General features: G+C 38.8%; 1 protein-coding gene and 2 long non-coding RNA genes across 4 annotated transcripts; 2 read left to right on the top strand and 1 right to left on the bottom strand.

The window, feature by feature from the left end:
* Window positions 1-16,531: 16,531 nt before the first annotated feature.
* LOC311085306 lies at window positions 16,532-21,458 on the bottom strand. Of its 2 annotated transcripts, none has more exons than XR_014606783.1 (4): window positions 21,359-21,458; window positions 21,092-21,201; window positions 20,653-20,742; window positions 16,532-17,443 (listed from the first exon to the last, which is right to left on the bottom strand). It is a non-coding gene; the product is annotated as an uncharacterized lncRNA (long non-coding RNA). The 2 variants fall into 2 exon arrangements; XR_014606784.1 differs by having other exon boundaries at window positions 16,533-17,443; window positions 21,352-21,441.
* Window positions 21,459-29,461: 8,003 nt separating this feature from the next.
* Window positions 29,462-36,873, top strand: LOC311085308. Its single transcript, XR_014606786.1, has 4 exons — window positions 29,462-30,198; window positions 30,905-31,118; window positions 31,439-31,486; window positions 35,790-36,873. It is a non-coding gene; the product is annotated as an uncharacterized lncRNA (long non-coding RNA).
* Window positions 36,874-50,415: 13,542 nt separating this feature from the next.
* On the top strand, window positions 50,416-69,483 carry LOC311085956 (zinc finger BED domain-containing protein 4-like; the record flags this gene model as incomplete). The annotated part of the gene is made up of 3 exons (XM_084118576.1): window positions 50,416-50,548; window positions 50,654-52,237; window positions 69,338-69,483. The coding sequence occupies 3 exons, from the start codon at window positions 50,416-50,418 to the stop codon at window positions 69,481-69,483; spliced, it is 1,863 nt and encodes a 620-aa protein (XP_083974702.1).
* Between the last annotated feature and the right edge of the window lie 2,606 nt (window positions 69,484-72,089).

Here is a 72,089-nt window from a genome sequence, read left to right as displayed (position 1 = left end):
AAGTATTATCTGAGTATTTTTTTCTGTTTATTTTACATCTGGTTCACAATTACTGCAACCAAATTATGGATATGTCTTAATACAGTTTTTGCGCATTCCAAAATATTGTTATTATCTTGCTAAAACACCAACATTTAAAAACAATGATCAAATAAATAGACTTTGCCACACGTGGTGTAGTTTGTGTAAAAACAAGGAGTGTTAAAATTATAGCATTATTGCGTATTTTAAAATGTTAGTATTTTAGGTAGTTAAGTAGTTTATCAAATATTTAATAGTTCTCACTTCAAAAATGTGATTTACTCAGAGTCCCTAAAGGGATATGGTGATGGAAAAACTATATTTCATTGTTTTTGCGTTCTTTAGGGTTGCAAATGAACAAAGACGTTTGCTTTCCTGCTCCAACCCCCTCTTTCTTACCACAAGGGCCATTAGTGATCCGTAAAGAAGTGCTGATAGTGATAAAGGTCTGTCGGCCAAGATGTGTGTGTACATCTGAGGTTTGCTAAATGTCACACCTTCAGTACGATGTGGGAAAGCTGTAATCTGCTGATTGGTCAGTTTAATTGTCTCACATTTGGTTTCAATCACATGTTCAAAAGGATTAAAGAAGATTGTGAGGCTTTGTCTACAGCTGGTGTTAAGATGCGTTTTGGTCAGTTGGATCACAAGTATACAAGGGCCCAATCCCGTTTACACCTGGTGTTTCAAATCCATCTCTTTTATCCACTTTTGTTCTGTTTCTTTGAGGGGACGGTCTATGGGCTGGTAAATGTACGGGCTTTCAATATAATGGATGAAGTAAGCTCATGCAATTTGCATGTGAGCATGACCAGAGACAGACAGAAAAATAGACGAAGAGTTTTGTTTCTGCTCTTAAAGCTGCAAGTCCACGTCAAACACAGAGTTTTCCTTCTTCAAACCAAACTTGGGTCTTCAGCCAACAAAGTTTAAAATGCCGTCTGGCTACAGCGCTTCCCATAATGTTTACGCATTTGTGTCTGTTTGAACACACTCGACCACATGAGCGTCTACACTACCAAAGCAATCCGGTTGAATGTGTTTTCGACTACCTCTGGAAGTGGTCAAAAGTGGACAAGCTCAAACTGTTTTAGACCCTGTTTACACCAGTGTTTAGCACGTCCACTTGTGATCTAGTTTTTTTCACTACATAATTTTTCTTTTATTGATGTACTGAGCACTTTTTTAACTTTAATTTCAGGCCCGATGGATGAGAATGAAGAAGTGAATGAAGTGGAGACACATCAGAGAAGATCTCAGAAATCTTTCACTTGCACTCAGTGTGGAAAGAGTTTCACATACAAACAGAGTCTAAAGGTTCACATGATCATCCACACTGGAGAGAAACCGTTCACATGTGATCAGTGTGGGAAGAGTTTTACACAACAAGGAAACCTTCAGGAACACATGATCATCCACACTGGAGAGAAACTGCACGAATGTGATCAATGTGGCAAAACATTTTTGAGGGCTTCAGGCCTGAAGAGCCACATGAGAGTTCATTCACAGGAGAAACCACATTCATGTTCTTTGTGTGGAAAGAGTTTTTCACGTCTGCAGAATTTAAAAGAACATCAGAAAATACACACTGGTGTAAGAAATCATATGTGCTTTGAGTGTGAGAAGACTTTTATCACAGCTGAACATTTGAAACAGCACCAGAGGATCCACACTGGAGAGAAACCTTACAAGTGTTCACACTGCGACAAGAGATTCAGTGAGTCAGGATCCCTGAAAAAACACGAGAGGATCCACACTGGAGAGAAACCTTACAAGTGTTCACACTGTGACAAGAGATTCAATCGGTCAGGATCCCTGAAAAAACACGAGAGGATCCACACTGGAGAGAAACCGTATCACTGCACTGCATGTGGGAAGAGCTTTACTCAATCATCTTCTCTACACAGTGATACAAAAACTCACATTAAGTAGCTTATCTTCAGTTTCAGCACTTTCAAGTGCGATGCCATTTATAACCGTTGCGTACGCATAAAACAGGCCCTGAAAGAAGCGTACGCCACTCCCGACGCATAAGTTGTGATTTATAAAAACAAACTTGACGGGAAAATTTGCACACATGCACGCAAACTCTGACCCATGCGTACGAACGTTTTGGAGATGGAGCAGTTTGGTGACACCGATGGTGAGCTGGAGATTAGTGTCTTTTTGTCACTTTTAGACAGAAAATCTAAAGAAAATTAAACATATACAGAAAGATTGTACAAATACAATTTCAATCACCAAGCCTGTCACTTGAAGCAAATATCCATCCCTTCTGAAATGTCCGCGCCAGCGAGCGCGTTGGGCCGTTTAGTGAAACTGACGCAGCATTAAAATAATGATTTAAACTATGTTTTACTTCTGATATAAACATTTAGATTAAATATGCCATTCAAATTATGGAGTTAAACACGTAAACATGAAATCATTACTGAGAAGTTACAACATTTTTTATATTCAAATTCAATCAATAGAAATATTTGTTGTGGATGCGATGCGTTTGAACACTTGCGTTTCCTGTAGCGTGCTGTGTTTTAATGTTTTAACCACAGAGATAATTGCTTATCATGATAATACAAGATTGTCTGAGAAAATAGTTTTGTGCAAATAATGCACAAGGTCTATCCATTTTCATTAAAAATAGAAATCAATTAAAAATACTATTCGGCCAGTGGAAAAGATTGAGAAAAAATCTTTCTCTGAAATGTATTTTACACTATTTGATTTATGTATTCAAAAACAAGCTAAGGATAGACAACTATTTGATTTTTATTAATGTAATGTGTCTTGTACTGTTAAATCACGTGGATGAATAATCATATGCAAATGATATGCAGATAAGGATCTGCATAGTAAAACTAGGCGTTGTAAGCTCCATATATGGTTATTTCGGGGAGGAGACGCATGTGCGCACAATCCTCCGCTGACTGGGATTTATAAAGTGAATTCTGCGCAGGTTCTGGCGTACGAACGGTTTTATAAGTCTGAATATTTTTTTGCGTACGTCATTTTTGGCTTTCGGGCGCATGTACACTTTTAGTAAGGACTATACGCACAGTTTTATAAATTAGGCCCCAGGTGCGGCTCGAGCCACGCGGTAAACGCGTGAATGCTAGAAATAGAACATTCGAATATTCAACGTTCATTACTACCGAAGCTTCGAAGCCCAGAAAATGGTATTCAGACCAGCCCTATAGCAATATCACATATATAATTGATATAATCTATGTTTAAAAGTACAAGTTTTTTTTTTTTAAACATTTTTTACTAACTGTTCTTGCTCAGGAAGCTGAAGAAGAGGCTGATTGAGATGCTTTGTTATCTCGTTAGTCAATAAAGAGAGAGAACAGTCTTATTTGTTTCCAGTTTTACTTTCTTTTTGTATTTGCTGCACCAAATATTAAACTTTTATTGTCCATTTTTATTGTCTGCTCTTTCTTGCATCAAGAATAAATAATTTCTTAATTTTAATGATATCTAAAGCCTGGAACACACCAAGCCGACGGTCGGCCGTCGGGCAGTTTTTGTGCGTCGGCCGACTATGTTTCGTTCAGTGTGTTCTGCACCGTCGGCTGAAATTGGTCTTCGTCGGCTTTTTTCTGTTGTTACGTCATCTTACCTGAGTGTTCCTTGGCGAATATTTCAATATTAACACGAGAGGAGTGGAATAAAGAAAGTGTTTAGCAAGATTGATATTCAAAACGGTAAGCACGCACTGCTTTGTTTATGGTTTGTGTATCTGCAGCCGGCAATGTCAGTTTCCCTTTTTGAATGACGAAAATAGACGAATATAGTTGTCTAATTTACACGCAGGCGCAGAACACGCATTCTAGCTGACAGTCGGCTGTAGTTCGAGGCGACAACACAGTCGGCTTTCATCAGTGCTAGTTTGTCGGCATCGACTTGGTGTGTTCCAGGCTTAAGAGTCAAATCACTTGCCAGAAGGCTGTGTGGCCTGGGAAACTGGGAAAGGTCACAGCATTTTTATATTGTTGTACTATTGTTGGTTTAATACTCGATATTGGGACAGAAACTTTGAACTCTCTCTTTTCCAGCACTTTAGACACAGTTGTTCCGTTGCGCTTAAAGAAGATTCAAGAAAATAGTCTGACGCCGTGGTACAACGAGCACACTCGAGCCCTTAAGAGAACAGCCAGAAAAATGGAGCGTCAGGAAAAATTTCCAGTCAGGATTTAGACCGTACCATAGTACTGAGACAGCTCTCATTAGAGTCACAAATGATTTGCTCCTATCATCCGATCGTGGTTGTAACATTCTTTTAACCCTTAATCGCTGTTTGGGGTCATTATGACCCCACTGGACTTTTCTTTCATTTTTTAAAAATGTTACCTTCATATCAGAGGCATGAAACTCTGGGACTTTTCCTAAATAACCTATCTAAACATGCACAAAAAAACTGGGCTTGATTTGGTTGTTCTAAAGGTGTGTAAAAAAAAATTTACCGTTTAAGCTGTTTGGGGTCAAAATGACCCCACATTGAAAATGAATGGGAAAATGAAAAAAATTACTTTTTTTTATTTTGTTTGTCAAAAAAATAAAATTAAATCCATTATAAATCTGAAAATTTATACATATAAACCAAGGTCTGGTCCTAGAGCATAAATAAAAAGTAGAACGAACTTTCTTTCTCATACACACACACACACAGACACACACAAACACATAAACAAACACACAAATGTATGTGTTTGCAACAGAGAGCATTTTTACAGAAATTGGTAAATAAAATAAACAAAACTGGCATAAATCTAAAAAAATGTACATTTAAATCAAGGTCTGGTCCTAGAGCATAAACCCAAAGTGGAACAAACTTTCTATCTCATACACACACACACACAAACACACACAAACACACACATGTATGTCACTGCAACAGAGAGCATTTTTATAGAAATTGGCAAATAAAATAAATAAAACTGGCATAAATCTAAAAAAAAATTACATTTAAATCAAGGTCTGGTCCTAGAGCATAAACCCAAAGTGGAACAAACTTTCTATCTCATACACACACACACACAAACACACACAAACACACACAAACACACACGTGTATGTCCCTGCAACAGAGAGCATTTTTATAGAAATTGGCAAATAAAATAAACAAAACTGGCATAAATCTAAAAAAAAATTACATTTAAATCAAGGTCTGGTCCTAGAGCATAAACCCAAAGTGGAACGAACTTTCTATCTCATACACACACACACACACAAACACACACATCTATGTCACTGCAACAGAGAGCATTTTTATAGAAATTGGCAAATAAAATCAACTAAACTGGCATAAATCTGAAAAATGTCACATATGCAACATGGAACAAGCTTGTTAACACACACACACACACACACACACACACACACACACACACACACACACACACACACCACAGTCATGTCATAGTGGTGACTTGTAATGGTTCTGCAAATGTATGTATAATAATTTGCAAAAGCAGATAATTCAAAATATATCAGAAAACAACAACAAATTCTAACTCTGACAAAAATACAGATTTTTTATGTATTTCAAAATGTTTAAAGAAATATTCACAAAATATATATATCAAAGTTGTGAGGAGAAGTTGAAGCATCACAAACAATACAGTGAAAATGAATGAGTCTCTATGGCCCTCTATTGGATATATGTGGTCATTGCACTTTCTTTCTTTAATTATAATTTCTAAAGTTTTTCCACAAACCAGCAGATGTCAGTATTCTATCTCTAACACATAGAGCAATGACCAAAAACTATTTAGATTTAATTAAGATCATCATTTAAGTGATTTTTTCTTTAAAAAATCATTTTTCATGAGCCAATTTATGGCCTAGTTATGTAATTGTGCAGTAAATGGGTAAAAAACTTCAAAATTTCCACAAAAACACAGCATAAATGTATAGTTGAGAAGTAAATAAAAAAAATGATATATAGTTTTCCATATAAAAAATGTATATTTCCTTATGCAATTGCTCTTTAAAAGTTTGGGGTCAAAATGACCCCAAACAGCCTAAATGTTGTCCTTTTTTAACAGCGATTAAGGGTTAAATAGACTTGAAAATGATGTTGGCATTAGTGGAATTGCATTAGCATGGTTTAAATCATACTTATCTGACCGTTCTCAGTTTGTAGCAGTAAATTAAGAGATGTCTCATCGATCACAAGTTCAGTATGGCGTACGACAAGACTCAGTACTAGGACCGCTGCTATTCACTCTGTACATGCTACCCTTAGGAGATATCATTAGGAAGCATGGCATTAGTTTTCACTGTTATGCTGATGATACTCAGCTCTATATTTCTTCACGCCCAGAAGAAACTTACCAATTCACAAAATTAACGGAATGCATAGCTGATATAAAAAACTGGATGACTAGCAACTTCCTACTACTTGATTTTGAAAAAACAGAGATTGTCCTGTAGCTTAGTAATGTAAATAAATAAAAATGTACACTCACCTAAAGGATTATTAGGAACACCTGTTCAATTTCTCATTAATGCAATTATCTAATCAACCAATCACATGGCAGTTGCTTCAATGCATTTAGGGGTGTGGTCCTGGTCAAGACAATCTCCTGAACTCCAAACTGAATGTCAGAATGGGAAAGAAAGGTGATTTATGCAATTTTGAAGGTGGCATGGTTGTTGGTGCTAGACGGGCCGGTCTGAGTATTTCACAATCTGCTCAATTACTGGGATTTTCATGCACAACCATTTCTAGGGTTTACAAAGAGTGGTCTGAAAAGGGAAAACATCCAGTATGCAGCAGTCCTCTGGGCGAAAATGCCTTGTTGATGCTAGAGGTCAGAGGAGAATGGGCCGACTGATTCAAGCTGATAGAAGAGCAACTTTGACTGAAATAACCACTCGTTACAACCGAGGTATGCAGCAAAGCATTTGTGAACAATGGGGTTAGGGTTAGGGTTAGGGTTAGGGTACCACTCCCAACGGGGACCACTCATCTCCACTACAAATAGGAAAAAGAGGCTACAATTTGCACGAGCTCACCAAAATTGGACAGTTGAAGACTAGAAAAATGTTGCCTGGTCTGATGAGTCTCGATTTCTGTTGAGACATTCAGATGGTAGAGTCAGAATTTGGCGTAAACAGAATGAGAACATGGATCCATCATGCCTTGTTACCACTGTGCAGGCTGGTGGTGTTGGTGTAATGGTGTGGGGGATGTTTTCTTGGCACACTTTAGGCCCCTTAGTGCCAATAGGGCATTGTTTAAATGCCACGGCCTACCTGAGCATTGTTTCTGACCATGTCCATCCCTTTATGACCACCATGTACCCATCCTCTGATGGCTACTTCCAGCAGGATAATGCACCATGTCACAAAGCTCGAATCATTTCAAATTGGTTTCTTGAACATGACAATGAGTTCACTGTACTAAAATGGCCCCCACAGTCACCAGATCTCAACCCAATAGAGCATCTTTGGGATGTGGTGGAACGGGAGCTTCGTGCCCTGGATGTGCATCCCACAAATCTCCATCAACTGCAAGATGCTATCCTATCAATATGGGCCAACATTTCTAAAGAATGCTTTCAGCACCTTGTTGAATCAATGCCACGTAGAATTAAGGCAGTTCTGAAGGTGAAAGGGGGTCAAACACAGTATTAGTATGGTGTTCCTAATAATCCTTTAGGTGAGTGTATACATGTGATGTGATGATGTCCAACTGGTTTTATGAAGAAGAAAGTCTTAAGTTTTCAAAAAGCATTAGACATATGACCCACTATTCTGCTTCATAAGTACCATGTTAACAATGACATGACGTGGTTTAATGTACCTAAACAATGATTACCAAATTTCTCTCTCATGTTGCTCTTCATAACCACTGAAAACAGTCAAAAAATCAAACCAAAAGTCAAATTATTATGGACGCTATCTGACATTAAGCGTTTCTGCTTCACATTTTCAGCAGGACAGCGGAGCGGCTGTGGGTTGACTCCCCACGGTTCTCATGGGCTTTATATAAGTCCTTATCGTGAAAAAGCTTTACGTGGTTTAATGTATCTAAACAACGATCACCAAATTTTCTCTCATATTGCTCCTCATAACCACTAAAAACTGTCAAAAATCTAACACAAAGTCCAATTATTATGGACGCTATCTGACATTAAGCGTTTCTGCTTCATTGACGCTTGTAGGAAAAAGCTTAACGGTTTAATGTAGGCTACCTAAACAACGATCAGTGATCACCAAATTTCCAAAAAGAGTGAAGGTGAAGCTGGCTGCCCTTGTGAGGACGAACAGGATGTTCAGGGAGTGCAGTTTACTTTGCCTCTCTGAAACCTGGCTAACCCAGAACACCCCCGACACTAATGTGAATCTACCTGGATTTACTACAGTGAGAGCGGACCGGGACTGTGGACCAGTGATGCGCGGGTTGATCCAAAATGAGCGGTCACCCACGGTTACGAGTCATCCAAAAATATTTTTAATGATATCCGGGTTGCGGTCGGTCGGGTCGTTTGAAATAAAGATGCCAAATAAACCTTTGTAATTTATATAGTACTAGACACAATTTTCTATGAAATACATAGGCCTACACTTTATTGGCTGAATAACTGGCGCGAAGATGACGCACAAGCTCAGTCTGCGGGTAGTGATGGAGGCGGCAAGAAAAAAGGTGAAGACTGGGGAGTGGAAGCTCCGCATACACAAATAGAAAGAGCAAAGTGTGGGAGACATTTGCCGAAATAATGAAAGATGATGACCAAAGTGCTGGCTTTGTCATGTGTACTTCTTGCGATGCTATTTACACATTTGATAGCCACAAAACTGGCACGACCAACCAGCACGGTGCCAGGATTCCAGTTTTGGATGGGCCAGACCAATTGTGGGTGGGCCTTAAATTAAAAACGTAAAAAAAATTAAATAAATAATTTAAAAAAAATCCATTATCCAGTCACTGCTTAACCTAATAAAAAATTTTTTTAAAAATTGACTAATAGGCCTATAGCCTACTGTTATATTATCTGTGCGTAGCCTATACATAATATAGATTATAATAGCTTGATGCTCTTTAAATATTTTGTTGCATTGTGTAGCGACTGGGCTATTTGAATCATTCGTTCGTTTGATTCTGAATTAACAAATTCGGACTCTCTGTGTTTTCTAAGCACATTCCTTCCCAAAACGTTCTTTGCTAAGCTTACCAAAGCTTGTAACCTCCTGACTTCAAAATTACAAATCATACGCCAGCTCCAGAGAGACTGGAGCAAATGGACTTTTCTGACACTTATGGCATCTCAGAGATACTCCAGAAACCTGAAACCAACATTCTTCTTCCCTGTGGGGAGCTTCAAAAGGACCCACAGAGAGATAACGAAACTTTCTATGTAACATACACACACACACACACACACACACACACACACAAAACATCCTTTGGGTGCAACTTCATATAGAAATATGGCTCTTGAATGTATACCTTCCGATATGTATGTGTGATTAGTTTTGCTTTATAATAGAGGTGTGGTTTTGAAATGTATTCTTTAATCAATAGTGTTTTAGTTAGAGAATGTTCACCAACATTCTCTGGCAATTGCCTTCCCCCCCACACTTTGTTTTATTGCCTAATGGAATGTCAAGCAACGGAGATTTTAGGAGTGGAGCATAATTAAAGTGTTAATCTTTATTCCTACTTAAATCCTACATTTTCTATATGTATAACCACTAAAGAAATGTAAACATGGATGTAATTTCCCATCAGTTTGTGTATTCTGGTAAACTTTGGTAATAAGGTTAGACAAATCAGGTGTGTACTGTGTTTAGTTCCTTAAGCTTCATCTCCATTTGTAGCCTAGTGTACAACACATTTTGGGTAAACCTTATTTCTAGCCATGTAACGAACTTTAAAATGTTTGTAATTATGCATATCTTATGTAACTTGGTGTTCCTACAATCTTCCTATGACAAGTTTCATATCTCTGTAATCCTCGCAATCTAACAGAGTCGAATTTCGATAGCAAAATGCAGTAATGTACATTGTTTTACACTTTTCATATTTCTGGAGCCGAACGGCTTACTCTCATCTCCTCATGACTCATTCAAGTGGGCGTGTCTGACAAGACAAAGAAAAATCTTCCCGCCCGAAATGCTCTAAGATGATTGGTCGGCGTACGCACAGAGGCGTAAACCCATCTTTTTCCATAAAAGACTGACTCATGAAATCTTTAGAGAGCACTTTTTTCCGTGAGAGGTTTTCAAGATCCATCCATGGCTCCCTTTTAGGGAGCATTCTCCGTTTTCTCTTTTATTTTCTCTAAGTCTTTCCTTTATTTTCGTCTTCGGACTCTCCTGAACGTAGCCGGCAACGTCAGCTCAAAGAAAAAGACTCTTTTGAAATGACCGCGCTCCTCTTCCTGAGGGACACACGAGAGAGCACTTTTTCTGTGAGAGGTTTTCAAGACCCATGGCTCCCTTTTAGGGAGCATTCTCCGTTTCTCTTTTGTTTTCTTTAAGTCTTTTCTTTACTTTCGTCTTCGGACTCAGCGAAACAAACGTAGAAGCAACTTCAATTCAAAGAAAAGACTCTTTTGAAATCCCCGCTAAGAGACGAGAGCGCAAGCCCTGCTTTCTTAAGGAAACACACGCACGTGTAAGGACCTCAAATAATTATTTAATTTGTTTCATGTTTTTGTTTATTGTAGATATTTTGCACTAATATAATGTAGAGGATAAATATTGAAAGTCTCAGAAATTATGTATACTGTTGGGGGCGCTGTGAGAAGAAAAGAGTAGTGGGTAAAAAGGAAAAGAAGAAGCACAGTTAACACGTTTTTGTTCATGTTAAAACTTTCAGCCCCAGAATCTGTCACAGAAAACAAAAGAGAAAAACAACCGGGGCAAATAAATCTACAGAAAAGAAAAGCTGTCGTTGTTATTGTCCAAGGGGGCAACACACGCTGCTCTTAACAACGCACGCACGACTCTGCGTTCTTCAACAACAAAGAGAACCATTTTGCAAGATAAGTTTATTGAACTTTTAATGTGATTTGATTCCTTGTTGTCTCTCAAAAGGTTACTGTCTGTGATTTTGCCTAACTGTGATCTTTCTTTGATCGCACATGTTAGTTTCACTTTCTCTCATCTCTCTCATTGTCCGATCTCTCTCTCTCTCTCTCATCTGTTATCCGTTTGGTCTTGTAATGTTTTCGTCCGTATGTTTCTGTTGTAAATACAGTGAGGAAAATAAGTATTTGAACACCCTGCTATTTTGCAAGTTCTCCCACTTAGAAATCATGGAGGGGTCTGAAATTGTCATCGTAGGTGCATGTCCACTGTGAGAGACATAATCTAAAAAAAAAAATCCAGAAATCACAATGTATGATTTTTTAACTATTTATTTGTATGATACAGCTGCAAATAAGTATTTGAACACCTGAGAAAATCAATGTTAATATTTGGTACAGTAGCCTTTGTTTGCAATTACAGAGGTCAAACGTTTCCTGTAGTTTTTCACCAGGTTTGCACACACTGCAGGAGGGATTTTGGCCCACTCCTCCACACAGATCTTCTCTAGATCAGTCAGGTTTCTGGGCTGTCGCTGAGAAACACGGAGTTTGAGCTCCCTCCAAAGATTCTCTATTGGGTTTAGGTCTGGAGACTGGCTAGGCCACGCCAGAACCTTGATATGCTTCTTACAGAGCCACTCCTTGGTTATCCTGGCTGTGTGCTTCGGGTCATTGTCATGTTGGAAGACCCAGCCTCGACCCATCTTCAATGCTCTAACTGAGGGAAGGAGGTTGTTCCCCAAAATCTCGCAATACATGGCCCCGGTCATCCTCTCCTTAATACAGTGCAGTCGCCCTGTCCCATGTGCAGAAAAACACCCCCAAAGCATGATGCTACCACCCCCATGCTTCACAGTAGGGATGGTGTTCTTGGGATGGTACTCATCATTCTTCTTCCTCCAAACACGTTTAGTGGAATTATGACCAAAAAGTTATATTTTGGTCTCATCTGACCACATGACTTTCTCCCATGACTCCTCTGGATCATCCAAATGGTCATTGGCAAACTTAAGACGGGCCTTGACATGTGCTGGTTTAAGCAGGGGAACCTTCCGTGCCATGCATGATTTCAAACCATGACGTCTTAGTGTATTACCAACAGTAACCTTGGAAACGGTGGTCCCAGCTCTTTTCAGGTCATTGACCAGCTCCTCCCGTGCAGTTCTGGGCTGATTTCTCACCTTTCTTAGGATCATTGAGACCCCACGAGGTGAGATCTTGCATGGAGCCCCAGTCCGAGGGAGATTGACAGTCATGTTTAGCTTCTTCCATTTTCTAATGATTGCTCCAACAATGGACCTTTTTTCACCAAGCTGCTTGGCAATTTCCCCGTAGCCCTTTCCAGCCTTGTGGAGGTGTACAATTTTGTCTCTAGTGTATTTGGACAGCTCTTTGGTCTTGGCTATGTTAGTAGTTGGATTCTTACTGATTGTATGGGGTGGACAGGTGTCTTTATGCAGCTAACGACCTCAAACAGGTGCATCTAATTTAGGATAATAAATGGAGTGGAGGTGGACATTTTAAAGGCAGACTAACAGGTCTTTGAGGGTCAGAATTCTAGCTGATAGACAGGTGTTCAAATACTTATTTGCAGCTGTATCATACAAATAAATAGTTAAAAAATCATACATTGTGATTTCTGGATTTTTTTTTTTAGATTATGTCTCTCACAGTGGACATGCACCTACGATGACAATTTCAGACCCCTCCATGATTTCCAAGTGGGAGAACTTGCAAAATAGCAGGGTGTTCAAATACTTATTTTCCTCACTGTATATGTATTTACTCTGTGTATACTCGTAGTTCCGATGTAGTATTAGTCCAATTATTAAAATTCATTATATGCTTGACTGTCTCTGTCTAAGATGCTCATATAATCAAGTCAATGAGATGTTTAGATCTTAAGCTAGGCTACATGCTTTATCTGGTTACTATTTAAGTAACCTAATTGTACAAACACAGAGAGTTGTTCTTTTTCAAGGCCAGAAAAAAAAAACTCTTTCTTGCGTTTGTAAGAAGGATAATCTTCTTTGAGATTTGATGAGTTAATCTTACGTTAATGTTTGCCAGACAAACAGATTGTTTGATAGCTAAATTAATTCCATTGAAAGTTATGCAATAACTTCAATTTGAAATAAGATTATTGATATATGAATGAGGAATAATAATTCGTTGTGATTGGTTATTCATATATATATATCGATCTAGTTTCAGTTTCAATAAATTAATGTAACTGTAAATATTTAACATATTAATCATATTCATGATTAATTATTAAAATTCCCTATAGAACATTTAAACTATTTGTTAATGTACGTACCCAGTGCGGTTACAATTGTTAAAAGTTTCGGTGCATAGGACAGACCTATCCGCGATAGCTCTCCATGGTTCTGACCAAAGAAGAGCGCTCTCCATTACGTACGCATCATACCTGGGCTGAATTTTCCGATAACATTGTCTCTTAGCGCGCTACTAAAACTCTTCAGGTATAACTTAACTAAAGGTATACTACCACTAAAGGTATATATATCATTGCTAGGCGTCTTCAGGGCTATCATCCTTCCACGCACGAGGCAGAGGCGCTGAGAGGCAATGGCGCTGGCGCCCTCCAAGCAACGGCGCTGTTTTTGGTAAAATATGATTTTGACGACCTCATTATTTTGTTTTATAGAAAACTCTTTTTAAAAGATTTTCGTTTTGTATAAATTGTATCTTAATTTTGATAAATGTTTTATCAAACAATTGCCCGTATTTAATAAATAAGAAGCAAATAGGCTATATAGCAGACAATGTGCACGATCACTTGCATTGCATGTGAACTGGAGGGCGCCGAAACTCCGCTTGTTCCTCACAGATTTGAGAAATATAGGCTATATTACAGAAAGCTTGAAATGTCTACTTTTAAACGAAAATATTCAAACCAAAATAAATAGGCTACTCTCTGATTCAGAGACTCTGATTATGTAGGCTAATCCATATGCATTTCTCTCTGGCGCTCATGGCGAGTCCACATCGTCAACTTCATCTTTGCAGTGACACAGAAAACACCAGTTTATTACTAAACAATTAAATGTCTCCTTGTTAATTTAGACACATTCATAATCATTAGGCTTACTTTAACCGGTTATTTGTGGCAAGCTTTATGCGTGCGGTCATAACGCTTATTATCCTGTAGGATATAGCCTATTTAAGTAATTAAATTAATATAAAGGGGCGATTTGTCCACGAATGGCTTAAATGAACAACTAGGCCTACTAGTCGACTAGAAAAAAAAATAAAAAATTAGTCGGAGGCAGCCCTAATATTCAGAAATGCGCTCTCCGCTCACGAGCTCTGATCGGAACAAACCCGAACCTCATTGTCTGCTGAACTTGCGCAGAAACATCCAAATAGACATAGCCAGCTTTTTAAAATTGTTTTTAAAACTAAACATTTAGACTATTTTAGTACAAATTATAAGCTTATTGACGATTTTTTATAATTCTTGACAAAATTAGAATATATTAAGGTTTTTTTTTGTTTGTTTTTTGGGTGGGCCTGTTACTCCTCCGCACCCCTAGTTCCTACGTCTATGGACCAATGACGCTACAATGAGCATTTACTACTTTTAAAAAATGCGGGTCGGGTAGCCTACAATATTTTATTTTTCTGCGGTCCGAGTTGCGGGCGGGTTAGTTGAAAACGTCGGTCGGGTGCGGGTTGTTTATACATTGACCCGCGCATCACTGCTGTGGACGCAGCGGCAAAAGCAAAGGAGGAGCAACAACAGATGGTGCAACCAGGGGCATGTTACGGTGAAGGAGATCCTGTGCAACAGAGACATTGAGATGCTGGTGATAGGTCTTAGACCGTACTACATGCCTAGAGAGTTCTCCCACGCCATTGCTGTTGTTGTGTACGTCTCTCCGCGTGCGTACGCAGAAACTGCCTGTGATGTAATCCACTCCACCATTGCGAGACTGCAAACACCAACATCCTGACGCATTCATCGCCATCTCCAGGGATTTTAACCACGTGACACTGGATTCCATACTGTCAGACTTTCACCAGTTTGTAAGCTGCCCCACCAGGAAGAACAGGACATTAGATCTTCTGTATGCCAATGTGAGGGAAGCTTACATTGACACTCCTTTGCCCCCACTGGGAAAGTCTGATCATAACCTGGTCCTGCTCACGCCACAGTACAATCCACAGATCCAGAGACAGTCCACAACCAAACGCTCCTTCAGGAAATGGTCTCCTGAGGTAGCGGAGGCTCTGAGAGACTGTTTTGAATGTACTGACTGGAGCGTCCTGCAGGAAGCACATGGCGAGGACAGCGAGAGGGTCACTCACTGCACTGCTGACTACCTGAACTTCTGCATGGACGTGGTGGTCCCCACTAGAACTGTACGCTGCTTCCCCAACAACAAGCTGTGGATCACCAGAAATGTCAAGGACATCCTGAACAGGAAGAAGAGAGCATTCAAGGATGGTGACAGAGATCATCTGAAGTGCGTACAGGGGGAACTCAATGTTCACCTGATAGAGGTGAAGGAGGACTACAGAAGGAAGGTAGAACAGAAGCTGCAGCATAACAACATCCCAGCCAACATTTGTATGTGGGGCCCATATGGGTATGAAATGGGCTGAAAAATGGGCCCCATGTAGGATTGTCCGCGGGTTCCATAATGGCCCCATGTTAATTGCCCTGATGGATTTCATGTAGGATTGCACTTGGTACTAGGTGGGACCCAAGTGGGCAAAATGCACAAGACCCATCTCTGTCCCAGCTTTAACCCAGTAGACATTTGTATATGGGGCCCATGTGGGTTTGAAATGGGCGGAAAAATGGGCTCTGTATGGGATTGCCCGCGGGTTCCATAATGGCCCCATGTTAATTGCCCATATTGATTTCATGTAGGATTGCACTTGGTACTAGGTGGGGCCCAAGTGGGCAAAATGCACAAGACCCATCTCAGTCCCAGCTTAACCCCGCCAACATTTGTATATGGGGCCCATGTGGGTTTGAAATAGGCTGAAAAATGGGCTCTGTATGGGATTGTCCGCGGGTTCCATAATGGCCCCATACCAACTGCCCACATGGATTTCATATAGGATGGCACTTGGTACTAGGTGGGACCCAAGTGGGCAAAATGCACAAGACCCATCTCTGTCCCAGCTTTAACCCAGTAGACATTTGTATATGGGGCCCATGTGGGTTTGAAATAGGCTGAAAAATGGGCTCTGTATGGGATTGTCCGCGGGTTCCATAATGGCCCCATGTTAATTGCCCAGATAGATTTCATATAGGATGGCACTTGGTACTAGGTGGGACCCAAGTGGGCAAAATGCACAAGACCCATCTCTGTCCCAGCTTTAACCCAGTAGACATTTGTATATGGGGCCCATGTGGGTTTGAAATAGGCTGAAAAATGGGCTCTGTATGGGATTGTCCGCGGGTTCCATAATGGCCCCATGTTAATTGCCCAGATAGATTTCATGTAGGATTGCACTTGGTACTAGGTGGGGCCCAAGTGGGCAAAATGCACAAGACCCATCTCTGTCCCAGCTTAACCCCATCGACATTTGTATATGGGGCCCATGTGGGTTTCGAAATAGGCTGAAAAATGGGCTCTGTATGGGATTGTCCGCGGGTTCCATAATGGCCCCATACCAACTGCCCACATGGATTTCATATAGGATGGCACTTACAAAAAGGTGGGCCCCAACTGGGCTACATGCACAAGACCTTTCTTGGTCCCAGCTTTAGTTTTTTTGTAGGTACTACAACGTTACTACATGGGCCGAAATATGGGCTGTAAGTGGGTTTGTCCATGGGTTCCATGTTGGCCCCAGCAACTTACTCATTTAGGTTTTATGCAGGATTTCACAGGGCTTTAGGTGGGGCCCAACTAGGAATCATATGCATGTGGCCCAACTAGGGATCATCTGGGTTCCATCTAAATGAGTAGCAACACCACACAAACAAGTTTTAAAGCATTAGAGCACACAGTGAGATTGAAATCTTTTCAAATTAAAATTTTATTGAAATTACCCATCATATTATGCTATATTCTGAAATTCCAGAGACAATATTTAAAGAAGCAGATTTATGTCAGATTAAAGAGTATCTCTTTAAAGTTCTATACCTAATTGTTAAAATACATACTTTTAACCTGTATTTGACCCAGTCTTTACTGAAAGCTTTGAACATTTGAACAGGAAATAAATTGGGGACAGTTAGAAGAAGCAGCAACTACACATGTACCAGTACAGCTTACACTGCAGACAGTCATTTGTGCATTCTGGACACTGTCCTCCATCTCTTGTCCCAGACTATTTTGAGTGTTCCCTCTCAGTTTCTTGCCAGTTGATCTGAGCAGTCTTCTTAAGAGCCTCTGCAAAACAAATTTGTTTTTTTTAGAGATTAGGATTTTAGAGAAATCATGTTACTTACACGTCACAATACCTTATGAAAAAATAACTTTTACTCAAGATAAAAAACAAAAACAGCATTAAACTTCAATTGGAATGGTCATGGTATTGGAATGTCACTGGAAGGGCATTTGGGAAATCAACAGAGAATTACTGTTTATTTATTCAGACTATTCCGATTTAATTTTGTTTTAATAAAACCAGTTTATAAAGTATGAATATGCAATGTGTTTGAAAGCATCAATTCATTAATTGATACAAGTTAACCCTTAAAAAAAATTATAAACAAAAATAATAATAATAATAATAATAATACATTATTTGTCTCAAGTAATTTTAATATTAGGTAGTTTCTCACAATCAGATTCTCAGTCCATGATAGAATGGGCCGACAAAATGATGCATAATTAAAGTATTTTAATTATTTTTTTATTGCTAATGATTTATGATTGCTTTTAAAGTAAAAATATAAAAATATTATTCTTTGTGTCTTTGGAAAATAATTGAGGTGATCACAGGTGTGGATGATTCTTAAATTTCCAGGATGGCTCGACTTCAGAGTCACAGTTTTAATAACAAGTTAGAATTGTTAAAATGAGAATCTAAATTAACAACATAACATGTAATTTACTAGAGGTTCTGACAAATGTTAATTTCTGCAATCGATTTAAAATGAATATGAATCTGAATTAAAAAAAAAGTTTGAATGAATGATTTAATGACTAAAATACGCGTTTCATTACTGGATGAATCAGCGTTTTTGAACGAATCTCTAGAATGAATGATTAAAGTTTCAAGTGTCAAGATTCTTGCAAAAGTTGATTTACTCTATTTTGATTGCTACTGTAGACAGTGTTTATATCTGAACTATAAACTTTTATCTCAGTACTTCTGTGATCATTTGAATTAAGAGCTGATGTTGTTGTAATATTATTTAAGAATATAATAAATGACTGTTGTGTCAATCTAAAATGATCTTTCCACTCATCATTCTGTGAAGTGGTGCAGGACAATGTTGTCCAACAAGTGCTTGTTTCGGACTCTCATCTGCAGATGCCTTGTTTTGGGCATCTGGGCATTGTTTTGTTACTGCTTGATTAATATAAGCAGCACGGCAAAGCTTTGTGTACTCCTCGTCTCCTAATAAGGACCTGAAATATAGGTAAATATAAGTCTGCTTTTGAAAACAACGGAGGATGGTTAGTTTGTGACAACAGCAGGAAACTGCATATTACGTTCACATCAAAAAGATTAAATCAGATTTGAAGCTTGTGACTTATAAATGCCCATCAACCTGATGACTTAGCATTCATGTAAAAACTATGTTCAGATTCATCAATCAGAATGATTTCATTCCGATCGAAACAAAACATTTCCATGTAAATGTGGCTACTGACAGCGCCAACGCAGATATAAATGTTCACTGTGATCTTACTTGACAAAGGTTTAAGACAAATCGTTTGTCATTTAGGAAAATATTGCGTGGGTATTTGAATCGAGATCAAAATCTTTCAACAATTTCAGCTCTAATTTCTGATAATATAAGTGGTAGGGGTGGAACGGTACATGTATTCGTATTGAACCGAAACGGTACGGGCGTCACGGTTCGGCGCATAAATTTACACGGAGAATACACGGTATAAAAATAAATAAAACTTGTGTGCAAATTAATGAATGTAATGTGGAACTACTGTTAGATACGCGGGTTCTTTAGGGACACCTAATCTGCATTCCCGCCTTAGCTCTGAAGTTGGCTGCGATGTAAAGATTGCAATGCTGGAATATATTGTGTGTGTGTGAGAGAGAGAGAGGCGCGGTCGCGATCGAAAAGTCGCAAAGTGCTTACTGAAATTTGTGTGTGTGAGGTGTGATCGAACAGTGTAAACATAAAAACATACTCCGTCATTTTGTTTATACAGGACATCATTCAAACTGCAAAGTGTTTAAGTTTCTGTGAATTAAAATTTTAAGGAAAACAAATATATTAATCTGAAATGTAGCAAATTAATTCAATTAAATTCATTCAGGTACAATTACCAAACATATCTCAAGGTCTTTTTGTCTTTTTATTAATTTAATTAATAAACTAATTATATAAAACTATTGTCAGTGCACTACAAATAAACTGGTTCTATGCCTTACTTTATTAATAAAACTTATTTAAAAAATACAAGGCTTAAGTAATTTATTTTCCTTTGGTGGTACAGCCTGAGACATGCACAAGCCTTCTGCATTTTTGTTTTGCTTTGCTTTTTTCCTCCATTGTACCAAACTCGTACCGAACTGTGATGTCTGAACCGAGGCATGAACCGAACCGTGACTCCTGTGTACCGTTCCACCCCTAATAAGTGGCTCTGTATATTTCTGATATGTAGAGAAACATTACACTTAATTCAGAATCCTAACTACACATAGTATTAAAGTAGTTCACTTTAAAAATGAAAATTAGCCCATGATTTACTCATCCTAGGTATGTATGACTTTCTTGTTGCAGACGAATACAATCAGAGTTATATTAATAAACACATTGATGCTTCCAAGCTGCATAATGGCAGTGGATTGCAACCATTGCATCCATCAGATTGAAGCTCAAAAAAGTGCATCTATCCATTACATAAGAACTCTACGCGGTAAATAAAGGCCTTCTGAAGCGAAGCCATGAGTTTGTGTTAGAAAAATATTAATATTTAAAACAACTAGGTTCTGGGCAAACAAACATACGGATTCCACTTAAGGGTAAAGCGCAACTTATGCGAGTAATGCGACGTGCTGCTGATATTTACGCTACCCCATGATGCACTACGCTACTTCTGATGTCACAAGTTGCGTAAGTTGTGCTTTATACAAAAGTAGACTATGTATGGCCGGAAGCTAGTTATTTTACTTTCTAAAGTATTAAATATGGATACTTTTGGAAACTCATGGCCTTGCTCCAGAAGGGCTTTATTAACCCAACCCCATAGTTAATATAACTCCAATTGTATTTGTCTAAAAGAAGAAAGTTATATACACTAACAATGGCTTGAGGGTGAGTAAATCATGGGGTAATTTTCATTTTAGTGAAAATTACTACTACTCTAAGTCAATTATGTAAAATCTAATTTTGTAAATTTTATTAAATTAAGTAAAATCAAAACACCTCACACATAACAAAAGGTTAATAGATTCATACCAGAAGTGACAGTGCAATCCTTCACCAAATTGCCAGTACTCATCTGGATCCTTGGTCAATCTGAGGTGGGATGGAGGGGGCTGATAAGTCCTTAAAAAGAAAGATTTAATTTGTACCATTCCTTTAAACAATATTAAACAAAACGTATTTAAATTGTACCAACATTTGCCATTATTAAACATTCAGACAACATGAACAAATGGTCACCAATAGCTTCCTGGGTGCCGCAGCAAAAACGTCTGGCCACTGCTCCGGGTGTGTGTTCAGTGTGTGTGTGTGTGTTCAATACTCACTAACACACACACACACACTATGAACACACACCCGGAGCAGTGGGCAGCCATTTTTGCACATACATGTCACGTCACATCACACAATTGTAGCTTTGAAAAAAGCAAATTGGTACACCAAAATCAAACAGACCATCTAATAATTTTACCTGTCGCCACATTTATCCTGTTATGACACGTCTGAGGGTCTTTCCCTTGATGCTCTTCAGTGAACTAAATAAAGGACTGATGATGGTGACATGTTCTCCTTTCTTTGTCACTTTAGAGAAAGAAAGACAAAAGGATAAAAAGTTACTCAGATTTGTCACTGGTAGATGAAATTACTTTTGATGATGAGAATAATACTTTTAACTACATAATATATTAATCCCAATGTAAGGTTTAGAAGCAATGGTTAAAATTGACTTGCATCTTACTGAAGTTGATAATCGTGGTGGATTTGTCTCTCTGTTGGGTGCCTGTTCTCCCCAAAAAATCTTCTTCCAGTGCTTGAGATATATATATATATATATATATATACACATATATAAATGACAGTTATATCAGTCACTTTACTCATTCGGATGCTCCTTCCCAAGAAAAATAAATAAATACATCAAATGCAATAGTTCCACTTTAGCACAATCAAATACACTTAACCTCAGCACTACTTCCAGATAACTAAAGTTGCATTAAGTACAACATTTGTTGTTCTTATTGACTTTAAGTATATAATTAAGGATACCAAAGTACAATTGCAGGGTATTTATATTAAGTACATAAATATGTAAATGCATTTGTAGTAAACTTAGCATAAAATAATTTTTTCAAATATATTTTAGTTATATATTTTTTCCAATAGGGTTTTCATGTGTTTGAGTTTTAAACTAGCTGACTAACATTGACATCAGAGGCTACAACGTGCTAATACGCTAATCACTATTAGCATCTTACTGTAATCAAATCAATGGTACACGTACACGCGCGCGCGCACACACACACACACACACACACACAGCTGCAGGTTGTAGTACGTCCGTTATCCGTGTGTAAAAACATTTCTGGGAAGTTAATGAACTCCATTAACACAAGATTTATTTACCTGCATTATATATTCTACCATGAACTATATTAACATTCGTATCCACTTATTTTAATGTAATGCCTAAACGTTTAAATATATATTAATTGATCTCTGTTTTTTCTAAACTAATAGGACATGAACACAAAACATAACTACGTAATAGAGACTGAAAAATGTTCTCTTACCTGATATCACCAAAATGTTAGCAGGACTCACACATCCAGACCGACCTTCCTCTGTGTTCACATATCAGCTTCTGTTCTCCTCCGTTTACATGTCACAACGCAAATTAGTTTAAAATAATAATTTAACAGGCATAAGGAAAGACCGAGTAATCTTGCCGAGCAGTAGCACACACACGTCGTCATCGTATTTTCAAACTTGACCAGTAAAAAGGCGCGCACGGTTGTCATTGGCCAGTTACGTAGATGACAGTCATATTAACCAATCATGATCAAAGAAGGTGAAACAACCAATAGTAATTGTTTCAGCGTGGTAATGGAAAAGATTACTTTTCTTTCTTTTTTTTTTTTTTTTTTATTTAAAGAAATGTGTGTTTAGTTTTATTTGTATACTATATTTGATTAGTTGGTCAAATAGTGTTTGATGACAGTGTGAATAAAAATGCAATCCTGCATGGTAAGCTTTAGGCAAACACAAAATTGTAAGTCCAAACAAAATCACACAAAGCAAAAAAGTTTCTGCTTGTACTTCTCTCTTGAGATTGAAATTATATCCATTATTATTATTATTATAATTATTATTGTTAATAATATGATTATATTTTAACATAAATTTTGATTTTTGAAGTGGTGTTTTGATCAAAATATCATACAATGCTAAAATAACAAAATAATAATTAGAAATAATAATAATTCAAAGATTATGTATTCCTTGAAGACATGACATTGATTCAACATACAGATTTTGTAAAAACAAACAAACAAACAAAATAAAAAACTTAACAACATTAAAACAACAACTGACATTATTTCAACCATATTTCAACTTTGAGGGTCAGTCATGTGCCAACTATGACTGAAAAGAAAAGTCTGTACTGTTGACCTCAAAAGAAAACTGAACACAAAACACAAAATGCTAAATGAATGAAACTGCACTTTATTCTGTACTCCTGTATATGATGCAAATATGATTTCTGAATTTACATTGGATTTTCTTCAAACCATGAATTTCCATTCTATCTTTCTTTACTTGGGCTATTTCATCATCTGAACGGATGTGCCCCTCTCAATAATCAAAACCCTAACCCTAACCCTAACCCCAATATTCAAAATCAGAATTACATTGTCACTAACCAACTGACCAGAAAACTCTGGAGTATCTCCATTGAATAAGGGCATATGGCTGTTGCTAGAGGTTTGATTTCTTCTACCCATCTCTAAGCCATTATAAAAGATTTTGATAGACAGAATTTGATAGCTTCTGTAACCCATTCTTCATATTGTACAGTGACCATTTTCTGGATATTTTGAACCATTTGTATAGATTTTAAAATAACTATATGGAGATAAGCATTTTGCAGTAACTCACAAAATCAGACCACTAAAAGTTGACACTTTGAATATTTAAAGTCATGGGTTGGAACTAATGTCTGCTGAACACCAACACTCCAGGACTGGATTTGAAGAGCCATGGCCTATACTGTAACCACATGCACTATATTGCCAAAAGTATTGGGACACCCCTCCAAATCATTGAATTTCAATCACTTCCATCATGGCCACAGTTGAATAAAATCAAGCACTAGGCATGCAGACTTTTCTACAAACATTTGTGAAAGAATAGGTTGCTTTCAGGAGCTCAGTGAATTCAAGCGTGGTACCAGGTTTCCACCTGTGTAATAAGTCCATTTGTGAAATTTCCTCACTACTAAATATTCCACGGTCAGCTGTTAGTGGTATTATAACAAAGATTATAAATTACAAAAATATACTGTATATAATTATTTTAATGATTGTGAAGATATGTTATTTACAAGTGTATAGTTTATGATGTAATTTACAGATGCACAATTTATATTTACTACAAAATTCATTATATTTACAATTATACTTGAATGTATTTCCCCATTCATAACCCATATAGAGATTACCTATGTGGGTACAACCTTGGGCTCATGTAGGCAGCCTATATAGGACTGATTGTGTTTGCCCATGTCTGACCCATATGGTTTATCAAAGTGGACCCCATATGTTTTTCCCATTCATAACCCATATCGAGATTACCTATGTGGGTACCACCTTGGGCCCATGTTGGCAGCCTATATAGGACTGATTGTGTTTGCCCATGTCTGACACATATGGTTTGGCCAAGCGGGCCCCATATGTAACTCCCCATTCAGAACCCATATAGAGATTACCTATGTGGGTACCACCTTGGGCTCATGTTGGCAGCCTATATAGGACTGATTGTGTTTGCCCATGTCTGACCCATATGGTTTATCAAAGTGGGCTCCATATGTATTTCCCATTCATAACCCATATATAGATTACCTATGTGGGTACCACATTGGGCTCATGTTGGCAGCCTATATAGGACTGATTGTGTTTGCCCATGTCTGACCCATATGGTTTATCAAAGTGGGGCCCATATGTAATTCCCATTCATAACCCATATAGAGATTACCTATGTGGGTACCACCTTGGGCCCATGTTGGCAGCCTATATGGGACTGATTGTGTTTGCCCATATCTAACACATATGGTTTGGCCAAGTGGGCCCCATATGTATTTCCCTATTCAGAACCCATATAGAGATTACCTATGTGGGTACCACCTTGGGCTCATGTTGGCAGCCTATATAGGACTGATTGTGTTTGCCCATGTCTGACCCATATGGTTTATCAAAGTGGGGCCCATATGTAATTCCCATTCATAACCCATATAGAGATTACCTATGTGGGTACCACCTTGGGCCCATGTTGGCAGCCTATATGGGACTGATTGTGTTTGCCCATATCTAACACATATGGTTTGGCCAAGTGGGCCCCATATGTATTTCCCTATTCAGAACCCATATAGAGATTACCTATGTGGGTACCACCTTGGGCTCATGTTGGCAGCCTATATAGGACTGATTGTGTTTGCCCATGTCTGACACATATGGTTTATCAAAGTGGGCCCCGTATGTATTCCCCATTCATAACCCATATAGAGATTACCTATGTGGGTACCACCTTGGGCCCATGTTGGCAGCCTATATGGGACTGATTGTGTTTGCCCATATCTAACACATATGGTTTGGCCAAGCGGGCCCCATATGTATTTCCCCATTCAGAACCCATATAGAGATTACCTATGTGGGTACCACCTTGGGCTCATGTAGGCAGCCTATATGGGACTGATTGTGTTTGCCCATGTCTGACACATATGGTTTGGCCAAGCGGGCCCCATATGTATTTCCCCATTCATAACCCATATAGAGATTACCTATGTGGGTACCACCTTGGGCCCATGTAGGCAGCCTATATGGGAGTGATTGTGTTTGCCCATGACTGACCCATATGATTTATCAAAGTGGACCCCATATTTTTTTCCCATTCATAACCCATATCGAGATTACCTATGTGGGTACCACCTTGGGCCCATGTTGGCAGCATATATGGGACTGATTGTGTTTGCCCATGTCTGACACATATGGTTTGGCCAAGCAGGCCCCATATGTATTTCCCCATTCAGAACCCATTTAGAGATTACCTATGTGGGTCCCACCTTGGGCTCATGTTGGCAGCCTATATAGGACTGATTGTGTTTGCCCATGTTTGACACATATGGTTTATCAAAGTTGGACCCCATATGTTTTTCCGATTCGTAACCCATATAGAGATTACCTATGTGGGTACCATCTTGGGCTCATGTTGGCAGCCTATATAGGACAGATTGTGTTTGCCCATGTCTGACCCATATGGTTTATCAAAGTGGACCCCATATGTTTTTCCCCATTCAGAACCCACATAGAGATTACCTATGTGGATACCACCTTGGGCCCATGTTGGCAGCCTATATGGGACAGATTGTGTTTGCCCATGTCTGACCCATATGGTTTATCAAAGTGGAACCTATGTGTTTTTCCCATTCATAACCTATATAAAAATTACCTATGTGGATACCACCTTGGGCCCATGTTGGCAGCCTATATGGGACAGATTGTGTTTGCCCATGTCTGACCCATATGGTTTATCAAAGTGGAACCTATGTGTTTTTCCCATTCATAACCTATATAAAAATTACCTATGTGGATACCACCTTGGGCCCATGTTGGCAGCCTATATGGGACAGATTGTGTTTGCCCATGTCTGACACATATGGTTTGGCCAAGCGGGCCCCATATGTATTTCCCAATTCAGAACCCATATAGAGATTACCTATGTGGGTACCACCTTGGGCTCATGTTGGCAGCCTATATAGAACTGATTGTGTTTGCCCATGTCTGACACATATGGTTTGGCCAAGCGGGCCCCATATGTATTTCCCAATTCAGAACCAATATAGAGATTACCTATGTGGGTACCACCTTGGGCTCATGTAGGCAGCCTATATGGGACTGATTGTATTTGCCCATGTCTGACCCATATGTTTTATCAAAGTGGGCCCCATATCTTTTCCCCATTCATAACCCATATAGAGATTACCTATGTGGGTACTACCTTAGGCCCATGTAGGCAGCCTATATGGGACTGATTGTGTTTGCCAATGTCTAACCCATTTGATAAACCCGAATGGGCCCCATTTGTGTTGCCCATTTTGAGCCCATGCACTCATTTCCCATTAGTGACCCAACTAGGACCCACATGGGGAGCCCACCTGTTTTTGCCCATGTGGGACTTACTTAGCTGACCCAAGTGGGCCCCAGATGAGATGCCCATTTTGGGACCATGCCCACTTGGTACCCACGTAGCCCAAGCATAAACCATGTGGGGCCCACATATACATGTTGGCTGGGATGTGGGAGGTCTGGGATGGCATGAAAACCATCACAGGCTGTAAGAAGAAGGGCAGTATCACAGGAGATAAGGATGCTGGGAGAGCAAACCAGCTAAACCTGTTTTTTAACAGGTTTGATACACCAGCTCCCACAACCAGCTACAGCACCCTTCATACCCCCATGTCCATCACCTCCCCCAATGTCACCACTGTGCCCATTACCACCTCAGACTGCAGACCACCCACACCCTCCACACACATGGACAGTTCAACACCCCTCCCCATCACCATCACCAAGGATCAGGTGAGCAGAGAGCTGAGGAGGCTCCGACCAAGGAAAGCAGTGGGCTTAAAGCCTGGGGGAACTGGGGGAGCCACTTCAGCATGTATTCAACCTGAGCCTGTAGCTGGGGAGGGTCCCAGTGCTCTGGAAGACTTCATCTCTCATCCTGGTTCCCAAGAAAAAACACCCCAGGGAGCCGGGTGACTTCAGACCAGTAGCACTGACATCACACATCATGACGACCTTCGAACGGCTACTGCTCGACAGGAGCCTAGTTGAGGACTTTTTTTATGTATTCATTTATGGTTTTACTGTACAGCACTTTGTGTCCATTTTGGATTTTAAAGTGCTTTATAAATAAATTTTGATTGATTGATTGATTGATTGACTTCGTGAGGTGGTGCAGGAGCAACCATCTGCAGCTGAATTTGTCTGTAACGACTGAGACAAGTCAGACACGAATATTTGTTATAGTTTAACAACTGATATTTAGACCTCACTCACTGATTTATTTTTATTTCTTTCCCCAGCCAAAAAATAAATACAATTTCTTTTGAACTTGAACTTGAACCAAACTTTTGAACTGTGGTGATTAATATTACAAAAGATTTATATTTCTGTTCTTTGTAACTTTCTATTAATCAAAGAATCCTGAAAAAAAAATATTCTTTTGAATTTTTTTTGAGCATCAAATCATATTAGAATGATTTCTGAAGGATCATTTGACACTGAAGACTAGAGTAATGATGTCAAAATTCAGCTTTGGCCAGGAACAAATTATACTTTACTATATATTGACATATAATTTATTTTTTATTTTTTTTTGTAGAGACCTAGGAAAAAATGTTTTTTTTTTTTTTTAAATGTATACCTGTCATTTATCTTCTTTATAAATAAGATAATTGAATTATTTGTATTTGGGCCTGAAATTGTATTCTTACGCAAACAAAGTGTTGATGGACTTTGTTTTGTTTTTTCTCTTTCATGTTCATATGAGACATGTTTAGAAAAGGTTTTTTTTTCCAAATATGTGTGTGTAAATGAAAACAAATCATAAATGGTTGCATTTAATTGTGTTTTCTGAGAGCGTCAGTCTGACGATGAGAACTGTGTACTTTGACCCCTGAAAAGTTCGAGGTGCAGAGGATGAGAGCAGTGTTGCCAGATTGGGCGGGTTCCCGCCCAATTGGGCGGTTTTGAATTTGATTGTGCGGGTAAAAAAGGGTTTGGGCGGGTGGACAAAATTTGGGCTGGTTTGGGGTCAGTTCGGCGGTTTTCAAACATCTACATTTTAAAGTCTAATTGGTTAAAAAACTAAACTAAAGTGTGCATGTAGTCCATAAAATCAGTCATCATGACATTACTGTACACACACGCCCATGCAGAGTCAGCTGGCGTTGGTGTTGACATCACTGACGAGCACGCACTTTTAGCCAATCAGCGATCAGCAGGCAGATGCGAATGAGCGCGATAAGTTGTAGCTGTATATTCCGTATATTCAAGTGATCGCTAATGCCAAAGTGATATAGCCTACTAAACAGTAAGTTGTATCTGCACAGTAAAGAGTGAGATAGAGCAACTCTAAAAACGTACATGTGGTGGGAGATATCGATGGTGACTATAACTCTGAGAGGAGAGAGCACAGTTGAATGACTTGAAATTTGAAATCAAATATGGGACGACTCCTGTCCATGGTCATGTGCATTGTGCACACTACCTTACCAGACATCGGCAACTTTTACACCGTCCAGACTGCACTATACTCGACCCTGACAGCTGCTGAAAAAGGTTTGAATCGATGAATCCGTTTTTACTGCTAAATTCTGCGTTATGTTCTGCAATGTGTAGGCTACTTCCGAGGGTTAAAGTCATCGGTTCATTTCTTGATTGCCGTTTTGACAGTGTCCATCTGGACATTTTAGTCATATTGGCTAATTCTCCTTAATTATTGCCCTGTTTTGATCTGTTTTCCTGGAAAAAAAAAATTTTATTATTTTTTTTTTATCATTGTTATTTTGTTTTAAGGAGATACAAATTGTGCTTATCAACCTTGAATGACATGGTAATGAAATTATATCATATTATTTTGGCAGTAAAATTTTGGGCGGTTTTTTCTTGTAGTGGGCGGGTTTTGGTGAGCTTTTGGGCTGGAAATCACCGTCCCAATCTGGCAACACTGGATGAGAGAGGAAACGCAGTTTTTTTTTTTCCTTCTCGCTCTCTCGCGGATGAGTTGCAGTTCGGCTGACAGCTGAGATAAATCAATGTTCACGGACATTTTTGAGTGCCGTTTGGTGATGAAAGTTTGCGCGAGAGATTGGTGTGAACTGTGAAAGTGTCACAAATCAGTTTGCAACACGAAAAAACGAACATTTCGAGAGAGTTCGGTGAGAGACTGTGCATTTTCGTTTCGCGTGAGGAGGAGATCTAGCACGAGGTTCACACGTGAGAGAATCCGTGTTATTTTCTATCTTTACGTTGATTTGTTTTATTAGTTTTAGATTGTGAAATCACCCGGAAGAATATTCCTGAGTTTAATTTCTTGAGTGCAGTGTTGCAGTTTAAGTGATAATACGTTGGGTAAGTCGTTTGAAATCCGGAAGAAAATACCCGTGTTTTATTTGGTTAATTTTGGGAATAAGCTTTGCAGTGGTCTATCTAGTTGAGAGTGCACGTTAAGTGTGTGTTTATTTTTCTTTAACACCGAGAGATCGTCGAAATCGAGATCTATTTTGATTTTCGCGGTTGCATCTAGTTCGAGGAGGGAGGAGTTCATTGAGATCCACTCAAGCGTTGTCGTGGGATGTGTCATCATGGATGCTGTTTACCATCTCGGCGAGGAGTAAGGATTCGAGGTTACTATTCTACAATTGGAATTCTTCTTGTCCTGATTTGTGAAGACTCTGGTTTTGCATCAAAGAGCTCCAACTAGCGCGCGCGCCATCTGTGTACTGAAAATCCCAGCTGGGTAAATTTTGAGTATTGCATTGACATTTTATTTTATTCTTTATGGGGTTATGTTGATTCATTGTTGTGACTCTGTAAATTGAATTATTTGGTAATTCAAAGAGAAACAAAAGAGAAAAAGAGTTCCGGGGAAGAATAAATATGTTTATTGATCTGCCATAATTTTGTGTGATTTCCTGTGGAAAGAACTGATTTGTTAATAGGGTTTTTTTTAATCTAAAGGTAAACACAGTAGTGGTTTAATTATTATTATTTTTCAGAAAAGAAGAAACAGAAATCTGACACTATTAGGTGAAAATCTGACAATCTGGGTTATAGTTGTACTGTGACTGAAGAGAATGTGCCTTTACCGGGGTAGTGGGTAAATTCAAGATCCCCTAGACAGATTTCTAACTTGTGAGCCATAAGATTCTACCTGGCGGAAGGGCTACATTTTAATTGTAATAACATTTCACAACATTACTGTTTTTTTTTTTTTTTAATGCAGTCTTTGTAAGCAGAAGAGACTTTTAAAAACATGCCTGATAAAAGTTGAATAAGGCCACTGGGAATAGTTACAGGGATCTTATAATGATTAAGGAATTCACAGTAGAGATGTTCATTATTCTTAAATAACTGTCTGACCAAAATTACACCGTTATTGTACCAGTCTCTGTAAAATAAAGATTTGTTTTTAAACGTAATATATTTGTTGTTCCAAATTACAGAATTGTGTGGAGAAAAGTTATGCTTAAAAAATTGTTTTTGATCGTCTCGCGGTGATGACGTCACCACTTTCACCGTCGCGCGTCTCCTGAGTCTTTTGAGGTAAACAGTTCACACGTTAATCTACTGTACAGTTTACACGGTTTACTCAACATTTTACGGGGTCTTTTCAGAAAGGTTTTCATCGTGTGTCTGTTTCTTTTCCCATACAAAACGGTAAGATGTTAGCGAACTACTTTGTTGTTAAGAAGTTATTAAGGAATCGGATTAATATGGACAAATTACAAGGGTTGATAATGTCATCAGCGGCTGTCTTTATATTTACATTTATATTACTTTTATTATATATTTTCTGTATCATTCTTGTATTCTCTATATTCTTGTTGAATGAGTATTGATAGTCTATCATCACTATTATAAGAGCAGCTGAAAAGCCTCTTTATTTCATGTCAGTAGATCCTGTTTTCTCCTCATTCATTATGCTGATGTCTTCAGATCTGTAAATTGACACATTAAGCTAATTTTATTGTCAACAGATTTGAGCAAACGACACGATCAGCTATTGTGACATCTGCAAGATATAGGTACGTTTTATAATGGTTTTTATTTCAATAATCTATTAACTATGTTTCATATGCAACACAATAAACAAAAACAAGTTGAGTTAACTGTATTTGTGCGCCATTTGTTTCTTGCAAATCTGTAAATATATTTTTACGTTTTAATCTGTTTTTTTTATTCTTAATTTTTTTATAATGTGACCATAAATACTTAAAGGGACAATGTGTAACTTTTTAGGTATTTTATCATCTAAAATGAATAGTTTTATTCATAAATATGTCCTCAATGGTGTACAAATACCTCTGCTAATTATCTGACTTATCCTTGTAAACGAAGAATTTATTATCTTTATATACATGGGACGGGTAGGTCCACGGAGGCTTCCATGTAGTTCCGCCATCTTGAAAAACTATAATAGCAGAGAGGGACAAAAAGTACTAGGCCAACGCGTTTCCACAACGCGTTTTCGTTCAGAGCCAGCATCACGTGACTGAAACCAGCATGAGCGGAAGAGCAGCCCCGGCAAGTTTAAAAGGCTGCACTGCACGGTTATTTACACACCGTTCATTCATACATATGCCGAGTCACAGGATAAGGAGTCCTCGTCGTCGAAAAAGTCCAAAATAGACCGTAAAAGGAAACGTGAACGGAGATTACAAAAACAAGGGTTAATGTCGGGTAGGGCTGGGCGATATGGACCAAAAGTCATATCCCGATATATTTAGGCTGAATATCAATATACGATATATATCCCGATATTTTTATAGGCAAATTATAACACGTTTACACAAAATTTGTTAACACACACACACAAGTACTGTCCCTGTTTACTTAACAAATTGTCAAATTGTAAGAATATGACTAATAGTAATGACTATGTACTAATAAATAAACATTAGGCCTATGCTAAAGCTATTAAATAGCAGTCCCAACCTAGTTTTTGTTAATACAATGTTGGTATGAGCCACTACAGTCATTTAAAAATATGTAGAGCAGAGAGCTCCGGGTCAGCACGCAGCTTGCTTGGAGCAAGGATATGTATATGTATGTGTGTGTGTGTATATATATATATATATAATGCGTTTTTTTATAATAATAGCATTATAATATTTTAATGATATAGGTAAAAATATAATAAATATGTGATATAGTTATCATATTTAGCAAAATACTCCTCTCTACAGCAATTATTTTAAAGTCCAACTAACGTTCTATGGTCATTAAATGGCTTTCCAGAGGTAAATGTAATGTTACGTGACATATTCTCCAGCTGTTATTATAGACCTCTTTCCGCGGTTGAAAAACACTGATCGATCGATTTTATTTCATTTCGGTAAGTTGAACTGTATCTTTCAAATTACCTATTGATCATTCCTGTTTATTTAGCCTACAATTAACTAGTAGTAAAGAGTAACAGATGATCGGTTCACGTGCCGCTTGAACTCTGTCAGCCAGGGCTGGACTGGTAATCTGGCATATTTGCCCGGTAGGCCGACGTGCTTTTTGGGCCAATACATCTTTTTTTTTTTTTTTTTTACGGCCCATAAAACTCGTACATCGGCGGCCCATTCGTTTTGTTTTGTTTAATTGACGGCGCTGGGTTAGTGCCGGTGTAATGCATTGGTCAAAAAAAAGTAAGCGTTAGTTTTTTTTCCACTGACAGACCGGCCCATGAGTTGAACAAAAACATATTCAAGGGCGTGCAAAGATGCGTGGTGTTTATGATCATATGTAGTGGGCCAGTCTGGGCCAAAATGCCAGGGCTGATTTTCTGTCCCAGTCCAGCCCTGCTGTCAGCGATCTGTCAAGCGCCAAAACGGTGTTTATTGTTTGAATTTCGTAATTAAATCGATAGAATCTGAGAGCTGAGAATTTGTTTCATTGCAATAGTAACCTTCTCTGTCTTGTCTGTCGGTGTCAGTGTCCTCTTTGCGATTTTTCTCTGCGTGAGAAAATGGATGTGTGGCGTGAGAGCGTGTAAAAAGTGACGATTGCGTGACGGTGAACTCGTGAGAGTTGGTCCTGCGGATTCAGTTTGTAAGACTGTAACGTTAGGTCGTTTTTTGGCGGGTGTGCTTGTGCTGCCGCGGTCTTGTTAATTTGCCATGTTGTTTGTGTATCTATGCCAAACGCGCGGGGGAAGGGCTAAGCCCGTTCTATCAACTAACGTTAGCTCCGCTGTTGGGAAAATGCTCTGGTTGGTTGAAGCGCTGTCCTATTGCATGCAGAGCGAATTTGAAAGACAGCCGTTTATCCCGCCCCTCAGATTGAGCCGTGTCTATGGTGAGTTGCCAGACCTTACATCTTGATGTAGGTCTGACTTGCCAGGCTAGCAAATAATATGAACCAGGTGCAATTTTTTTTTTTTAACAAGGATGTTTGTTATCTGTAAGTCAATATAAGTATTATCTGAGCATTTTTTTTTTTTTTTACAAATAAATAGACGTGGTTTAGTTTGTGTAAAAACAGGGAGTGTTAAAATTATAGCATTATTGCGTATTTTTAAAATGTTATTATTTTAGGTAGTTGCATAGTTTATCAAATATTTAATAGTTCTACAAAAATGTGATTTATTCAGAGCCCCTAAAGCAGGGTTCACCAATCTCGGTCCTGGAGGGCCGCTGTCCTGCAGAGTTTAGCTCCAACCCCAATTAAACACACCTGAACCAGCTAATCAAGGTCTCACTAGGCATACTAGATGCATTATATTTATTTTGAGACGTTATTAACCTTTAATGATAATACCAGCTGACAGGGCTTTGAATTAACATGCATCTACTGTACCTAGTATTTATCCAAAGGAATCAATATTGAATCAAGATCAGAATCAAATCACAAGAATTGAAATTGTGAAAGCAATAATAAATATAGCTGCGAGCAGCGATTACGGGCCCAAGCCGGTGGCACCGCAACCCTGGTGCCTTTAGATACCTAAAGGCACCGGGGTGGCGGTACCGCCGACTTTGGCCCTTCATCGCTGCTCGCAGCTATATTTATATATATATAGATAGATAGATAGATAGATAGATAGATAGATAGATTATTTTTTTAACAAGGATGTTTGTTATCTGTAAGTCAATATAAGTATTATCTGAGCATTTTTTTCTGTTTATTTTACATCTGGTTCACAATTACTGCAACCATGTTACCAAAATTATGGATATGTCTTAATACAGTTTGCGCATTCCAAAATATTGTTATTATCTTGCTAAAACACCAACATTTAAAAACAATGATCAAATAAATAGACTTTGCTACACGTGGTTTAGTTTGTGTAAAAACAGGGAATGGTAAAATTATAGCATTATTGTGTATTTTTAAAATGTTAATATTTTGTATTTATATTGCATAATATTTATATTGCATAATTATCAAATATTTAATAGTTCTCGCTACAAAAATGTGATTTATTCAGAGCCCCTAAAGGGACATGGTGATGGAAAAACTATATGTCATTGTTTTTGCGTTCTTTAGGGTTGCAAATGAACAAAGACGTTTGCTTTCCTGCTCCAACCCCCTCTTTCTTACCACAAGGGCCATTAGTGATCCGTAAAGAAGTGCTGATAGTGATAAAGGTCTGTCGGCCAAGATGTGTGTGTACATCTGAGGTTTGCTAAATGTCACACCTTCAGTACGATGTGGGAAAGCTGTAATCTGCTGATTGGTCAGTTTAAATGTCTCACATTTGGTTTCAATCACATGTTCAAAAGGATTAAAGAAGATTGTGAGGCTTTGTCTACAGCTGGTGTTAAGATGCGTTTTGGTCAGTTGGATCACAAGTATACAAGGGCCCATTCCCGTTTACACCTGGTGCTTCAAATCCATCTCTTTTATCCACTTTCGACCACTTTTGTTCTGTTTCTTTGAGGGGATGGTCTATGGGCAGGTAAATGTACAGGCTTTGAATATAATGGGTGAAATAAGCTCATGCAATTTGCATGTGAGCATGATCAGAGATGGACAGAAAAATAGACAAAGTTTTGTTTCTGCTCTTAAAGCTGCAAGTCCACGTCAAACACAGAGTTTTCCTTCTTCAAACCAAACTTGGGTCTTCAGCCAACAAAGTTTAAATGCCGTCTGGCTAAAGCGCTTCCCATAATGTTTACGCATTTGTGTCTGTTTGAACACACTCGACCACATGACCAAAGCAATCCGGTTGAATGTGTTTTCGACTACCTCTGGAAGTGGTCAAAAGTGGACAAGCTCAAATTGTTTTAGACCCTGTTTACACCAGTGTTTAGCACGTCCACTTGTGATCTAGTTTTTTTTCACTACATAATTTTTCTTTTATTGATTTACTGAGCATTTTTTTAACTTTAATTTCAGGCCTGATGGATGAGAATGAAGAAGTGAATGAAGTGGAGAAACATCAAAGAAGATCTCAGAAATCTTTCACTTGCACTCAGTGTGGAAAGAGTTTCACACGCAAACGGAGTCTCAATGTTCACATGAGGATCCACACTGGAGAGAAACCGTTCACATGTGATCAGTGTGGGAAGAGTTTTACACAACAAGGACACCTTCAGGAACACATGATCATCCACACTGGAGAGAAACTGCATGAATGTGATCAATGTGGCAAAACATTTTTGAGGGCTTCAGGCCTGAAGAGCCACATTACAGTTCATTCACAGGAGAAACCACATTCATGTTCTTTGTGTGGAAAGAGTTTTTCACTTATGCAGAATTTTAAAGAACATCAGAAAATACACACTGGTGTAATAAATCATATGTGCTTTGATTGTGGGAAGACTTTTATTACAGCTGGAGATTTAAAAAAGCACCAGAGAATTCACACTGGAGAGAAACCTTACAAGTGTTCACACTGCGACAAGAGATTCAATGTGTCAGGAAACCTGAAATCACACAAGAGGATCCACACTGGAGAGAAACCTTACATGTGTTCACACTGCGACAAGAGATTCAGTGTGTCAGGAAACCTGAAATCACACAAGAGGATCCACACTGGAGAGAAACCTTACATGTGTTCACACTGCGACAAGAGATTCAGTGTGTCAGGATCCCTGAAAAGACACGAGAGGATCCACACTGGAGAGAAACCGTATCACTGCACTGCATGTGGGAAGAGCTTCACTCATTCATCTTCTCTACACAGTCATACAAAAACTCACATTAAGTAGCTTATCTTAAGTTCCAGCACTTTCAAGTGCGATGCCACCTCTCTTTCCTATGAGTTTGTCTTAATCAGAAAATGAAGAAAAAATAAAATAAAATAAATTACCCAAAGAGCAATATCGCATATATAATTTTGCTTTATATAATCTATGTTTAAAAGTACAAGTGTTTTGTAATTTTTTTTTACTAATTGTTGTTGCTCAGGAAGCTGAAGAAGAGGCTGATTGAGATGCTTTATTATCTTGTTAGTCAATAAAGAGAGAGATCTGTCTTATTTGTTTCCAGTTTTACTTTCTTTTTGTATTTGCTGCACCAAATATTAAACTTTTATTGTCTGCTCTTTCTTGCATCAAGAATAAATAATTTCTTAATTTTAATGATATCTAAAGCCTGGAACACACCAAGCCGACGGTCGGCCGTAGGGCAGTTTTTGTGCGTCGACCGACTAAGTTTCCTCAGTGTGTTCTGCACCATCGGCTGAAATTGGTCTTCGTCTGATTTTTTTCGGCCGATTCGACATGTTGAATCGGCGTCGGGCCGTCGGTGAAAGAGGGAACTCTGATTGGCTGTTCAGCTTAATGAACGAGTCAGCGCACGAGAAGAATAGCAAAACAGCGAGCAAAGTCAATATGGTACAGATAGAAGGCTGTTGTTACGTCATCTTACCTGAGTGTTTCTTGGCGAAAATTTCAATATTAACACGAGAGGAGTGGAATAAAGAAAGTGTTTAGCAGGATTGATATTCAAAACGGTAAGCACGCACTGCTTTGTTTATGGTTTGTGTATCTGCAGCCGGCACCGTCGGTTTCCCTTTTTGAATGACGAATACAGACGAATATATCTGCAGAAATAGACTGTTGTCTCATTTACACGCAGACGCAGAACGCGCATTCTAGCTGACAGTCGCGAGGTGACAACACAGTCGGCTTTCATCAGCGCTAGTTCGTCGGCGTCGACTTGGTGTGTTCCAGGCTTAAGAGTCAAATCACTTGCCAGAAGGCTGTGTGTGGCTGGTCACATAGACGAAACTGGGAAAGGTCACAGCACTTGTATATTGTTGTCCTAGTTGGTTTAACCCTCTGGGGTCTGGGGTGTTTTTGGAGTCCTTGAGATGTTCTGACATGCCCTGACATTTGTGCTTTTTTCAGTTGCTTATAAACATATCAATGGCAAAAAAAAATTACACTCTATTTAGCACAAACAGGACTACAATATGTGAGCCACATGTATGTACATGTTTTCATTTTTGAGAGAATAATGTTTATGCATGGTTATTGAAAAACTAAAAATGAAAGTTTCTGAAATAAGGCAACAAAACACATACTAAATATATGTCAATAAGACTTTTGACTAATGGATGTCGTCGCCTAGAGTTTTCTTCAAAATGATGTGAAAGTCATCCTGCCTAATCGTTCACATAAAACGATACATTGATTTAAGTTTTGCAAAACACTTTTAGTTTGGAAAGGCAATATAATATAAGGCAATATGGGGCGTAAACGATCATGCATATTTAGTAGTTCACACTTGATGAGACAATGCCCCTGCATGCTTAATGAGCCATTCATTCAGGTGTGTCACCTATAGCTAACTTAAATATACAAGCTTCATAAAAATGATCATTCTAGAAGAAAATTTCAGATGGCATTTAGAGGCTTTTGCATCTAAACTCTTCATACACACACACACACACACACACACACAAAAAATATATATATATATACACACACACATATATATATATATATATATATATATATATACACACACACACACACACACATATATATGTGTATATATTTATACACAAATATTTTATATACATTTTTTTCACAAATTGTGCTTGCAAATTGTATAATATCCAAGGTAAACATGTCTAGTAATTGTGCAGTTAATTCTCATACTGTATTTTCAGTTTTGGAATATTTATCCTCTCCCCAAATTTGTTACTAATAAAACACAATACAAATTATTTAAAGAAAAAAAATTATATTTACCTTTTAATAGTTTGTTTACATCTACCTTGTAAATATATTTTTTATTAAAAAGGTTACAATTACAACAACAATTCAAGTGTAATCTTACAGTATATTCTACAGTAAAAACTGTACCCAAATCGAGTCAACAAAATGTTGTCTTTCATATTTCGCATGACTGTAACATTGTTTTCATGAAATATTAGGGCATATAAATGTTAATTTGCAGTATAATACGTTGCTTATACAAATAGCCTACATTTTATTTCAACATATTTCAGTCGATTTTTACTCATCTCAGTATAGCAATACAGTTTGCTAAAACATCATCATTCATTCACACACTCGATTTAAATTTAAACTGTCTTTGCCAGCTGTGGTAAACAGCGCGCATCTCTGCCGTTCATTCATTCATAAACAGAAACCCGATTCACGTGAGAAGGAAAAAAAACTTACTACAGCATTCCTCAGCTCGCTCCTCGATATACCCGCACTTCTGAGGTACATTTTCCAGACGGTGTAAACAAGTAATGATCTGAATAAACTTGTGTTTTATCAAGCTGATATGGGGGCATTCACAGGATTGCGTGGATTGCCTCAGCCATTTGCGTTTGAATAGCGCACGCTCTCCGTGGGCGTGTCACATTACATCTGAATGAGCTGTAATGAGGTCGACTGAAATCGCTCTCTTTTAATACAGATTTTACAAGATGAGAATATTTGTTTTTTAAATAAATTGCTTCACTTAAAAGAAGAGAATTCAAGCTTCATGCCTGTGTGTCTGCATGCCTCTTTGACTGAGTATTCGCTGAGTTATTGTTCATTTTCGGACGCGTTTCAGAATGGACTTCACTGGCAGAGAGAAGGCAGAACTCGCTTCGTGTTTATTTTTCTTTATTTGTCAAAAAACACAACACTTTGTTTTTATTGTGAGTATACACAAAAATAATACACATTTAACAGAATCGATTGATGTATGAAACTCCTATGGAAAATCAAAGTCAACAGAGTTTTTATGATTTTTCTTTTACACTGATAAAAAAAAGCGAGCTGGTATCGCCGGCGATACCGTCGACTTCAGGGGGTTAATACTCGATATTGCGACAGAAACTTTTAACTCTCTCTTTTCCAGCACTTTAGACACAGTTGCTCCGTTGCGCTTAAAGATGATTCAAGAAAATAGTCCAACACCGTGGTACAACGAGCACACTCGGGCCCTTAAGAGAGCAGCCAGAAAAATGGAGCGCAACTGGAAGAAAACAAAACTAGAGGTATTTCGCATTTCATGGAAAGAGAGCTCAATTGCAAACAGAGAGGCTTTAAAAGCTGCTAGATCTGCTTATTTTTAAACCCTATTAGAAGAAAATAAACAAAACCAAAACCCTAGGTATTTATTTAAAACAGTGGCTAAATTAATGAAAAATAAAACTTCAATCCCAGAAGTTTCCAAGCAGCACAGCAGTAATGACTTTATGAACTTCTTCACTTATAAGGTTGATAATATCAGGGAGAAAATTATAACTATGCAATTGTCTACTACAGTATCGCATCAGGGAGTGCATTGTAGTCTCCTCGAGGAAAAATTCGATTCACTCATTACTATTGGAGAGGAAGAATTTTCTAAACTCGTTTATTAATCTAAACTGACAACATGTATGTTAGACCATATACCGACTAAGCTACTGAAAGAGATGCCTCCAGAGGTCACAGATCCTCTTCTTAATATCATCAATTCATCTTTGTCTCTAGGATACGTACCAAAAAACTTTAAGCTGGCTATGATTAAACCGCTCGTTAAAAAAACGTAACTTGATCCTACAGAATTAGTCAATTACAGGCAATCAAAGATACTAGAAAAGGCAGTATCTTCACAACTGTGTTCCTTTTTAGAAATAAATGATATCTGTGAGGATTTCCAGTCCGGATTTAGACCGTACCATAGCACTGAGACAGCTCTCATTAGAGTCACAAATGATCTGCTCTTATCATCCAATCGTGTTTGTATCTCTATATTAGTGTTACTCGATCTTAGTGCTGCATTTGACACTATCGACCACAACATTCTTTTAAATAGACTTGAAAATTATGTTGGCATTAGTGGAATTGCACTAGCATGGTTTAAATCATACTTATCTGACCGTTATCAGTTTATAGCAGTAAATGAAGAGATGTCTTATCAATCACAAGTTCAGTATGGTGTACCACAAGGCTCAGTACTAGGACCGCTGCTGTTCACTCTGTACATGCTACCCTTAGGAGATATCATTAGGAAGCATGGCATTAGTTTTCACTGTTATGCTGATGATACTCAGCTCTATATTTTTTCAAGCCCAGACAAAACTTACCAATTCATAAAATTTACGGAATGCATAGCTGATATAAAAAATTGGATGACTCGTAATTTCCTACTACTTAATTCTGAAAAAACAGAGATTCTAATTATTGGACAAAAAACTTCCACACGCAATAACCTAGAATACTGACTAACACTTGATGGCTGCTCTGTCAAGTCTTCGTCGTCGGTTAGGAACCTGGGTGTGCTCTTTGTTACCAATCTTTCATTTGAAAGTCACGTGTCTAGTATCTGTAAAACCAAATTTTTTCATCTTAAAAATTATATCTAAATCACATCATATGCTCTCAATGGAAAATGCAGAACAATAAGTTCATGCGTTCATGACCTCAAGGCTAGATTATTGTAATGCTCTACTGGGTGGTTGCCCTGCACACTTAATAAACAAACTACAACTTGTCCAAAACGCAGCAGCTCGAGTTCTTACCAGAACCAGGAAGTATGACCATATTAGCCCAGTTCTGTCAACACTGCATTGGCTCCCTATTAAACATCGAATACATTTTAAAATATTGCTGATACTTACAAAGCACTAAGTGGTTTAGCTCCGCAGTGCTTGAGCGAGCTCTTAACGCATTATAGTCCTAGCTGCTAAAAACATATGTTTTATTCACCCAAGTAAACGCTGACTGCATAGTTCTAGCTAATTATATCCTTGTGTTGGTTTGGCGAACATAAACGTCAATTTAGAAAAAAAAAATGGATTTACCCACCTGTCCAGCAAAAACAGAGCAACCTGAATGCCGGCGGAGTTCTCGCCACCTTTCGAATGCTTTCCTGATGTAAATCCGGGACTTTGCAATATAAAAACTCCACATTTTAATTTTTTTTTAATTAGGCTACTTGTCAGGTCGGGCAAGTAAAATTCTCTTTTACTTGTCCCTTCAAAAGATCCACTTGCCCCGGACAAGCGTTAATGTCGAGCCCTGGGTAAAGGTAGAAGTGCTGATAGTTATAAAGGTCTGGGCCCGTATTTATCAAGCCTCTGAGAATTACTCACAGTTGCTTATGTTTAGCTGTGTTTCTTTTCCGCCTCCCACTGGACATTTAAGGTACTGCACTATGTTTATATAGTTTACTTTTGATTTCCCTCAGTGAACGCAGTCAAGAACAACGGGCACGCAGTTTCTATCGGCTATTGGTTCCATCGTTTAAACCTTGGAAATATATGTCTGTAAGTGCAATATTTTACAATAAATAGTGATTTAAAGTGTTTAAGAATTATTAGATCAAGATTATTGCTATATTTTTGTTATAAGCACACTTGATTTGTGTTATTGGTAACATGCAATGTTGTAGCGTCGGTACATGCTAATTTCTCTTCTGTTTGTACATAATCTCATTTGAATATAATTTCTCTGTGTTTATTACTTAAAATTAGAGGTCGACCGATTAATCGGTCGGACGATTAGTCGGACGATTTTTTGCATTTTTTAACATAATCAGCATCGGCCAATATCCACCTATATCAAGCCGATTATTAGGCAGGCGCACACGTGTACGACGCACGCTGCCCCTAGAGTCATTTTTCAGCAGAGTGAGCAGACCGCAGACCTTCAACTTCCAGTGCCTAAGGAAAACGGTAAGGATTAAATTCTTATAACTCCTTTATATTTAATTAAAAACTTTTGATATGTTACTGCCAACTTCGAGAAAAAACATGAATAGGCGACATGACGTTCGGCTACTTTGGATATTGATAGCGTAGTTGAGGTTGCATTATCACAGCAGAAGGGTTGCTATCATGTCACAATAAGCAAGAATTTTGCAATTACAGACAGTGAATTTGAGACTTATTTTTTCTGTTTGTGTGTCATATTTGAGAGGGTTGTCACTCAATGCAAAGAAATAAGTAATAAAAAAGAGACCAACGCACTTTAAGCTAGTGAAGGACTGGCTTTGCTTTGCTAGCGTCGTCGTTGCGGCACTGGTGCCTTAACGACCGTTTCATTTCGGTGCTACTGTTATGCATTTGTTTCTCTTTGATGCTCTGAAAACGGACGTTAGAATAACAGAAACACCGCTTCGCTGCATGTGACGCTAGTCAGCAGCTAACTTTAGCATACCGTTAGCTAGTAATGTTAGCTGGATTAAACACGGTTAAAATGCTGGCCAAAAAGTGTAATGTTGTGTGACTGTATTTCACTGTAGACGCGGGAGCGAACGAGAAGTCGAAGAGTGTTTACTTATATTTGTGTGTGTGACTGCACTGCATGTGGGAAGAGCTTCACTCATTCATCTTCTCTACACAGTCATACAAAAACTCACATTAAGTAGCTTATCTTAAGTTCCAGCACTTTCAAGTGCGATGCCACCTCTCTTTCCTATGAGTTTGTCTTAATCAGAAAATGAAGAAAAAATAAAATAAAATAAATTACCCAAAGAGCAATATCGCATATATAATTTTGCTTTATATAATCTATGTTTAAAAGTACAAGTGTTTTGTAATTTTTTTTTACTAATTGTTGTTGCTCAGGAAGCTGAAGAAGAGGCTGATTGAGATGCTTTATTATCTTGTTAGTCAATAAAGAGAGAGATCTGTCTTATTTGTTTCCAGTTTTACTTTCTTTTTGTATTTGCTGCACCAAATATTAAACTTTTATTGTCTGCTCTTTCTTGCATCAAGAATAAATAATTTCTTAATTTTAATGATATCTAAAGCCTGGAACACACCAAGCCGACGGTCGGCCGTAGGGCAGTTTTTGTGCGTCGACCGACTAAGTTTCCTCAGTGTGTTCTGCACCATCGGCTGAAATTGGTCTTCGTCTGATTTTTTTCGGCCGATTCGACATGTTGAATCGGCGTCGGGCCGTCGGTGAAAGAGGGAACTCTGATTGGCTGTTCAGCTTAATGAACGAGTCAGCGCACGAGAAGAATAGCAAAACAGCGAGCAAAGTCAATATGGTACAGATAGAAGGCTGTTGTTACGTCATCTTACCTGAGTGTTCCTTGGCGAAAATTTCAATATTAACACGAGAGGAGTGGAATAAAGAAAGTGTTTAGCAGGATTGATATTCAAAACGGTAAGCACGCACTGCTTTGTTTATGGTTTGTGTATCTGCAGCCGGCACCGTCGGTTTCCCTTTTTGAATGACGAATACAGACGAATATATCTGCAGAAATAGACTGTTGTCTCATTTACACGCAGACGCAGAACGCGCATTCTAGCTGACAGTCGCGAGGTGACAACACAGTCGGCTTTCATCAGCGCTAGTTCGTCGGCGTCGACTTGGTGTGTTCCAGGCTTAAGAGTCAAATCACTTGCCAGAAGGCTGTGTGTGGCTGGTCACATAGACGAAACTGGGAAAGGTCACAGCACTTGTATATTGTTGTCCTAGTTGGTTTAACCCTCTGGGGTCTGGGGTGTTTTTGGAGTCCTTGAGATGTTCTGACATGCCCTGACATTTGTGCTTTTTTCAGTTGCTTATAAACATATCAATGGCAAAAAAAAATTACACTCTATTTAGCACAAACAGGACTACAATATGTGAGCCACATGTATGTACATGTTTTCATTTTTGAGAGAATAATGTTTATGCATGGTTATTGAAAAACTAAAAATGAAAGTTTCTGAAATAAGGCAACAAAACACATACTAAATATATGTCAATAAGACTTTTGACTAATGGATGTCGTCGCCTAGAGTTTTCTTCAAAATGATGTGAAAGTCATCCTGCCTAATCGTTCACATAAAACGATACATTGATTTAAGTTTTGCAAAACACTTTTAGTTTGGAAAGGCAATATAATATAAGGCAATATGGGGCGTAAACGATCATGCATATTTAGTAGTTCACACTTGATGAGACAATGCCCCTGCATGCTTAATGAGCCATTCATTCAGGTGTGTCACCTATAGCTAACTTAAATATACAAGCTTCATAAAAATGATCATTCTAGAAGAAAATTTCAGATGGCATTTAGAGGCTTTTGCATCTAAACTCTTCATACACACACACACACACACACACACACAAAAAATATATATATATATACACACACACATATATATATATATATATATATATATATATACACACACACACACACACACATATATATGTGTATATATTTATACACAAATATTTTATATACATTTTTTTCACAAATTGTGCTTGCAAATTGTATAATATCCAAGGTAAACATGTCTAGTAATTGTGCAGTTAATTCTCATACTGTATTTTCAGTTTTGGAATATTTATCCTCTCCCCAAATTTGTTACTAATAAAACACAATACAAATTATTTAAAGAAAAAAAATTATATTTACCTTTTAATAGTTTGTTTACATCTACCTTGTAAATATATTTTTTATTAAAAAGGTTACAATTACAACAACAATTCAAGTGTAATCTTACAGTATATTCTACAGTAAAAACTGTACCCAAATCGAGTCAACAAAATGTTGTCTTTCATATTTCGCATGACTGTAACATTGTTTTCATGAAATATTAGGGCATATAAATGTTAATTTGCAGTATAATACGTTGCTTATACAAATAGCCTACATTTTATTTCAACATATTTCAGTCGATTTTTACTCATCTCAGTATAGCAATACAGTTTGCTAAAACATCATCATTCATTCACACACTCGATTTAAATTTAAACTGTCTTTGCCAGCTGTGGTAAACAGCGCGCATCTCTGCCGTTCATTCATTCATAAACAGAAACCCGATTCACGTGAGAAGGAAAAAAAACTTACTACAGCATTCCTCAGCTCGCTCCTCGATATACCCGCACTTCTGAGGTACATTTTCCAGACGGTGTAAACAAGTAATGATCTGAATAAACTTGTGTTTTATCAAGCTGATATGGGGGCATTCACAGGATTGCGTGGATTGCCTCAGCCATTTGCGTTTGAATAGCGCACGCTCTCCGTGGGCGTGTCACATTACATCTGAATGAGCTGTAATGAGGTCGACTGAAATCGCTCTCTTTTAATACAGATTTTACAAGATGAGAATATTTGTTTTTTAAATAAATTGCTTCACTTAAAAGAAGAGAATTCAAGCTTCATGCCTGTGTGTCTGCATGCCTCTTTGACTGAGTATTCGCTGAGTTATTGTTCATTTTCGGACGCGTTTCAGAATGGACTTCACTGGCAGAGAGAAGGCAGAACTCGCTTCGTGTTTATTTTTCTTTATTTGTCAAAAAACACAACACTTTGTTTTTATTGTGAGTATACACAAAAATAATACACATTTAACAGAATCGATTGATGTATGAAACTCCTATGGAAAATCAAAGTCAACAGAGTTTTTATGATTTTTCTTTTACACTGATAAAAAAAAGCGAGCTGGTATCGCCGGCGATACCGTCGACTTCAGGGGGTTAATACTCGATATTGCGACAGAAACTTTTAACTCTCTCTTTTCCAGCACTTTAGACACAGTTGCTCCGTTGCGCTTAAAGATGATTCAAGAAAATAGTCCAACACCGTGGTACAACGAGCACACTCGGGCCCTTAAGAGAGCAGCCAGAAAAATGGAGCGCAACTGGAAGAAAACAAAACTAGAGGTATTTCGCATTTCATGGAAAGAGAGCTCAATTGCAAACAGAGAGGCTTTAAAAGCTGCTAGATCTGCTTATTTTTAAACCCTATTAGAAGAAAATAAACAAAACCAAAACCCTAGGTATTTATTTAAAACAGTGGCTAAATTAATGAAAAATAAAACTTCAATCCCAGAAGTTTCCAAGCAGCACAGCAGTAATGACTTTATGAACTTCTTCACTTATAAGGTTGATAATATCAGGGAGAAAATTATAACTATGCAATTGTCTACTACAGTATCGCATCAGGGAGTGCATTGTAGTCTCCTCGAGGAAAAATTCGATTCACTCATTACTATTGGAGAGGAAGAATTTTCTAAACTCGTTTATTAATCTAAACTGACAACATGTATGTTAGACCATATACCGACTAAGCTACTGAAAGAGATGCCTCCAGAGGTCACAGATCCTCTTCTTAATATCATCAATTCATCTTTGTCTCTAGGATACGTACCAAAAAACTTTAAGCTGGCTATGATTAAACCGCTCGTTAAAAAAACGTAACTTGATCCTACAGAATTAGTCAATTACAGGCAATCAAAGATACTAGAAAAGGCAGTATCTTCACAACTGTGTTCCTTTTTAGAAATAAATGATATCTGTGAGGATTTCCAGTCCGGATTTAGACCGTACCATAGCACTGAGACAGCTCTCATTAGAGTCACAAATGATCTGCTCTTATCATCCAATCGTGTTTGTATCTCTATATTAGTGTTACTCGATCTTAGTGCTGCATTTGACACTATCGACCACAACATTCTTTTAAATAGACTTGAAAATTATGTTGGCATTAGTGGAATTGCACTAGCATGGTTTAAATCATACTTATCTGACCGTTATCAGTTTATAGCAGTAAATGAAGAGATGTCTTATCAATCACAAGTTCAGTATGGTGTACCACAAGGCTCAGTACTAGGACCGCTGCTGTTCACTCTGTACATGCTACCCTTAGGAGATATCATTAGGAAGCATGGCATTAGTTTTCACTGTTATGCTGATGATACTCAGCTCTATATTTTTTCAAGCCCAGACAAAACTTACCAATTCATAAAATTTACGGAATGCATAGCTGATATAAAAAATTGGATGACTCGTAATTTCCTACTACTTAATTCTGAAAAAACAGAGATTCTAATTATTGGACAAAAAACTTCCACACGCAATAACCTAGAATACTGACTAACACTTGATGGCTGCTCTGTCAAGTCTTCGTCGTCGGTTAGGAACCTGGGTGTGCTCTTTGTTACCAATCTTTCATTTGAAAGTCACGTGTCTAGTATCTGTAAAACCAAATTTTTTCATCTTAAAAATTATATCTAAATCACATCATATGCTCTCAATGGAAAATGCAGAACAATAAGTTCATGCGTTCATGACCTCAAGGCTAGATTATTGTAATGCTCTACTGGGTGGTTGCCCTGCACACTTAATAAACAAACTACAACTTGTCCAAAACGCAGCAGCTCGAGTTCTTACCAGAACCAGGAAGTATGACCATATTAGCCCAGTTCTGTCAACACTGCATTGGCTCCCTATTAAACATCGAATACATTTTAAAATATTGCTGATACTTACAAAGCACTAAGTGGTTTAGCTCCGCAGTGCTTGAGCGAGCTCTTAACGCATTATAGTCCTAGCTGCTAAAAACATATGTTTTATTCACCCAAGTAAACGCTGACTGCATAGTTCTAGCTAATTATATCCTTGTGTTGGTTTGGCGAACATAAACGTCAATTTAGAAAAAAAAAATGGATTTACCCACCTGTCCAGCAAAAACAGAGCAACCTGAATGCCGGCGGAGTTCTCGCCACCTTTCGAATGCTTTCCTGATGTAAATCCGGGACTTTGCAATATAAAAACTCCACATTTTAATTTTTTTTTAATTAGGCTACTTGTCAGGTCGGGCAAGTAAAATTCTCTTTTACTTGTCCCTTCAAAAGATCCACTTGCCCCGGACAAGCGTTAATGTCGAGCCCTGGGTAAAGGTAGAAGTGCTGATAGTTATAAAGGTCTGGGCCCGTATTTATCAAGCCTCTGAGAATTACTCACAGTTGCTTATGTTTAGCTGTGTTTCTTTTCCGCCTCCCACTGGACATTTAAGGTACTGCACTATGTTTATATAGTTTACTTTTGATTTCCCTCAGTGAACGCAGTCAAGAACAACGGGCACGCAGTTTCTATCGGCTATTGGTTCCATCGTTTAAACCTTGGAAATATATGTCTGTAAGTGCAATATTTTACAATAAATAGTGATTTAAAGTGTTTAAGAATTATTAGATCAAGATTATTGCTATATTTTTGTTATAAGCACACTTGATTTGTGTTATTGGTAACATGCAATGTTGTAGCGTCGGTACATGCTAATTTCTCTTCTGTTTGTACATAATCTCATTTGAATATAATTTCTCTGTGTTTATTACTTAAAATTAGAGGTCGACCGATTAATCGGTCGGACGATTAGTCGGACGATTTTTTGCATTTTTTAACATAATCAGCATCGGCCAATATCCACCTATATCAAGCCGATTATTAGGCAGGCGCACACGTGTACGACGCACGCTGCCCCTAGAGTCATTTTTCAGCAGAGTGAGCAGACCGCAGACCTTCAACTTCCAGTGCCTAAGGAAAACGGTAAGGATTAAATTCTTATAACTCCTTTATATTTAATTAAAAACTTTTGATATGTTACTGCCAACTTCGAGAAAAAACATGAATAGGCGACATGACGTTCGGCTACTTTGGATATTGATAGCGTAGTTGAGGTTGCATTATCACAGCAGAAGGGTTGCTATCATGTCACAATAAGCAAGAATTTTGCAATTACAGACAGTGAATTTGAGACTTATTTTTTCTGTTTGTGTGTCATATTTGAGAGGGTTGTCACTCAATGCAAAGAAATAAGTAATAAAAAAGAGACCAACGCACTTTAAGCTAGTGAAGGACTGGCTTTGCTTTGCTAGCGTCGTCGTTGCGGCACTGGTGCCTTAACGACCGTTTCATTTCGGTGCTACTGTTATGCATTTGTTTCTCTTTGATGCTCTGAAAACGGACGTTAGAATAACAGAAACACCGCTTCGCTGCATGTGACGCTAGTCAGCAGCTAACTTTAGCATACCGTTAGCTAGTAATGTTAGCTGGATTAAACACGGTTAAAATGCTGGCCAAAAAGTGTAATGTTGTGTGACTGTATTTCACTGTAGACGCGGGAGCGAACGAGAAGTCGAAGAGTGTTTACTTATATTTGTGTGTGTGTGTGAAAGAGAGAGAGAGAGAGAGAGAGATAGAGAGAGAGAGGCGCGGGAGCGATCGAGAAGTCGCAGAGTGTTTACTTATATTTGTGTGTGTGTGTGTGTGTGAGAGAGAGAGAGAGGGAGAGAGAGAGGCGCGGGAGCGATCGAGAAGTCGCAGAGTGTTTACATATATTTGTGTGTGTGTGTGTGTGAGGCGCAGGCGCGATCAAACAGTGGAAACATGTACAATTTACTAGTGAAATACGTTTTTGCTACTACTATATTATTAAATCATTCAATTTTGACCATATGGCCTAAAGTTTTTTTTCCCCCTTTTTTGCGATAATTAGGTTATGTCCATTTAGCTTTGTCCGTCAAACAAAATAAACAAACCATAAATACATGTTTCAGGACAGTTTTTGGGAAGAGGATAGAAATGTTTTTAGCCTTGTATTACTTACAATGCACTGAATTATTAGCTGAATTATGAAACATTTTTTAGATTTATATATATACCTATCTATAAAATGACTTGAAGATGATGTCAAGATACTATACAAAAAATACTAACATAACCTTTTATTTTTCCCCTTTTTTAGTCATTACAGTCTGATGGCTGAAAAGAAAACCACCCCCTTATGGCAGCGCTTTACCCAGCCAACACCAGGGAAGGCCAAATGCAATATATGCAGCAAGTTGGTAAGCATGGGGGCTGAGAAAGGCAAAAGTAAAAATACTACAAACATGTGGAATCACCTGAAGGCAAACCACATCCAGGATTACAAAGAGGTAGTAAAAGAAAAAGAAGATGCAGCGGCTGCTGCTTCCGCCAATCTCAGTCAGCCTACTGTAGCACAAATGTTCGATTCGCAAAGAAAATGGCAAAATTCTGACCCGAGGTAAAAAAAGATTGATACACAAATACTTGAAATGATTGCTACAGACAACCAGCCATTTACAGTCTCGGATGTTGGCTTTCGGCGTTTAATTGCAACACTGGAACCCCGGTATAGCCTCAAGACTGAAAAATATTACCGCACAGACATGCTGGAAAACATAATGAAAGGTGTGGAGAGGAAAATCAAAACACTGGTCACCTCAGAGAATGCTGGCCCTCATTTGGCGTTCACGACAGACTGTTGGTCTGGGGAGACGGAGTCGTTGATGAGTCTTACATGCCATTTCATTAATAGTGACTGGGAAAGAAAACAAGTGGTACTAAATGTTAAGGCCATGTCTGGCTCCCACACTGGAGAATACATCAGCAAGGTGCTCCTTAGCATGCTGAAACATTGGGACATCACCCCCGACAGAGTTGTGCTGGTGCTCCGAGACAGTGGTGCTAATATGATTAAAGGCCTCAGATTGGCAGAAATACCAGATCTCAGCCTCAGTGCACACACATTACAACTTGTGGTAAATGAGGGCATCAGCAGTCAGAGAGCAGTGGGGGACGTTATCGCCAAGTTAAAGACATGTGCTACACACTTCAGCCACTCTGTGCTCGCAAAACAGCGTCTGAGTGACATTCAAGAAGAACTTGACCTCCCCCGGCACAGCATAATTCAGGCTGTTCCCACCCGTTGGAACTCCACGTTGCACATGTTGCAGAGGATGCTGGAGCAGAAGCGTGCTCTGAACATTTATGCAGGAGAACATGGAAAGTTTACAACCCCAACTGCAGACCAGTGGGCCCTCATCTCAAATTTGATCGAGACACTGGGCCCCATTGAGGAAGTGACTTTTGAAATGAGTAAGGCAGAGGCGTCCGTCTCCTGCGTCATTCCCAGCATTGCTGTGCTGAAGATGGTGCTTCAGGCAGAGGGTCCCACTACGAGTGGTATCAAAACACTCAGGGAAACCATATTTCAAAGCTTGGAGAGGAGATTTTCAAAGATGGAGGAGAACAGATGTTTGGTGCTGGCGACGCTGCTGGATCCTCACTATAAGGGTCAGATCTTTGCAGTGGAGACACTGAATAAGGCCAAAGAGTGGGTGAAAGAAGAGAACGCCATCGTGTCTGAACAGTGCAAAACAGCCACCACTGGAGTCCAAAAATCTGATCCGAAACGGAGACGGGAGGAGGAGGAGGAGGAGGAAGAGGAAGAACAACCCAGTCCCTCTGGTCTTCTTGAACGGATGTACGCAAACACTTTGGGGGCACATGGTGGAACTCCTGCTGAAGAAAATGATGAGCAACACATCACTGAGCAGCTGGATCAGTACCTCCGAGAGCCACTGATTGACAGACAGACTGGTCTGCCACTAGAATGGTGGAAACAGAATGCATCCCGCCTACACCTTCTAGCACCACTTGCAAGAAAATTCCTTTGTCCACCGCCCTCCTCTGTTCCCAGCGAGAGAATATTCAGCGAGATTGGGATTATCTATGGAAAGAAGAGGAGCTGGCTCACAGGGGAACATGCAGAGCAGTTGTGTTTCCTGCACTACAACCTGCAGCTCTTAAACTGGGAGTATTGGCCTAAGAACTTTCAGTGGAGAATGGGTGGGCTGAAGAAGACTCAGGGTCTGGAAGTTGGATTAAAACTAAATATAATATTATGCACATTCCTATTTTTATTGTTGTTTACAAATCTTCCTTCCCTCAGAAACAAGGAGATATCTAAAGCAGAATATCTAATGCTGCTAAGTCAAGTGCACTCAACTTTTTATTCACTTAGTAACTCCAAGAATGTTTTAATTTAAAATGATTAGGTAGCCATAAGATTTATTGTGTTCACTTGTTACTTACTGTATATAGTTTTATTCAAACCTAAAACAAAGAAATCTTGCTGGTTGCTACTGTGTGTCAGCACTACTTTTGTTAAAATTGTTAATTTATTTGATTGTTCTCAGAAGTTTGATAAATGCTGCTAAGTGCACTAAACTTTATTTTTTTCGTTGAAGTTTATTTGACAGCTTATTTTCTTCTTACCTGTTTCGTTTATTTAATATATTTGTTATACATTATTTATACAATGTTTTTACATTATACATTTTTAATTTAAGTGTACAAGTTCAGATTGGTGTGTTCAATAAATGTTTTTGTTGAGAAATTTTGTCTATCTCAGTAATTATTTGTGTACTTAAATTATATCTTTCAAATAGAGGTTAAAAACAAGCACATATCAGCCAAATATCGGCCAAAATAAATCGGCAGCATTTATCAGCCATCGGCCGACCCGGATTTAAAAAAATCGGCATCGGCCTGAAAAAACTCATATCGGTCGACCTCTACTTAAAATTATGTGAAAGGAACTATGTACAAACTGTAATGTTAAGCTGGATATGTGTATGTAAATGTGAACATAATGGTCATACATATTTTTCTTCTTGTTTGTAGTTTTACAGAAAAAAATTGAGAAGCGAATCACCAGTAAAGTCACTAAAGTTATGAAGACTGCTTTCTGGAGTTCTTTTTTCAAGTTGTACGCTATCTGTTAAGCCTTTGCTTAAGCTACGCAATTGGTCAGAACAGAATAAGAACACTGCTAAGAATTAACTGAAGAGTAAAAAAATGCGTGATTCGTGTGTCTGCTAACTAAAATACAATCTTCATGATTTGGTTTCTCTTCACATACAAAACGGTTAGATGTTAGCGAACTACTTTGTTGTTATTAGGAAATCAAACTATATTTAGATTCATATAGACAAATTACAATGGTTGATAAAGATGGGTGTCATAGTGTCTGTCTTTATATTATTACTATGTTTTCTGTGTCATTTGAGAAATAATAGTCATTTTAAAGCATTTTAATAGTCTTTCAGCAGATATTCTGACTCAAACAATCTGTTTCTAGCAGCAAATACTTATAATAAAGTGAGATGTTCTGCTGATCCTGAATGGCTTGTTGAATGAGTATTGATAGTCTATGGCTCATCACTATTATCAGAGCAGCTGAAAAGCCTCTTTATTTCATGTCAATAGATCCTGTTTTCTCCTCATTCATTATGCTGATGTCTTCAGATCTGTAAATTCACACATTAAACTCTTTTTATTGTCAACAGATTTGAGCAAACGACACGATCAGCTATTGTGACATCTGCAAGATATAGGTAAGTTTTGGCATAATGGCTTTTATTTCAATAATCTGGATTTAAACACGTTTCATATAAAATATGATAAACAAAAACAAAATAAGTGAAACTCAATTGTTGCATTTTTTGTTTCTTGCAAATCTGTAAATGCATTTTTATAAGCTTTATTCTTTCATCTTTATTCTTTCATATATTTAGTGTCTGTTAATTGTTGTACTCCTTAATATCTTATAAAATTCTTGGCCAATATGTTAATGAGAGGTAAGATAAATGTAGGAATAAAGTATGTGGTTGAAAATTTTCCATTAATTTACTTAAAAGTTACTTCTCTAGATAGACATGTGACCATAAATAAGTAAAATGTGTAAATTAGAATAAAAACATTAACTCAGTAAGTGATTTCTTCTTGATTTTGTCAGATCTGCTCCTCCTCCTTCAGTGAAGCTCCTCCTCCTGCAATTCACCAATAAATGCTGGAATATTCCCATCAGCTACAAGTGAAGACGAGCATCAAACCATCAGGAAGAGCTGAAATCTGCAAAGACAGAGTTTATTGAAGGACAGTGAGAACATGAGAGATCCAGAACACTGCAGAATGAAACACACTGAAGAACAAAGAGGTTGGTGTTTATTCCTGATTCTTCATTAGTGAGGCTGAAGAACATTAAGGTTATAAAGCAGTTCATCAGATTTAGCTCTGTTATAGTAGGAAAAATCTAGTTGTGACTTAGAATTAAAGCAGCAAATAATATGAACCAGGTGCAAAAAAAAAAAATTTATCTGAGCATTTTTTTCTTTTTATTTTACATCTGGTTCACAATTACTGCAACCATGTTACCAAAATTATGTATATGTCTTAATACAGTTTTTGCGAATTCCAAAATATTGTTATTATCTTGCTAAAACACCAACATTTAAAAACAATTATCAAATAAATAGACTTTGCTACACGTGGTTTAGTTTGTGTAAAAACAGGGAATGTTAAAATTATAGCATTATTGTGTATTTTTAAAATGTTAATATTTTCGGTAGTTGCATAATTTATCAAATATTTAATAGTTCTCACTACAAAAATGTGATTTACTCATCCCTAAAGGGACATGGTGATGGAAAAACTATATGTCATTGTTTTTGCGTTCTTTAGGGTTGCAAATGAACAAAGACGTTTGCTTTCCTGCTCCAACCCCCTCTTTCTTACCACAAGGGCCATTAGTGATCCGTAAAGAAGTGCTGATAGTGATAAAGGTCTGTCGGCCAAGATCTGAGGTTTGCTAAATGTCACACCTTCAGTACGATGTGGGAAAGCTGTAATCTGCTGATTGGTCAGTTTAAATGTCTCACATTTGGTTTCAATCACATGTTCAAAAGGATTAAAGAAGATTGTGAGGCTTTGTCTACAGCTGGAGTTAATATGCGTTTTGGTCAGTTGGATCACAAGTATACAAGGGCCCATTCCCGTTTACACCTGGTGTTTCAAATCCATCTCTTTTATCCACTTTTGTTCTGTTTCTTTGAGGGGACGGTCTATGGGCTGGTAAATGTACGGGCTTTCAATATAAGGGGTGAAGTAAGCTCATGCAATTTGCATGTGAGCATGACCAGAGACAGACAGAAAAATAGAAGGTACAAGGCACACCAGCCCACAGCCTGTCGAATGCCAGGCGAAGCGGCACTCCTCTTCAGAGGATCTCTTTTCTCAGTATGGAAATCGCCTCGGTCGCCATGTGTGCGCAGCTTCCAAACGAGTGTGCGCAGTCACTGCTGAATTGCCTGAGTCAATTTTAGGGTAAGAGTGTGCTTCATCTGAGACTGCTTCAGCACTGGCTTCGCAATCGAGTCCCTGGCAGTATGCTTGGCTTACTGTTGTCAGGTTCCTAAGTGGGGCGAGAAGACTAAATCCTCCTCGCTCTCCTCTTATACCCTCTTCAGACCTCGCAGTGGTCTTATCAGCCCTGCAGAGAGCTCCCTTAGAGCCATCGTGATCAGTGGAGCTTAAGTTCCTGTTTATGAAGTCAGTGCTTCTGGTCACTTTGGCCTCCATCAAGAGGGCATTTTCGGTTGGTAAAGCGTGCCTGGAATTCGGGCCGGCTAACTCTCACATTATCTTGAGACCCCGGCCTGGATACATGCCAAAGGTTCCTACCACACCTTAGGGTTAGGGTGAACTTGCAAGCGATGCCCTCGGAGGAGGCAGACCCAGCCTTGGCACTGCTCTGTCCAGTATGCGCCCTCCGTGCTTATGTAGACAGAACGCAGTGTGTTTCAGGACCTCAGACCAGCTCTTTGTCTGTTATGGTGGGAAGCTGAAGGGAAAGGCTCTCTCCAAGCAAAGGTTGTCTCACTGGATAGTGAACGCCATTGTCTTGGCTTATCTGTGTGGCTTCCTCCTGGGCTCTAGCGCATGGCGCCTCGCTAACAGACATCTGCAGAGCTGCAGGCTGGGTGACACCCAACACTTTCGCGAGATTCTATAATCTCCAGGTAGAGCCAGTGTCCTCTCATGTACTCGCTTTCACTAGCCAGCAAGTAGGACCTGCTCGATGTCATCGCTTGCTGGGCCATTACACTCCACGGACTGGATGTGTGCGCTATTTCACTCAGATGAGTTCTTCTTAGAACCATGAGTTCTTCTTGGTTCCCCCGTTGGGCAACCCCCACATGTGTATTTCCACGGTAAGTCTCCATTGAAGACGTGTCTTTCCCGTGATTCGAGGTTGAAAAATTCCACCATGCGGGCTGGATACCTCTGAGGTTTCCATATGCATCCCACTCTCAGGTCATATGTGTGTTCTAAGTCCTCCCTACGGGTAGGCGCTGTGTTACATATTCCACCTGGGATATGCCACCCATTGTACCTTGGTTTTCCTACATTAAGCCTAGCACACGACAGGGAGCTCAGTATTGCGCAGGGCACTGGAAGACAGCCGCCGTGGCGTGATTAAATTGGGACCCCCATTTCGTGATTCACTGACGTAACTCGCAGTGATTGAACGAAAGGGAATGTCTTGGTTACATATATAATTCTTGTTCCCTGAGGAGGGAACGGAGACCTTACATCCCTCTGCCACAACCACTGTACCGCTGGAACGGTCTGGAGTTCAGTGTCCTTTTATACCTACACGGTGGGGCGAAGTTGCACTATGCAAATTCTGCAGACCCATGGCATTTCCCTTGCCATTGGCTCGTTTTGTAGAAGGTAATAGGCTTCTAAGCGAAACCTCCATTTCTTCATTCACTGATGTAACATTGCCGTTTCCCTCTTCAGGGAACGAGGGTTACATACAATGTTTTTTTGTCTTCAAATCAAACTTGGGTCTTCAGAAATGATGTAGAGAGAGAATTAAAAGATTTGCAGCAAGTTATAAATTATTGGTAATGCCTTTTTTTCTTCCTTTAAACTGATCAAGGATGATGTAATATGCAAATAAGACAAATGAGTATGAATATAATTCCTAATCTGCAGAAATCAAAAATAAATAAAAAATTATGTTTGTTTCCAATTTTACCTTTTGTATTTGCTGCACCAAGTATTTATCCAGCTAACAAAAAAAGTTCCCCAGAACGTCCCTAAATGGCCTCTGCAAACGTCCCCCAAACGTCTATGTTCCTCTTGATGTCTAGTGTCCGTTCACAGGACGTCCAGCGGCCATTCGGGACTTTTAGGGGACATACTGTACACTTTTTGTTTTACTTCTAGGCCAACCAAAGAAAACAGTATGATTGTAAGATTCAAATATGTTTACAAAATCATATTATTTTATTTTCCACAATTCTTGTAGATGAATTCTGCAGCAGGTGGTGATGCACAAGATTGCATTGGAGAGAAGATCTACCCCAGTGTTAAGATTAGACATGAAGAATCCCTATTATCAATTTTATGTTATGGTTTTAGGCACACCACAACAACAAAATCTGCCCTTAGTGTTTTATTAGACCTAATTAATCTACGTTGTCCAGAAGGAACAAATGGAGTACCCAGTAGTTAAGTAAAATCACCTTTATTTATATAGCGTTTTTTTTACAATACAGATTGTATCAAAGCAGCTTCACAGTGTTAACATGAAAATAATACAACAGAGATTGTTTCTAGAAGAAAACTTGCGTCATCGTCCACCTTAAGTAAGGCAGATCAATAATATTGTTGAATATAATCAAGCCAAAAGCCAAGGCAGTAGCCTATATATGTTTCTTAAAATCTGATTGCAACTCTTTTGAGATTATGTAAATCTGCCCTGAATGTCATCATTACTTCAGAAATGAAATCCCAGCTGTGCCTCATGTGGTTCTGAACCCGGGGATATGAATTCACTTGTTAAATCAGGTGACATTTTTATGAAAGTATCAATTAGAAAACAATTGGAAGAAAAGATGTCAGATTCAACATTTAGATCAGCGTTGGATTACAAATGGACCACGGCTAAAAGCTGTTCAAGATATATTTGATGGTGCCTTGTATAAAGCTGTAGATCCCCTAAATGATCCGGACCAGTTGAACATTTCACTTACTTGGAATGTTGTTGGTATCCCCATTTTTAAAGCGTCTCCCTTCCACATTTGGCCAATCCAAATTATAATTGACGGGCTTCCCCCAGACATGAGAAGCAGATGTGCTGCTGGCTGGTTAGTGGTTTGGTGCATCTAAGCCCAAAATGAATTATTTTATGCAGCCATTTGTCAATAATTCAGCAAGAGCAGGAATGTACAAAGCTTGAATGTTCGTGTGTTTAATCTTGTCTGTGTGTTGCTCACTGCACTGTCCAAAATATAAAACAATTTAATGGGGACATGGAATTAAACATGGAATTAGCTTTCACTGTTATGCTGACGATACTGAGCTGAATAGTTCTTCACACCCTGACGAAACTTACCAATTCACTAAATTAACGGAATGCATAGCTGATATAAAAAATTGGATGACTAGTAATTTCCTACTACTAAATTCTGAAAAAACAGAGATTCTAATTATTGGACAAAAAACTTCCTCACGTAATAATCTAGAATACTGTCTAACACTTGATGGCTGTTCTGTCAAGTCTTCGTCGTCGGTTAGGAACCTGGGTGTGCTCTGATACCAATCTTTCATTTGAAAGTCACGTGTCTATTATCTCTAAAACCGCATTTTTCCATCTTAAAAATATATCTAAATCACGCCATATGCTCTCATTGACACATGCGGAGTTCATGCGTTCATGACCTCAAGGCTAGATTATTGTAATGCTCTACTGGGTGGATGCCCTGCACGCTTAATAAACAAACTACAGCTGGTCCAAAATGCAGCAGCTCGAGTTCTAAGCAGAACCAGGAAGTATGACCATATTAGCCCACTTCTGTCAACACTGCACTGGCTCCCTATTAAACATCACATACATTTTAAACTATTGCTGATTACTTACAAAGCACTAAATGGTTTATCTCCGCAGTACTTAAGCGAGCTCTTAACGCACTATAGTCCTACACGTCTATTGCGATCTCAAAATTCCGGCCAGTTAAAGGTGCTATAAGCGATGTCATTCAATCATTCACACAAATTGTCGCCCTACTGTGAATTTGCGTGATCATTTAACGTTACAATAGAGATTGATCACTAGCTGCTAGAAACATATATGTTGTACTCACCAAAGTTAACGCTGACTGCATAGTTTTAGCTAATTAACGTTAAATCCTTGTGTTGGTTTGGCGAACATGAACGTCAATTTAGAAAGAAAAATGGATTTACTCACCTGTTCTGCAAAAACAGAGGAACTGAATGTCAGATTGGAATCCCTTCTGCCGGCGGTGTTCTCCCACCTTTCGAAGGTTTTTCCGATGTAAATTCGGTACTTCGCGCGTTCCTTATCCTTGTCCCTCTTCTTTGCAATTTGTTGATCGGAACGTCGTCTCTTTGGTCGTGTGTCGGCCATAATTCAAACTTCCCTCTTCATGCTTCTCTCTCCTTCACACCCCCTTCATGTGTACGCGCACTAACCTAAAAAAATGTGTGACATCGCTTATATCGGTAGATCCCAGGCCCGGGGTGGGTAATCGGGAGAATCGGGAGAATTCCCGGTGGGCCGCTTCAATTTTGGGCCGGTCGAGGATTGTTTGGGGTTTTTTTTTGTTTGTTTTACATTTGTCACGTTAGTTACATTAGGCTACACGTTCCGCATTCTGACACCGCAGCGCGCAGCCTCTGCATGGGTTGTACCATGAGAGGGAGTTCTCCCCTCCCCTCCCATAGAGTTGGTTGGGACCATAGCCCGTCTTTTCCAAAACGTTTTCTCAGGTAGGCTACCACGGCACCGCCGGCGCCTACCGATAGCTGGGCCCGGCCCGGCCCTATGGCGGAAAGTCAATGACAAAATTAACGGAGCGCACAACTGATGCTTGGCGCGCGCAGTAAATGACATTCGCGAGAGGATAACAGATCTACAAGCGAGGAAACGGGAACTCGCGAGCTCATTCAAACCCTGCGCGCGCGCATGACATCTCCTCTGCACGCAATACAAGCCCTCGCGCGCGCATGATCATTCCCCGCGCTCTTGATCTCCTGCTTTTGCTCGCTCGAACGCTTTTATTTTTGGCAGTCGATGGGCGGGACTTACTGTTTTAATAACCTCAAATGTCATTAGGTATCACGTTTTTTTATTAAAAAAGCATGCCTTATTTTTGAATATTTTTTAATACAAATAAATCTGTAAACATTAGTTCAATATGCCTTTTTGTGGAAGAGTGGGATACATTTCAAATGCTTTCTTTCTTTCTTTCTTTCTTTCTTTCTTTTTTTCTTTCTTTCTTTCTTTCTTTCTTTCTTTCTGCTTTTGTTAATTTATCAACCTATCCTTGTGGAATAGTGGAACATTTTTTGTTAACTTCTCAGCTTAAGTGAATTTTTATTTAACCTTTACATTATTTCTTGCACCATGTTATTAATAAAAACTACACAATGGTAAGAGCTGAACTGTTGCTTCATTTATCCAATTTGGAAAAAATGCTAATTTGGAATTCCACCATGGAAAAAGAGGGCCGGTCTTGGGCCTGAAACTCCCGGGCTGAAAAGTGGCCCCACTCCGGCCCTGGTAGATCCTTTTCCTATTTAGCACCAAAACTTTGGAACAGTCTTCCTAACATTGTCTGGGAAGCAGACACACTCTGTCAGTTCAAAGCTAGATTAAAGACACATCTCTTTGACCTAGCATTCACATAACACATTATAGACTTCTATAATTCAATGTTAGGCTGCATAGATCAGGTCAGCCAGAACCGGGAACACTTCCCATAAATCCTGATGTACTCGTTACATCATAAGAAGAATGGCATCTACGCTAATTTTAGTGTCTTTGTTTATCCCGAGGTCTTCCCGCAGCCTGCCGGATCCAGGCCGTATCCAGATCTGATGAAGGACCTTCGCCTGGACCCGATGACAACGCAGTGCTGAAGTGCCAACTAGTCTCTCCCTATGGAGGATCCCGTTACGACGGAAGCGAATCAATCAAAACTGACTTTAGCTGGAAAATAACTTTATTAAAGAACCGCTATAAAGCCAAAACAATCTCTGTTAAATTAAATTTTCTTAAATTATACGCTTATCTCTGTAAAGCTGCTTTGAAACAATCTACATTGTTAAAAGCACTATATAAATGAAGATGACTTGACTTGACTTATTAGGAAATCAAACTATATTTAGATTCATATAGACAAATTACAATGGTTGATAAAGATGGGTGTCATAGTATCTGTCTTTATATTATTACTATGTTTTCTGTGTCATTTGAGAAATAATAGTCATTTTAAAGCATTTTAATAGTCTTTCAGCAGATATTCTGACTCAAACAATCAGTTTCAAGCAGTAAATACTTATAATAAAGTGAGATGATCTGCTGATCCTGAATGGCTTGTTGAATGAGTATTGATAGTCTATGGCTCATCACTATTATCAGAGCAGCTGAAAAGCCTCTTTATTTCATGTCAATAGATCCTGTTTTCTCCTCATTCATTATGCTGATGTCTTCAGATCTGTAAATTGACACATTAAGCTCATTTTATTGTCAACAGATTTGAGCAAACGACACGATCAGCTATTGTGACATCTGCAAGATATAGGTAAGTTTCATAACACTTTTTTATTTCAATAATCTGGATTTAAACACGTTTCATATAAAATATGATAAACAAAAACAAAACAAGTGAAACACAATTGATGCTTTATTTGTTTATATTTGGTGTCTGTTAATTGTTGTACTCCTTAATTTTTTTATATATATTTTTTTGCCAATATGTTAATGAGAGGTAAGATAAATGTAGGAATAAGTATGAGGTTGACACTTTTCCATTAATTTACTTAAAAGTTACTTCTCTAGATAGATAGATATGTGACCATAAATAATTAAAATGTGTGAATTAGAATAAAAACAAACTCAGTAAGTGATTTCTTCTTGATTTTGTCAGATCTGCTCCTCCTCCTTCAGTGAAGCTCCTCCTACTTCAGTGAAGCCCCTCCTCCTTCAGTGAAGCTCCTCCCACTGCAATTCACCAATAAATGCTGGAATATTCCCATCAGCTACAAGTGAAGACGAGCATCAAACCATCAGGAAGAGCTGAAATCTGCAAAGACAGAGTTTATTGAAGGACAGTGAGAACATGAGAGATCCAGAACACTGCAGAATGAAACACACTGAAGAACAAAGAGGTTGGTGTTTATTCCTGATTCTTCATTAGTGAGGCTGAAGAACATTAAGGTTATAAAGCAGTTCATCAGATTTAGCTCTGTTATAGTAGGAAAAATCTAGTTGGCAAACTAAAGCAGCAAATAATAAGAACCAGGTGCAATTTTATTTTTTAACAAGGATGTTTGTTATCTGTAAGTCAATATTAGTATAATCTGAGCATTTTTTTCTGTTTATTTTACATCTGGTTCACAATTACTGCAACCATGTTACCAAAATTATGGATATGTTTAAATACAGTTTTTGCGCATTCCATTATTATCTTGCTAAAACACCAACATTTAAAAACAATGATCAAATAAATAGTCTTTGCTACACGTGGTTTAGTTTGTGTAAAAACAGGGAGTGTTAAAGTTATAGCATTATTGCGTATTTTTTAAAATGTTAATATTTTAGGTAGTTGCATAGTTTATCAAATATTTAATAGTTCTCACTGCAAAAATGTGATTTATTCAGAGCCCCTAAAGGGACATGGTGATGGAAAAACTATATTTCATTGTTTTTGCGTTCTTTAGGGTTGCAAATGAACAAAGACGTTTGCTTTCCTGCTCCAACCCCCTCTTTCTTACCACAAGGGCCATTAGTGATCCGTAAAGAAGTGCTGATAGTGATAAAGGTCTGTCGGCCAAGATGTGTGTGTACATCTGAGGTTTGCTAAATGTCACACCTTCAGTACGATGTGGGAAAGCTGTAATCTGCTGATTGGTCAGTTTAAATGTCTCACATTTGGTTTCAATCACATGTTCAAAAGGATTAAAGAAGATTGTGAGGCTTTGTCTACAGCTGGTGTTAAGATGCGTTTTGGTCAGTTGGATCACAAGTATACAAGGGCCCATTCCCGTTTACACCTGGTGCTTCAAATCCATCTCTTTTATCCACTTTTGTTCTGTTTCTTTGAGGGGACGGTCTATGGGCTGGTAAATGTACAGGCTTTGAATATAATGGGTGAAATAAGCTCATGCAATTTGCATGTGAGCATGACCAGAGACAGACAGAAAAATATACGAAGAGTTTTGTTTCTGCTCTTAAAGCTGCAAGTCCACGTCAAACACAGAGTTTTCCTTCTTCAAACCAAACTTGGGTCTTCAGCCAACAAAGTTTAAATGCCGTCTGGCTACAGCGCTTCCCATAATGTTTACGCATTTGTGTCTGTTTGAACACACTCGACCACATGAGCGTCTACACTACCAAAGCAATCCGGTTAAATGTGTTTTCGACAACCTCTGGAAGTGGTCAAAAGTGGACAAGCTCAAATTGTTTTAGACCCTGTTTACACCAGTGTTTAGCACGTCCACTTGTGATCGTTTTTTTCACTACATAATTTATCTTTTATTGATTTACTGAGCACTTATTTAACTTTAATTTCAGGCCCGATGGATGAGAATGAAGAAGTGAATGAAGTGGAGAAACATCAAAGAAGATCTCAGAAATCTTTCACTTGCACTCAGTGTGGAAAGAGTTTCACACGCAAACGGAGTCTCGATGTTCACATGAGGATCCACACTGGAGAGAAACCGTTCACATGTGATCAGTGTGGGAAGAGCTTTGCACGACAAGGAAACCTTCAGGAACACATGAAGATCCACACTGGAGAGAAACTGCACAAATGTGATCAATGTGGCAAAACATTTTTGAGGGCTTCAGACCTGAAGAGCCACATGACAGTTCATTCACAGGAGAAACCACATTCATGTTCTTTGTGTGGAAAGAGTTTTTCACGTCTGCAGGATTTAAAAGGACATCAGAAAATACACACTGGTGTAAGAAATCACATGTGCTTTGAGTGTGGGAAGACTTTTATCACAGCTGAAGTTTTGAAACGGCACCAGAGAATTCACACTGGAGAGAAACCTTACAAGTGTTCACACTGCGACAAGACATTCAGTGACTCAGGATCCCTGAAAAAACACAAGAGGATCCACACTGGAGAGAAACCCTTCACATGTGATCAGTGTGGGAAGAGTTTTACACAACAAGGACACCTTAAGTCTCACATGAGGATCCACACTGGAGAGAAACCGTATCACTGCACTGCATGTGGGAAGAGCTTCACTCATTCATCTAATCTACACAGTCACACAAAAACTCACATTAAGTAGCTTATCTTCAGTTCCAGCACTTTCAAGTGTGATGCCACCTCTCTTTCCTATTAGTTTGTCTAAACCAGCCTCAACCACGGCTGTAGCCAGTTATGAAGTCCAGACTTCAGTATATTTCCGAGGTGTATATAACAAAGGTTGTAAAATAATTCTCTAATATAGTATTAACTCTACTTTAGTGCTGCAAGGATATTGCACAGCTCCAAGATCTTCTCGTCTGAGCTCTGCGGTCTGTCGCCGCTCATCAACATCAGAATATTGAGATGACCAATCAAATTAAAGTAGACAGGCTTTATGTTCACAGAAGCTGCTGAGCGCATGTTCTAGTGCTTCAGTTAACAGTCATGAAGTGTGAGATTAAATATAGCTAAACTAAACATTTCATATTTGACAGCTATTTTAGGATAGAAATGTTAAACAACCGACAAAAATAATCAGGAAAACTGATGTATATAAATATCAGTTGAGCCTATGTTTATGACCCCGAACCCCCTGAACTACCTCATATCTGGGATGCCGGTGATTCTAGAACTCTACAGCCCTGGCCACAACCATCGACAGTATAAAAGAAACATTGTCAACATTTGTCACATTAAATAGTTTATATTTAACTGTGAGATTCACATCAACTCAAAGATAAAGTTCCTTCTCAAAGAGCAATATCGCATATATAATTTTGCTTAATATAATCTATGTTTAAAAGTACAAGTGTTTTTTTTTTAAACATTTTTTACTAACTGTTCTTGCTCAGGAAGCTGAAGAAGAGGCTGATTGAGATGCTTTGCCCTCTTGTTAGTCAATAAAGAGAGAAATCTGTCTTATTTCCTTCCAATTTTACTTTCTTTTTGTATTTTGTGCACCCAGGCCCGGCCCTAACCAATTTGGTGCCCTAGGCAAGATTTTAAGTGGCGCCCCCTTGCATCGCAGTACAGTACTTGCACTGTTAGTGTACATATACTCACAAGAAACTTAATAGCTTTGTTTTAGACATTCTTTTATTTAAAGGTTGGGTAGGTCAGAATTGTCTAAAAAAAACTTTTATTCAAATTTGTTTAAACTGTCTTTATATACCAATACATAATTAAAATGCAAGTACTCTGAAATAGAGAGTATAAAAAATTGAGTGACTCTAGTGTATTTAATCTTCAATAAACACAGCTCATTAATTCCATTCACTCCCACCTAAAAACGGGTGCTCGACTGCGCGCACGTGGGCAGAGCCAGTAATAGCGGCGGTAGTCATGGCGACGGAGAGTGACAGTCGCGCAAGCCAATCACTTGTTTCGTCCCGGTAGGAATTAATGAGCTGTGTTTTTTGAAGATTAAATACACTATAGTCACTCAATTTTTATACTCTCTTTTTCAAAGTACTTACATTTTAATTATGTATTGGTATATAAAGACAGTTTAAGCCAATTTGAAAAAAAGTTCTTTAGACAATTCTTACCTACCCAACCTTTAACTAAAACAATTGCACATTCAAAATACTAATTATAATAATAATAATTAAAGAAACAAATAAAAAAATGAACTCAATATATGAAATACAATATAGATAGCTTACTTATTATTTTAATACTCCCGAAATGAAAAGTGTAAACAAGTGACATTAACTTATATACAATAGAAATACGGCACTGTGCAAAATAAGACATTAGTATATTATCTTATCTATCTTATATATCTTATCTATTTGTATCTTTAAGTAGACACAGAAATACTACAAGGATTTGAATAAAAAAAATGAAAAGATGATCTTAAAAAGAGCTCTATTGGTGTTTTTGGTCCTGCCTTAAATTACTAATATTTACACATTTGTCCGAGGAAGGTACTCATATTACTATTTTCCATAATAATAGCGCTAGGCTTATCTGTTAGAACCATTGACTGTTAATATTTTGGTTAGAACTAGCAGATAGCGCTGGTTATTTATAGATTAACGTTAGCTAACCACCATGTATGCTAATGACTAATGGCATTATTGATCATCTTTCTGTAACATCAAAATAATATCATTAACATCATCTTTACTGTAACATTACCTTTGTCTTTGTCGCGTTTTTCCTCCTTTTCTTTTTTTCCTCCCCTGGGCACCAGATAATTTGGGACGCTTTGACATATTAACTTTTTTTGACGCAATAAAAACGAAAAACGAATGGTGGCCGCGGGTAAAAGAAGTCTGATTGGTGGAAGTGTATGATCCCTTCAACTCCCCCCTGGTCACGTTAAAGTAAGAATTTATAAGAGAAAGTCAATGCCATTAGAAAAATTTGATCACAAAAAAAAAAGAAAGAAAGAAAGTCAATGCCATGTACATCCCATTATTGCTCCACTCGTTGCAGTGTTAATGAAGTACAATAAAAGCGGAAAGTTCCTTACGCGGCTCTGGCGCCCCCCTTAGGGTATACGGCGCCGGCGCCCTTAGCATTTGCCTATACTGCCTATGCCACGGGCCGGCCCTGTGTGCACCAAGTATTAAACTTTTATTGTCCATTTTTGTATGCTCCTCCTTGCATCAAGAATAAATAATTTGATAATTTTACTTTATTACATCTAAAAGTCATGCTGAGTAGAAATACATAATTATGTTTCTCTTGGTCCCTTCAAAGTTGCATTGGATTTTCTCCTCAGCGTAAAGGTTAAGAGGCCCATCTATCACTGTTTTACATGTTTGAGGAGTTAGTTTCTAGAGTAAATATATAGGCTTTAATCTGTATGTTTACACAGCCATTTTTTTTTAAAAATTACGTTTCGTGTGTGTTCGGCCAATCAGCCGAAATTAAGTAAAAAAGTAAATTAGTTCCTCCAAAAGGAGTTCCTAGAACGAAAATCATTCCTGGTTTCCAGGTGCGAACACGCCAAAATTGGGGTACTTCCACCAATAGTTCTATGAACTATGAAAAGGTTCCTTCGGTGCGAAAGCCTCTAATGTCACACCTAAAGTATGATGTGGGAAGCTGTAATCTGCTGATTGGTCAGTTTAAATGTCTCACGTTTGGTTTTAGTCACATGGTCAGGAAGGGATGAAATAAGATTGTAAAGCTTTGTTTAGAGCTGGTGTTAAGATGCATTTTGGTCAATTGGATCACAAGTATACCAAGGGCCCATTCACGTTTACACCTGGTGTTTTAATCTGTCTCTTTTGTCTACTTTCAACCACATCTGTCCAGATTTCTTCGAGGTAGGGTCTGTGGGCCAGTTAATATATGGGATTTCTCAATTCTTTTATCTATTGGATTAAATAAGCTCACACAATTTGTATGTGAACGCAACTGGAGAAAAACATACAGATCTGCTCTTAAAGCTGCAAGTCCAAGTCAAACACAGAGTTCCCTTTCGTTCAGTCACAGCGATTTACGTGAGTGAATGACGTGATGGGGGTATCACTTAGAAGCCTATCACCTTCGAGTTCTAGAAAACCGAGGGAACTAACAAGGGAAATGTCATGGGTCTGCGAAATTTGCGTAGCGCAACTCTGCCACTACGAGACAGTCGGCTCTCCAGTGTGTTGCTGCAACGACACACTCCAGCGAGATCATATTGCTTGCTGCTGATCTGTGCAGTGATCTGCCAACAGTGTGTGTTCTTCTCCTTGGGCGCTTCAGCACTCAGCACTTTTTAAAGATGTCTCGCCCATGCACTTCTGGGTGCGGTCGGTTCGTTTTGCCATCTGATGGGCACAATCGCTGCCTAGCGTGTTTGGGTTTAGATCACGCTCAGGCAGCGTTTATGGAGTGAACATGACCATTGCGGTGCTGCGTTGACCTCCATAGAGTCCCCTCTACCAAACCCCAATCTATCCTCTCCGCGAGAGGTGATACTTTGGCTGGTGGCCAGGGTGACTTGAGGGTGACGGTGTGGAATAAAGCCCCGACGATACTTCCTCGGGCCACAGCCCACTTTTGTGCACCGCAACCCACGAGTGTTTAAGCTGAGATCGTGGGACCGCCAAGGCACACCAGCCCGCAGCCTGTCGAATGCCAGGCGAAGCGGCACTCCTCTTCAGAGGATCTCTTTTCTCAGTATGGAAATCACCTCGGTCGCCATGTGTGCGCAGCTTCCAAACGAGTGTGCGCAGTCACTGCTGAATTGCCTGAGTCAATTTTAGGGTAAGAGTGTGGTTCCACTGAAGTTATTTCAGAGGCTCCTGGGGCATATGGCGTCCGCAGCGGAAGCCACACCGCTCGGACTACTTCATCTGAGACTGCTTCAGCACTTGCTTCGGAATCGAGTCCCTGGCAGTATGCTTGGATTACTGTTGTCAGGTTCCTAAGGGGGGCGAGAAGACTAAATCCTCCTCGCTCTCCTCTTATACCCTCTTCAGATCTGGAAGTGGTCTTATCAGCCCTGCAGAAAGCTCCCTTAGAGCCATCGTGATCAGTGGAGCTTAAGTTCCTGTTTATGAAGTCAGCGCTTCTGGTCACTTTGGCCTCCATCAAGAGGGCAGGGGACCTGCAGGCATTTTCGGTTGGTAAAGCGTGCCTGGAATTCGGGCCGGCTAACTCTCACATTATCTTGAGACCCCGGCCTGGATACATGGCCAAGGTTCCTACCACTCCTTTCAGGGATTAGGTGGTGAATTTGCAAGCGATGCCCTCGGAGGAGGCACACCCAGCCTTGGCACTGCTCTGTCCAGTATGCGCCCTCCGTGCTTATGTAGACAGAACGCAGTGTTTCAGGACCTCAGACCAGCTCTTTGTCTGTTATGGTGGGAAGCTGAAGGGAAAGGCTCTCTCCAAGCAAAGGTTGTCTCACTGGATAGTGAACGCCATTGTCTTGGCTTACCAGATGCAGGGTCGTCCATGCCCCCTAGTGAAGGCACACTCCACCAGGAGTGTGGCTTCCTCCTGGGCTCTAGCGTATGGCGCCTCGCTAACAGACATCTGCAGAGCTGCAGGCTGGGTGACACCCAACACTTTTGCGAGATTCTATAATCTCCAGGTAGAGCCAGTGTCCTCTCAAGTACTCGCTTTTACTAGCCAGCAAGTAGGACCTGCTCGGTGTCATCGCTTGCTGCGCCATTACACTCCACGGACTGGATGTGTGCGCTATTTCACTCAGATGAGTTCTTCTTAGACCCTGAGTTCCTCCTGCACTGTTGATGCCGTCACCAGAGTGTATGCCCGCTCGGTCAGCCCTTGTGATTGGCTAGGTGCCTTCATGTGCATGGTTCCTCCGTTGGGCAACCCCCACATGTGTATTTCCATGGTAAGTCTCCACTGAGGACGTGTCTTTCCCGTGATTCGAGGTTGAATAATTCCACCATGCGGGCTGGATACCTCTGAGGTTTCCATATGCATCCCACTCTCAGGTCATATGTGTGTTCTAAGTCCTCCCTACGGGTAGGCGCTGTGTTACATATTCCACCTGGGATATGCCACCCATTGTACCTTGGTTTTCCTACATTAAGCCTAGCACACGACAGGGAGCTCAGTCTTGCGCAGGGCACTGGAAGACAGCCGCCGTGGCGTGATTAAATTGGGACCCCCATTTCGTGATTCACTGATGTAACGAAATGTCTTGGTTACATATATAATTCTTGTTCCCTGAGGAGGGAACGGAGACGTTACATCCCTCTGCCACAACCACTGTACCGCTGGAACGGCCTGGAGTTAAAGGAGAACTCCGGTCAATTTTAACATTGAGCTAATTTTTTTGTACATTTGGAGTGCTGTCAATACAGAGAACAACGACAAAAATCGGTGTTGCCTACACCATGTTATCCTCTTTTTAAAATTTGCACCCTGTTGACTTCAATGGGGCAAGTTTTAAACCTGCTTTTAGCCTCTTAACATCCTTGATGTGTCATTACAAGTGCACAGCCAATGTGAGTGATTACTTCAGAGTGAACGCGTGTGACTCTGACTGCAGTAGATGTGAAAGATATGAATAAAAATGATGTTATTTCAGCCAGCGCTCATACCTGTATTTACATCCTGTTTTCGGTCGAAGTCCATAGTAATCGATTGTCGAGTTCACGCGCATAGGTTTAGTACCTATGATCACGCGTGTGAACTCGACAATCGATTACAATCTCTGTTTTTTTGCCTTCAAATCAAACTTGGGTCTTCAGAAATGATGTAGAGAGAGAATTAAAAGATTTGCAGCAAGTTATAAATTATTGGTAATGCCTTTTTTTCTTCCTTTAAACTGATCAAGGATGATGTAATATGCAAATAAGACAAATGAGTATGAATATAATTCCTTATCTGCAGAAATCAAAAATAAATAAAAAATGACGTTTGTTTCCAATTTTACCTTTTGTATTTAAGTATTTACCCAGCTAACAAAAAAAGTTCCCCAGAACGTCCCTAAATGGCCTCTGCGAACGTCCTCCAAACGTCTATGTTTAGCGTCCTCTTGATGTCTAGTGTCCGTTCACAGGACGTCCAGCGGCCATTCGGGACTTTTAGGGGACATACTGTACACTTTTTGTTTTACTTCTAGGCCAACCAAAGAAAACAGACATGTTTGTATGACTGTAAGATTCAAATATTTACAAAATCATATTATTTTATTTTCCACAATTCTTGTAGATGAATTCTGCAGCAGGTGGTGATGCACAAGATTGCAGTGAAAGAGAAGATCTACCCCAGTGTTAAGATTAGTCATGAAGAATCCCTATTATCAATTTTATGTTATGGTCTTAGGCACACCACAACAGCAAAATCTGCCCTTAGTGTTTTATTAGACCTAATTAATCTACATTGTCCAGAAGGAACAAATGGAGTACCCAGTAGTCAAGTCAAATCACCTTTATTTATATAGCGTTTTTTTTTACAATACAGATTGTATCAAAGCAGCTTCACAGTGTTAACATGAAAATAATACAACAGAGATTGTTTCTAGAAGAAAATTGTGTCATCGTCCACCTTAAGTAAGGCAGATCAATATTGTTGAATATAAGCAAGCCAAAAGCCAAGGCAGTATCCTATATATGTTTCTTAAAATCTGATTGCAACTCTTTTGAGATTATGTAAATCTGCCCTGAATGTCATCATTACTTCGGAAATGAAATCCCAGCTGTGCCTCATGTGGTTCTGAACCCGGGGATATAAACTCACTTGTTAAATCAGGTGACATTTTTATGAAAGTATCAATTAGAAAACAATTGGAAGAAAAGATGTTAGATTCAACATTTAGATCAGCATTGGATTACAAATGGACCAGGGCCAAAAGCTGTTCAAGATATATTTGATGGTGCCTTGTATAAAGCTGTAGATCCCCTAAATGATCCGGACCAGTTGAACATTTCACTTACTTGGAATGTTGTTGGTATCCCCATTTTTAAAGCGTCTCCCTTCCACATTTGGCCAATCCAAATTATAATTGACGGGCTTCCCCCAGACAGGAGAAGCAGATGTGCTGCTGGCTGGTTAGTGGTTTGGTGCATCTAAGCCCAAAATGAATTATTTTATGCAGCCATTTGTCAATAATTCAGCTAGAGCAGGAATGTACAAAGCTTGAATGTTCGTGTGTTTAATCTTGTCTGTGTGTTGCTCACTGCACTGTCCAAAATATAAAACAATTTAATGGGGAC

This window comes from Abramis brama (genome assembly GCF_963993115.1).
Source record: "Abramis brama genome assembly, chromosome: 6".
Classification (NCBI taxonomy): domain Eukaryota; kingdom Metazoa; phylum Chordata; class Actinopteri; order Cypriniformes; family Leuciscidae; genus Abramis; species Abramis brama.
This window is presented reverse-complemented; position numbering and strand designations above follow the sequence as displayed.